Source organism: Callorhinchus milii, unplaced genomic scaffold, assembly GCF_018977255.1.
Source record: "Callorhinchus milii isolate IMCB2004 unplaced genomic scaffold, IMCB_Cmil_1.0 Scaffold3, whole genome shotgun sequence".
NCBI lineage: Eukaryota > Metazoa > Chordata > Chondrichthyes > Chimaeriformes > Callorhinchidae > Callorhinchus > Callorhinchus milii.
Window position 1 is genome coordinate 3,178,679 of NW_024704744.1, and position 64,148 is coordinate 3,242,826.

Below are 64,148 nucleotides of genomic sequence, written 5' to 3' on the forward strand. Positions count from 1 at the left end.
ATCCATCACTGTCCAGCAACTTGGGACATTCTTCCGTCATGAAAGGCCCTAGATAAATGTCATTTGTTGTTGCTGTTATCTGTGGAATGAACAATGGACGACGCAGGGAGGCAGTGGAGGCTTGTCAGCAAATTCAAGAGGGAAATAGACAGCTAGTTGGTGAACAAATTGCTTGAAGAGGATGACAAAGAGGGGCTCATTGTGGGTCTGTGCTCACTCCCTCACTGGAGCTCTCTACTCCAATCCCATTCCCTTGTTTTTTCCCTCCCATCGTGTCTGTACTGCTGCATTCAGTACAGAATCCCATGTATATTCCATTTCAGACACGGGAATTGCCATGCGTAGGAGGCAATACATAAGTGGAACTCTCAGGCTGGTATGGAGACTCTTAAGCACGGTGATGGGTTTCCGCATGCGTCAGTCACGTGGTTCAGCAAAATAAAGGTGGAGTTATTGAGCCAGACAGTGAGGGGGAACTGGGTGAATGTCAGTACAGATACAGTTATTAACACAAATTATTCCTGGTGAGGCATTACTCAACTAACCAGTGTGAGGGATGTGGAACAGTATCAACAGGCAGTCCTCACCCGCAGAGTGCTGGCTGAGAGGCGTTGTTGAGTCAGATAATGCGAGGGATCCAGGTTACATCAGTGGTTACTGAGTCACTCTTACAACGTGTTAGGTGATGCAGGCACTGTGCTTTACTGAACTTGTCTTTTGACTAACACACAACACAAAGGAAGGTCAGAATCGAGCTCACTCTCTGTGCTGGTCTCTAGTCCGGTTCCTGGCCCAGGCAGGTTCGCAGTACTCCAGGGACCGGCTGATGACAGCACAGCCCAGCCTGGCTCATATATATATTATATTCCTTGCATTTGATCCAGCGCCTTACCAAGTCATTGAGACATCTCATACGCTTCACAGAATATACTGTCAAGTGGATTTACTGTGTGTTTTGTGGGCGAAACGTGGCAGCCAATTGCGAACAGCAGTGTCCCACAAACAGTCGTAGATTGATTGATCAAATTTGTTTTTATTAATCATAAAAATGATTACCCGCAGAAATCGATTAACAACCGGGTTCTTACTTACTGCTGGGTAAACAGAGGCTTGTGGATTAAGGAAACTTGCCTAAGACTTCGCCCTGCCCGGGAATCGAACCTGGGTCCTCTCGCTTGCAAGGCGAGCGCACGAGCCACTGTGGTACAGGACTCCAATCAGCTTCAGCAGGACTTGAAAGGGCAGACCAGTCACTGGGGATACTGGGATTCATCCCATTCAGCATCTGTTACCCCTGAAAATCAAAGCCCCGACTGGACAAGGTGGATAAGCAATGGGAAGCTTGCTGGACAGTGCTCTCAATGGCAAGCTGTGTGGTTTTAGCTGGTCGGACTCCAGCAATTACCAACAGACAATCTGAGGTCCCCTTGACAACCGGTGCCTAATATTCTCCAAAATTAGATAATTAGGGTGCACTCCTCCACAGAATGTGCGCATTCCATTCCCCATGTGTAGATGGCCTACATATGTGGGACTCTCAGCTTGGATGCTATTAAGCATCGTGATGGATTTCTGCAACACTCGGCTGACCCCAAAAAAAGCACTCAGCCTATTTAAATCTGCTCTCGTGCTCACTCCCCCACTGCAGCTCTCTATTCCAATCCCATTCCCCTGTTTTTTCCCCATCGTGTCTGTGCTGGTGCTCACTCCCCCACTGCAGTTCTCTACCCTAATAATAACAATGATAGTCCTTGCGTGTGAAATAGTGCCATATCATGTCTTCATGAACCCTCAAAGCACTTCGCAGAGGATATTGTAAAGTGAATTGACTGCATTTTGTGAATGAAACTCGAATCTCATTCCCTGCCTCTTTGTCTTGAAACATTTAAATATTTAAATATTTTTAAATATTGTTACTTTTCAGCCTCGAAAGCCGACATATGATAAATTGCCCCATGCTGTGGTAACCTTCTGCGTAAAAACAATTCTGCTAATCTCCCCCCACCCCTCCAACTCGTATAAACTTTGTGGAGTCCTGTAGCTTAGTGATTAAAGCATTTGTCACGCAAACGAGAGGACCTGGGTTCGATTCCCAGCAGTGCAAAATGTCGGGCTAGTTTCCTTACTCCACATGCCTCTGTTTATCTAGCAGTAAGTAGAAACCCGGTTGTTAGTTGATTGGAGGATTGCTTTTCTGGGGGTAATAATAATAATAAAAAGATGTGGTCACTCAATCCACGACTGTTTGTGGGACACTGCAATGAGCAATTGTCTACCGCGTTTCACAAATAAAATGTAGTCAATTTACTTTACAGTATATTCTGTGAAGCGCTTTGAGACATCAACGATGTGATCAGGCCCTTTGTCGAATGCAAGGATTATTATTACTATTATCATTATAATTATATTATTGTGGAAGCACTTTCAGACGTTATCGGCACCGTACTAAATGCAAGGATCCTTAGCTATTATTTGTCAACCCCGTAAAAATCAGCCCAAAACACGTCACAATTTCTTTTCTCTTTAATACACACACACACACACACACACATGCGCACCCAGTCATTTCATTACAAAAGTCAGCTCACTCCGTCAGGACTAGTTACCATGCAAGCTAGCTGCTGACGCGCTACCTCTCACCAGTTGTCACCTGATTTTGCCAGCACTATTCTCAATATGGGCACCGCTTCCTCTAGCAAAAAAAACCCCAGGAACATGTGTGTGTTTTTGTCTCTCCAGGATTGGGGGAGAAAACAGCTCGCTGTTTGCTTCAGGGAAGAATCTCCACACTTAATAATAATCCATAATAACAAGCATACGCCTTGTTACTGTCTCATGTAATAATCCTCGCACTTGATACAGCGCCTTATCATGTCGTTGAGGCGTCTAAAAGCGCTTCACAGGATATACTGTAGAGTGAATTGACTGTATTTGTGGGAAAAACGCGCACAGCAGCGTCCCACAAACAATCGTGGATGTGAGTGACCAATTTTTTTCCCTAGGGATTATTATCCCTGGAAAGCGATCCGTCAATTGACTAAGAACCCGGTTCCTACTTACGGTCAGTTAAACAGAGGCGGGTGGAGTAAGGAAACTTGCCTAAGATTTCACCCCGTCCGGGAATCGAACCCCACTCCTCTCACTTGCGAGGCAAGTGCTCTAACTACTAAGTTACGGGACTCTGATGTATGGACAGTGTAGAGGGAGCTTTACTCTATCTTACCCTCGGGAATGTAATGAGCTTCATAATCGCTGCTTCCTCTACACTGTCCATTCAGCTCTCCCAGGTCAGTTACAGCAAAGGTTAGATACACAGTAAAGCTCCTTCTACACTGTTCATAAAGATTGGCTGGGGTGGGGGTTCAGTTTAATTGGGGGAGGGGGGGGGTGGGGGAGTGGAGGCAACTTCACTCACAAAAAACATAAAGTGTCCTCAGAGTTTGGGATACCAGCATCTCTCTCCTGTTTGTTTCTCCATCTCTCTCTCTCTTCCAGTCTCTCCCTCTTCAAGTCTCTCTCTCTCTGTCTTGTCTCTCTCTCTACATCTCTTTCAGTTTTTCTCTCTCTCTCTCTCTGTCTCAGTTTGTCTCCATCTTTCTCACTATCTCTCTGTCTCCCATACACATACTCTCACACAATCTCTTAGTCTCTCTCTGTCTCAATCACTCTTACCGTCTCTCTTTCTCTCTCTGCCACTCTTTGTCACTCCAACTCTCTCTCTCTCTCTAGCTCTCACATTCTCTCTCTCCTACACACTCTCTGTTTCTCTCTGTCTCTCTTAAACTCTTCCTCAGTCTGTGAAGAGCTTTGAGATGTCTCGAAGACGCGATAAGGCGCTATATCAAATGCAAGGATTATTATCATTAATATTATTGGCTTAGTCTCTCTGTGTCTCTCTGTTTGGAAAGCAGCAAATGCCTGCAACACCTGAGTAGTGCAAAAAACCCGTCTCTGTCTCCGGGCACAAAATCTTGCACCTTCCTCCCAGCTGGACATCCATCCCATCAACTCGGCGCAGAATAAGTCAGCTATACAGCACTGCTTGCACTGCACACACATCTCAGAACTTCACAACGACTCAGTCACACAACGTCATTCATATCGCTTGGACGATAATAATAATAATCCTTGCATTTGATATAGCGCTTTTCACGTCGGGAGGACGTCCGATGCGTGGGGGAGGGAGCCGGGAAGAGGAGGAGGAGAAAGACGAACGGTGGGATTTACTCACGGTGACTGGTGACTCCCTGAGACAGGAACAGCACAGAGAGAGCGAGCACTAAATAGTTCATGGTTTCTGGAAGTCTGGAAGCCTTGTAAAGACCGCAGAGACACGTTGGTCAGAGACTGTATGAAGTTGTCTGAATATGAGAGGTATTTATCCCCTTCACATACTGAGGGCAGCGGTTACATATGCAAAGCACTCCGACAGCTTTCATTGCCAATGTGAGGGGTGTTTCACACTTGGTTAGGAAAATAAGGAATCATTTGTGATCATGGATGGGTACAGGAGAAAATGCTCCATCCTGTGTGCAGTTGTTTGAGGGGACATCGCTGGGTGCAAATTGGCTGCCGTGTTGGCCCACGAAACATAGTCACTGCACTTTACAGTGAGTCCTGTGATTCGCTTTGAGATGTTCTGCCGACATGAAAGGTGCTGCTGAAATAAAATAATGATCCTTACATTGAATGATAACTAGTTGTACCCGTTGCAGCTTCGCTTGCAACTAAAGGATCCAATATGGATTGTAGATTGACACAGACAGACATTTTGTATTTAGCTGAGTCCTCAGCTGGGAGGACTCAGTGCGAGGACTCCTTGTTGGAATCCATACATGTACGATAAACTTGTTTAGGTCATAACTTTTCTTTATTGCTGCTTTGTTGCAGAATATATTAATATAGATGTATCTCTCTGAAAGGGTGTGTGATTTCCTCTGTCGCTGCTTTATGTAGAATTACATAGAATATACAGCAACAGAAACAGGCCATTCGGCCCAACTGGTCTATGCCGGTGTTTATGCTCCACATGAGCCTCCTCCAGCCCTTCCTCAACTAAATCTATCAGCAGAACCTTCTATTCCTTTCTCCCTCATGTACTTATCTGGCTTCCCCTTAAATGCCTCTATGCTATTCACCTCAACTACTCCTTGTGGTAGCAAGTTCCACATTCCCACCACTCTGGGTAAAGACGTTTCTTGTGACTTCCCTATTTGATTTATTAGTGACTACTTTATATTCATGGCCCCTGGTTTTGGTCTCCCCCACCAGTGGAAGCATCTTCTCCATGTCTACCCAATCAAAACCTTCCATAATTTTAAAGACCTCTATCAAGTCACCCCTTACCCTTCTCTTTTCAAGAGAAGTGTCCAAGCTTGTTCAGCCTTTCCTGATAGGTATAACCTTGCAGTTCTGTAGTCATCCTTGTAAATCTCCTTTGCACCTTCTCCAGTGCCTCTAAATCCTTTCTACAATATGAGGACCAGACGTTTATACAGTATTGCAAGTGTGGTCTAACCAAGGTTCAATATAAGTTTAGCACTATGGACCTCCTTATTCCTCCTACTAAAATGTATCACCCTCACATGTTGTTGAAACTATGTTGAAATTCATATAATTTGTACGTTTATATGTGTATTTATATGGTATTATATTGTATTCTGCAACAAATACTTTACATGCATAACTGATATTTTGCGACTTCATTAAAGCATTTTTTTAAAATAAAGCTCATCAACGATAGGAAATCTCTGAAAAACAAAATGCCCATAACACTCTTCCATGCAAGACCTTTCCAATGAGGTATAAATCATGTCTGTAGGTCAGTCAGTTGCTGCGTTATTGGCGGAAACATAGACACACACAGACATTTCATCTTTATTGGTATAGATAACAGTAATCCTTGCCTTTGATATAGCACCTATTACAGCAGTGTATTTAGTGATTGTTTCTCACTCCTGTTGCCTTCCTTCATTCAAGTTTCAGACAGCTGTACCCACGACTGCGGAGGCTGAGGCTCATCCTTATCGGTAAGTAACAGTGTGGATGAGTTTGATCTGCTCTCACAAAGGAGCAGAGAATACTTGAACTCGGACCTACCTTGAGCACTTGGTCACGAGGCTTAGACTGGGCTTGACCTGCCAGAGCGGCCATCCGGTCACCTGACGGGTGGTCGTGAAGATATGGTTCAGGTCCACATTTTCCTTCGACAATTTGGGGCCTGGAAGGGTTTGGGGGAAATAGGGTTTCTTTGCAGGGACATAATCCCCATTCCCAAAGCGGAACGTTTGGGTCTAATTCAGCTAATGGGGGAGTGAGCAGGTCTAACCACTCTCACCAATAAAAAAAAAGTGGTTCTCCCGGGACAGTCGTAAGACCAAAGGGTGTTTCTTATCATTTTCGACACTTGGGGGGGAAAATAATCACTGGGTAACGCTGGTGTAACAACCCAAGGTTGTATTAAAAAAATGACTTTTCTGGTTCTCTCCCTCCCAAGGGAAAAACCAGCTCCTGGAGCACCATGAGCTCGAATAGAGGAGAGAAGAAAGAAGGAACTCTGAGGAAAGTGATGGAGAAGAGCGGAAAAGTGCCAGGGTGGCCTAAGAAAAAGGCAGTGTAGGAGCGGAGACGGAGAGGAGCAGCGGCAGAAGTAGAGAAGAAACCAGCGACAGAGAAGGTGGAGGGTGAATCCTTGTGGACTCAGCATCAGAGTGCCCCGACGGAGGAGAAGGAAGGACACAAGGAAGTGGAGGAGGCAGAGACACCCTCAGGCCCTCGAGGGACCCTCCCCAAATCAGCATCGGCAGCTGGAGGCTCAACCAGCAACGGTCAGCACATCAGACCCTGAGGTATGTCGCTGAGGACTATAGCAAGACAAATTATGATGTGGCTTTCACCTCATATACAATGAGGCAATGAATCATCCTCCAAAAGGGCTTGCAAGATCCCCTGGCTCTGTACAAGGTCGGGGCACTTTTCAAAGAGCAGGCAGTGCAAGAGAGGACAAACTCCCTCTTCCCGGTTGCGGCCATCCTCACCTTCCTGCCCAGACACTGCGAGGAGGTGAGGGGCGTGATGGATCTAAAGGACACCCTTGGAATCTAGACAGGAGACCACCAGGTAGATCTGAAACTGCAGCGAGACAGTGAGGGTAACCTGATCTACCACCCCTCACACTTCAACACAGGGGCTCCCTGCACTACCCAGGCCAAGCCCGTGTCTGCCTACGTTGAGGACAGCTGGAGTGGCGGGGCGGGACACTACGCGGCAGCCTGCACACGCATGGTCACACCACAAACACCTGACCCACAGTGTGACCTATGCGGGGAAGTGGGCCACCTCTACTGGAAATCAGACAACCACAAAGCCAAATGCAGGCCAGCTCTGTGTGGCCGAGGAGCAACAGCAGCCAACAGGGGCAAAACAACAGGGGCCTCCAGAGCGGAAACAAGAGAAACCATCGGGGGCGCCAGAGCAGCAGGAGGAGAAACAGCAGAGAAAGGAGATGGTCCGAGAAAATAGGAACAACCGGTGTGTGGGGGGGGGGGTGGACAGCTCCCCCTACACCTACTCGGAAGAAGTGTATGACTGCCTCCAATGAGCAGGAGGACAATGAGGGAAGCATGGATGGACCTCACACCCCCATCGAGAAAAAAACAGTGAGAGAAAAACAAGCATTGGCAGATAGCCAGCAAAGAGGGCACGGAAGCACAAAAAATAACACAAATGGTAAAGCCCAGAGAACGGAAATCAGGCCAAAAAAATATATAGAAACAGAAGGGCAGTGCAAGAGGGAAGCGAAAATGACTGGAGACCCAAAGGCAAAGCACATTTTGTGAACCTTTTCTCATACCTCCAGAAGGGGTCAGCAGACGAAGAGGCCATGAGCGAAGGGGCCAGTAAAATTTTTAAAAAAGGTATCTTTGAACGTAGGGACCCAAAATGTGCACCTATAGAGACCACCCAGTACTCTCTGTGAGGGGGAACGAGCCATATCGTGGCTGTACATATAAGGGTGATAGAACCATCTCAGAGGTTAAACTTCAATAGTATGTTGTAAGGTTGTTACTGTCACCCCTTTGTTTTCTATGCCTGTCCGTTGTTTGAAATATGTTCTGTAAAGTTTATGTGTTCGCTAAAAGCATTGGACAGTCTGAGTGTGGTTAGTAATTACCGACTGCGTTCAAGGAAACTCAGAAACTGCCAAATTCGGTAGAACTGGTGCATGCGTGTTAATAAATATATCGAGTGCCAGCCCTACAGGGGAACCTAAAAGTAAGTCAAAGATAAATGCTTAATAAAATTAATATAAATAAAAAAATGGTAAATGGAGAAAATGATGAGACTCAAGATAGACACATCTTCAGGATCTGATAGTTTCCACCGCAGAGTGTTAAAGGAAATAGGGGAGGAAAGTACAGATGAATTTGTCTTAATTTTTCAAAACTCACAAGATTCAGGATTTGTGCCCATTGATTGGAAAATTGCAAATGTCACCCCTTTATTTAAGAAGGGAGGGAGGGAGAAACCAGGAAACGTCAGCTTAATGTCAGTCACAGGGAAAATACCGGAATTCATCATCAGGGACAGAGCGAATAAACACTTGGACAGGTATGAGCTAGTCAAAGAGAGTCAGCATGGGTTTGTAAAGGGTAGGTCATGTCTGACTAATCTAGTTAAATTTTGTGAGGAGATCACTAAAATGGTGGATAAGAGTTTGATCCTGCTGTTTTGATACTCACTTGCACGAGGTACTGAGAGTAATCCAGCGATCACCACCTTTGAGGTCCTACTCTTTAGCTTTTTCCCTAACTTCTGATACTCTCCCTCAGCCCTTTTTTCCCCCTACATCATAGATTTCAACATGGACCATGACCTCTGGATGTTCCCCTTCCCCTTGTAGAATGCCATACACCCGTTCCGTGATGTCTTCAACCCTGGCACCAGGGAGGCAACATACCATGCGAGAGCAAGCCTTTGGTTGTAGAAACACCTGTCTTACTAATTTCACAGTTGTGTTCCCAATGATGACTGCAATGATACTCTTCCCTGTGTCCCCTTAGGCATCCATTTGCTTTTGACTCCTCTTCTCAGAGGTGTCATCACCCTGACCGGTATTCAGTACAGAGAACCGGTTTGTGAGTGCCACACGCTCAGGGGATTTCTGCACTGCCCGTCCCCTCTTCCTATCATTCACTCTTCTTCTGAACCCTCTGTGGCTGTGGGGTGACGATCTCCTGAAACATTCAATCCATGAATTATTTAGCTTCCTGAATGCTATGTACTGACTCCAGCCTCTCCTCGAGCTCAGAAACCCTGAGCTCAAGCTCGAGCAGCTAGAGGCACTCTAGCCCGTGTTTGTCCAGGGCACGCAAAGCATCCTGGCAGTCCGTAGCACACATTGTGCATGCGACATGTCTCAGCTGCTCTGCCATATTCCAAGACATGTTTTATATTATTTTAATAAAAATATTACATCTATATATACAAATAAAATAACAGTGTCTGTCTGCGCTTCAAGAAGGATCTCAATAACCGATTGATGTAGAGACATGATTTATACCTCATCCGAAAGGTTTTGCGTCCGGGAGTGATACATTTTATATTTGCTTTTGGGTATCTCCAATCGTTCATGAGTTAGAATCATAGAATCATAGAATTATACAGCACAGAAGAAGGCAATTTGGTCCATCGTGTCTGTGCCGGCTCTTTGAAAAGACCTATCCAAATCAATCCCACTACCCCACGCTCTCCCCATAGCCCTGCAAACTTGTCCTCCCCAAATAATTATCTACTCCTCTCATAATTTTGAAAACTTCTATTAAGTCTCCTCGTAACTTTCTCTGCTCCAAGGAGAATAATCCCGGCTTCTCCGGCCTCTCCTGATAACTGAAGTCCCTCATTCCTGGTACCATCCTGGTAAATCTCCTTTGCACCCTCCCCAATGCCTTGACATCCTTCCTAAAGTGTGGGGCCCAGAACTGAAAACAGTCTCTCGCTGAGGCCTAACCAGTGTTTTATATAAAGGTTCATCATAACTTCCTGACTTTTGTATTCTATGCCCTATTTATAAAGCCTAGTGTCCCATATGCTTTTTTTTTTACAGCTTTATCTATCTGTCCTGCAGATTTACTGATATGAACCCCCAGGTCTCTCTGTTCCTTCTCCCCCTTTAAGATTGTCCCATCAGCTTATATTGCCTAGCCTCATTCTTCCTCCCAAAATGCATGACTTTGCATTTCTCCCTATTAAACTTCATCTGCCACGTGTCTGCCCGTGTTATCAGTCTGTCTATGGCCATTTGCAGTCTACTGCTATCCTCCTCACTGTTTACTACTTTTCCTAACTTAGAAATACCTGCAGACTTGAAATTTGTACTCCCTATACCCAGGTCCAGGTCATTTATTATAGATCAAAAACAGCAGTGGTCCCAATACTGACCCCTGGGGGACACCACAGCACACTTCCCTCCAGTCAGTAAAAGAACCATTCACCACCTGCTTTCTGTGTTCCAGCCAGTTCAGTATCCATGCTGCCACTGTCCCTTAAATACCATGGGCTACTATTTTGTTTACGTCTCTAATGTGGCACTTTATCAAACGCCTTTTCAAAATCCATACAATCCATATAACCATGGCTTCAATCAATATTGCCACCACCCCTCCTTTTTTCCCTTCCCTATCCTTCCTGAATACATTGTAGTCAGGAATATTCAGCTCCCATTCCTGCTCTTGTTTGAGCCAGGTCTCCGAGATTGCTACTGCATCATAACCCCATGTGGTAACTTGAGCCTGCCGCCCACCAATCTTATTTGTCATATTTGTCAGATTATTTTCTAGAGGGGAAGAGACGAGGTAATGTTAGTATTGTTGTTTGGAACAGGGAGATGGAATAGGGGCTTTCTCCCTCCACTCCACAGATCGCCCTGGTATTGCAGTGTCTCCAGGTACGGTGCTCTTCCCTCGGGAGATCTCAATCAATGACAAATAGGCCATTAAAAAAATGCAGCGAGATATAGATGGGTTAGGTGATTGGGCAGGTAGGCGGCAGATGAAATATAATGTAGGGAAGTGCGAAGTCATCCATCTAGGTAGCAAAAACAGTAGAGCGGGTTATTTTTTAGAAGGGGAGAGATTGGAATGTGTTAGTGTCCAGAGGGACTCGGATGTCCTTGTACACCAATCACAGAAAGATAGTCTGCAGGTGCAGCAGCAATTAGGAAGGCGAACAGTATGTTAACATTCATTATGAAAGGATTAGAGTATAAGAGTAGGGAATACTTGCTGCAACTGTATAGGGTCCTAGTGAGACTACACCTGGAATACTGTGTGCAGTTTTGGTCTCCTTATTTAAGGAAGGATGTACTTGCCTTAGAGGGGGTGCAGCGTAGATTTACTAGGTTAGTACCCGGGATGAAGGGGATGAGATACGAGGATGGGCTGACCAATTTGGGCCTATATTCTCTAGAATATAGAAGAATTAGAGGGGATCTTATAGAAACCTATAAGATCACCAAAGGGCATGATAGAGTAGATAGTGGGAGATTGTTTCCCCAGTTGGAGAAACTAAAGCTAGGGCTCACAAACTTAAAGTCAGAAGCAGCCCTTTCGCACTGAGTTGAGGAAAAACTTCTTTACTCAAAGGGCAGTGAATGTATGGAACTCACTGCCCCAAAGGGCTGTTGACGCTCAGTCCTTGAACATATTCAAGACTGAGATAGATAGATTTCTTATTGCAAAAGGGATTAAGGGATATGGGGATAAGGCAGAGTTAGGTTATTAGCTGGAGTTAGATTGGAAGATCAGCCATGATTGAATGGCGGGGCAGGCTCGAAGAGCCGAATGGCCTACTCCTGCTCCTACATGATATGTTATTTTTTTTTGTGTTTGGTCGGGCATCTGACACATTCGGAAACTCATCATCATGCCACCTCCTACCCTGCTGTTTCTCATCCCCCTTTCCCATTTCCCGGATTCTGTCTTTGTAATAAAATAGTAGTTTCAAAACCGAAATATCTCAACATTTGACATGGCGGAGCCTTAAAGTCACTCTAAGAGCACAGGGCAGAAGTCCTTGTGGGAGTCCCAGGCCAGTGAGTGATGGGTAACTGTGAGCAACAGCAACAACAACAACAAATTACATTTGTATAACACCTTTCACATCAGGAGAACATCCAAAGATGCTGGACATTCAGGGATCCGCACCCGAGTTGGTGGTTGGGATCATGAGGGCGGGGAGGGAAGGGATAGGAGGGTGACCAAAGGCACGGTTGAAGAGGAGGGTCTTGAGATGAGTCTCGAAGGAGTCAAGGAAGAGGATGAGTCAGACAGTCTGTGGCATTGAGTTCCAGAGGATGGGAGCAGAGCGGCTAAAGATCCACCTGCCAATGGTGCAGCGGGCAAGGTGGAGGGACATGAAGCATGCCGGAGCCCGGTAAGCGGAGGTGGTGGACAGCTTGTTAGTGGTTTAGGAGGTCACAAAGGTATGGAGGAGCAAGGCCCTGGAGGACTTGGAAGGTGAGGACAAGGAGGACAAGGACCTTGAACCAAAAGCTCAAGGCACAAGTGTGAGCTGCCGAACGTGCCTGGACCAAATCCAACTAATGGTCCATCGGCAGATTTGGCTTCACTCAACCAAGACCTGCCACTGCACTCTTGCCTCTGCCAAATCCTCCTTCTACTCCAAGTTATCTTGGAGGCAAAGGACAACCCCAGACTTCTCTTTTCCACCACAAACCAGAAATAGAGATGAACCAAGGGGCTAATGATAGGGAGCAACTTCGGAAAATTTACAACAGCAAAGAATTGGTGCTAGGGAAATTGTTGGCATTAAAAAGTGACAGGTCTGCTGGACCTGATGATCTGCATCCTAGGGTTTTAAAAAAGGTAACTCATGAGATAGTGAAGGCCTTGTGTCTGATCTTCCAAAATTCTTTGGATTCTGGAACAGTACCTATTGATTGGAAGATCGTAAACGTCAAACCACTATTTAAGAAGTGTGGGAGAGAAAAGATGGGATCTATAGACCAGTTAGTTTGACATCAGTGCTAGGGAAAATTCTAGAATCCTTAATTAAGGATGTCGTAGTGGGATACTTAGAGGATCACAATATGATTAGACAGAGTCAATATAGCTTTACAAAAGGTATTTCATGCTCAACAAATCTTTTCGATTTTTTTGAGAACATATCAAGTAGATTAGATGGGGGGAATCAGTGGATGTAGTGTATTTAGATTTCCAAAAGGCATTCAATAAGGTGCCGCATAAAAGGTTGATCCACAAGATTAGGGTCCATGGAATTAAGGGGAATATTTTAGCGTGGATTGAAGAATGACTAACGGGAAGAAAACAAAGAGTAGGGATAAACGGGTCCTTCTCAGATTGGCGGGATATGACTAGTTAACTGTCACAACGATCAGTGCTCGGGCCTCAACTATTTACAATCTACATCGACGATCTAGATGAGGACATCAAACTCAATCTATCCAAATTCGCGGATGACACTAAACTAGGAGAGAGAGTAAACACCAAGGATGACATTAAAAAAAATGCAACGAGATCGAAATTTGTTAGGGGGGTGGGCAAATAGGCGGCAGATGAAGTATAATGTAGGGAAGTGTGAGGTCATCCACCTCGGTGGCAAAAACAGTAGAGCAGATTATTTTTTAGAAGGGGAGAGACTGGATAGTGTTAGCGTTCAAAGGGACTTGGGTGTCCTTGTACACCAGTCACAAAAAGTTAGTTTGCAGATACAGCAAGCAATTAAGAAGGCTAACGGTGTGTTGGCATTTGTTACAAAAGGGTTGGAATATAAGAGTAGGGAAGTCTTGCTGCAACTGTATAGGGCCCTGGTGAGACCACACCTAGAGTATGGTGTGCAGTTTTGGTCTCCTTATTCAAGAAAGGATGTACTATATAGGCCTATATTCTCTAGAATATAGAAGAATGAGAGGTGAACTTATAGAAACCTATAAGATTATTAAGGGACACGACAGAATAGGTAGTTGGAGACTTTTTCCCCTGGTTGGAGAAACTATAACCAGGGGTCACAGTCTTAAAATTAGGGGTATGGGCTGTAGATGCTCAGTCCTTGAACATGTCCTTGAACATGTGGAGTCCTGTAGCTCAATGGTTAGAGCACTCGCCTTGCAAGCAAGACACCTGGGTTCAGTTCCTGGCAGGGCGAAACCTTGGGCAAGTTTTTTTACTCCACACGCCTAATAATAATCCCTCAAAGCAAAAACAATAATAAATTGGTCATTTTCAATCCACGACTGTTTGTGGGACACTGCTGTTCGCAATTGGCTGCTGCGTTTCGCCCACAAATATACGGTCAATTCACTTTACAGTCTATTCTGTGAAGCACTTTGAGATGTCGAGAAGATGTGAAAAGTGCTATATCAAATGCAAGGATTATTGTTATTATATTCAAAACTGAGATTGATAGATTTCTTGTGGATAAAGGGATTAAGGGATACGGGGATAAGGAGGGTAGGTGGAATTAGAATAGATCAGCCATTATCTTATTGAATGGCGGGGCAGGCTTGAGGGGTCGAATGCTTCAAATTCTTATGTTCTTATGCTCTTATGTGCTCCGTCCACCATCCCATGCCTCGCCCATCCTCCCCTCAAACTTCAACTGTAAGGAGATGCTGGACTTCCTCGAATCCAAACTCGAGGGGATATGTTCAGCCACCTCTGCCCATCCACCGCCAACCCCGCATCACCTCTCATTCATGACCCACTCCCCACCCATCCCCCCCCTATACTCCTTCGACTCTATCTCTCCCTCCTCCCTCACGGCGACTCCCGATGTGGGACTGGAACCCACAACCTTCTGACTCAGAGGTGCCATCGTTACTACTGCGCCAGTGAATTGAGGATTTTGTTTAAGACGGTGCAGAATTTTGATCGCGCTGTAAATGTCCGGTGAATCTGGAGCTACACGACTGCACAATACACAGTGACGGCCTGGAGTGCTGGATGGGCAGTGTAGACGGAGCTTTATTCCTCAACAACATTTACACAGCGCTCTTCAAATAGGTTAGCGTTCCAGAGCGCTTGACAGTGGCAGAGTACGATGCCGAGTCGGTGGGAGGGGGAGGTGAACGTAGGTACAGTCAAAGAGGAAGTTCTTCAGGCAGGACCTGAAGGTGGGGAAGGAGGGCACAAGCCGGAGGGATAGAGGAAGAGTGGTCCTGAGTTTTGGGGCGCAGTGGATGGTGGGACGGAGAGACAATGGGCAACCAGGAGCCAGTCGAGCGGAGACGGAGGGCTGTATGTTAGTTGTAAGCAGTTTGGAGAGATAGGGTGGTGCCAAATCATGATGGGATATGAAAACGAGTGCGAGGATCTTGAACTTGATGCTTTCAGCGGTAGGGAACCAGTGGAGCCTGGCGAGACATGGTGTGTGGTGTGATGCTCACCCATGTCTGTATCTAACCTGTCTGTTAGCTGACCTGGGAGAGCTGTGATAATAATAATAATAAAAATAATAATCCTTGCATTTGATATCGCGCCTTATCATGTTTTTGAGACTTCTCAAATTGCTTCACAAGTTATACTTTAAAGAGGATTGACTGAGCATTGTTTGGGCAAAATGTGGCAGCCGATTGCGAACAGCAGTGCCCACATACACACATGGATTCAGTGACCTCTCTCTCTCTCAGACTCTCCCTCAGAAACACAAAGACCAGACTGATCATGAGATGAATGATATTTATTTATTGCCCTCCGCCCTGTTGTTCAGGGAGTGGGTTACAAGCTACAGGAGGCCGGTGGCTGAGACATTGACAATCCCATCCTTTCTCCTGCGCTGGTGACAGACAGCGCTCCATTCCGCTGCCTCAGCTTTGCCTTCTTGAAAAGCAGCAAATGGCCCCAACATCAGAGCAAAATCCAATACGTCTCTGTGTTGTCAGACACGAATCCGCACAAACTCCTCCACGCAATTCACAATACCGGGACGTCCATCGTATCACCACTCCAGCTCCACCTGCACCTGAAATTGCACAGTTACACTCAGTTACACAGCGCCGCTCACACCACACGGACGTCTCAGAGCTTCACAACAGCTCACACTCACACAGCGTCACTCACACCGCGCGGATGATGTGTGGGGAGCGAGTCGGGCGGGGAGTGCAGGGCTGGAGGGGGTCGGTGAGGAGGAGAGAGACGAACATTGGGGTTTACTCACCGTGACTGGTGACTCCCTGAGCCATGAACAGCACAGAGAGAGCGAGCACTAAGCAGTACATGGTCTCTGGAAGTCTGGAAGCCTTGTAAAGACCGCAGAGACACGTTGGTCAGAGACTGTATGAAGTTGTCTGAATATGAGAGGTATTTATCCCCTTCACATACTGAGGGCAGCGGTGACATATGCAAAGCACTGCGACTGCTTTCATTGCCAATGTGAGGGGTGTTTCACACTCCGTTTGCAAAATAATGAGTCATTTGTGATGATGGAGAGATTCAAGAGAAGGTGCTCCATCCTGTGTTCTGGGCAACAGACCAATTCGCTTGCGGCTGTTTGAGGGGACGCTGTTGGTCTCCAATTGGCTGCCATGTTGGCCCACAAAACACACGGTCACTGCACTTTATAGTGAAGAATTATGAGGGGATCTGGAAAGCATTGCCTGAAAGGCTGGTGGAAGCCGATTAAATAACAACTTTTAAGAGGGAAGCAGATATTTATTTGGGGAGGACAAGTTTGCAGGACTATGGGGAGAGAGTGGGGTAGTGGGATTGAATTGGATAGTACTTTTCAAAGAGCCGGCACAGACACAAGGGGTCGATTGGCCTCCTTCTGTGCTGTATAATCCTATTACTATGATATGGGGAAAATGTTGCTGTCTGAGACGGTGTTGATGTAATTGTGATTAGCACTAATGGTAACAATTGATCCCAACATTTTACCTTTTCAGTGACATGGTTTTTAGATTTGGGTCCATACTTTCCACTATTCCCGATGATTGACGATGGTGTAAGATGGAATTCCTGTGTAATTCCTAGTAATTGTGCTGCACATCCCATCACCTTCCTTGTAAAGTGAGACCCTTGATCCGAATCAATAGCATTGGGCTATTTGTTGTAGTCACTGTAACGTAGTGGCGCTGATTGATGTCCAGACGTGGGAGCATCATGTACTTTGTTGTAAAAAGTCATTCCGACACGTTGTCGGAACCTCCCACAAATCTTTGTTAAACAGCAAACCATGTTTAACACTTCAATTTGATCCATTGCTTGAATATTGATGATTCGCGGCAACTTTAGAATTTAATTTATTAGCCAAAAATGTCGGGGAAGAGGAATGTTTAAACGTAATGTCACGTCCTTGAAACAACAAGGTCCATGGAGCCAGACAGACATTTGATAATGATCCATCTTTTAACTGACCGTCTAAAAGTAATTCTTTCGTGGTGTGATAGGTTATCAAAACCATAGGTGAGAAACCAAGAATCTATTGGAAATGTTGCACTGCCCCAAAATTGGCTAATAGATGTTTTTCACATTTCTAAAAATGTAATTCTACAGAGTCAATACTCTGGATTCACACAACATTGGACACTGTTTATCGGTTTGTGTTGTAATAAAACTGCTGAAATAGAGAAATCTGTCCTTCTTAAAACTCCTTGTTGCAGTAATGAATTTAAAGGATCTGGTGAGCAGGTGGTTAGTATTGTCAAGTCTGGATGTTACCAGCTCTGCTATCACTCTGTCTAACCCATTATCACAATATCTGGGTGTTTGCATAGGACAAGGTGTGTGGCTGAATGAGCTCAGTCTGAAGTCAAATAAACTCAGGTTTGCAAATCTCCCACTCACACACAAAAGTCCAACCATCCGTCTCACATCCCAACATCCGTATTACTTTAGGGATTTAATAAAGAGACAAATGCATCTGTAAATTCCTCTCCTATTTCCTTTAACACCCTGGGGAGGAACTATCAGGTCCTGGAGATTTGTCTATCTTGAGTCTCATTATTTTCTCCATTGACAATATTTATATATATTAATTTTATTAAGCATTTCTCTTTGACTTATTTTTAGGTTCCCCTGTATGACTGGTATTTTGTCCTCATCCTCTACTCTAAAAATAGTTGCAAAGTATCTGTTTAACAAGTCAGCCATTTCCTTATTTTCCGTCATATTCTCACCTACATCTGTCTTTACCGGACAATACATTTCTGTTGACCATTTTCTTTCTTTTCATTTATTTATAAAAGCTTTTACTAATGGTTTTAATATCCCTCGGAAGTTTTTTTTACACACCCTTTATGCTTCTCTTAATACTTTCTTCTTATCCCTTTGTTGACTTTTATAGTTCTCCCAGTCCTCTGCATTCACACTTTTTCTTACATTTGAGTAAGCTTTTCCTTTAGCTCGATACAGCCTCTAACCTCTTTAGTCGACCATGGTCGCTTCACTACACGATGTGGAGCTTTTGCATTTTAGGGGTATGTACTTGTTCTGTATTGTATCAAATACTTTTTTGAATAGTTCCCGTTGTTCTTCTGCAGCTTTACCCACTAACAGCTCAGCCCAGTTTACTGTGGTCAGTATATTTATCATCCCATCGAAGTTGACCTTACTTACACTTAAATTTATACCCTTGGTTTGGAAATCTCCCTTTTCGCTCTCAAACCCAGTCACTGTGTGTCAACGTAGCTCAGTCTCTTTGTGGCAGCCTGGCTCAGTTACTGTACGTCAGCCTGGCTCAGTCACTGTACGTCAGCCTGGCTCAGTCACTGTACGTCAGCCTGGCTCAGTCACTGTACGTCAGCCTGGCTCAGTCACTGTACGTCAGCCTGGCTCAGTCACTGTACGTCAGCCTGGCTCAGTCACTGTACGTCAGCCTGGCTCAGTCACTGTACGTCAGCCTGGCTCAGTCACTGTACGTCAGCCTGGCTCAGTCACTGTACTTCAGCCTGGCTCAGTTACTGTACTTCAGCCTGGCTCAGTTACTGTACATCAGCCTGGCTCAGTCATTTTACGTCAGCCTGGCTCAGTCACTGTACGTCAGACTGGATCAGTCTCTGTACGTCAGCCTGGCTCAGTCACTGTACGTCAGCCTGGCTCAGTCTCTGTACGTCAGCCTGGCTCAGTCACTGTACGTCAGCCTGGCTCAATCTCTGTACGTCAGCCTGGCTCAGTCACTGTACGTCAGCCTGGCTCAGTCACTGTACGTCAGCCTGGCTCAGTCTCTGTACGTCAGCCTGGCTCAGTCACTGTACGTCAGCCTGGCTCAGTAACTGTACGTCAGCCTGGCTCAGTCACTGTACTTCAGCCTGGCTCAGTTACTGTACATCAGCCTGGCTCAGTCATTTTACGTCAGCCTGGCTCAGTCACTGTACGTCAGACTGGCTCAGTCACTGTACGTCAGCCTGGCTCAGTCATTTTACGCAGCCTGGCTCAGTCACTGTACGTCAGCCTGGCTCAGTCACTGTACGTCAGCCTGGCTCAGTCACTGTACGTCAGCCTGGCTCAGTCTCTATACGTCAGCCTGGCTCAGTCACTGTACATCAGTCTGGCTAACTCACTGTGTGTCAGCCTGGCTCAGTCACTGTACATCAGTCTGGCTAACTCACTGTGTGTCAGTCTGGCTCAGTCTCTGTACGTCAGCCTGGCTCAGTCACTGTACGTCAGCCTGGCTAACTCACTGTGTGTCAGCCTGGCTCAGTCACTGTACATCAGTCTGGCTAACTCACTGTGTGTCAGCCTGGCTCAGTCACTGTACGTCAGCCTGGCTCAGTCACTGTACGTCAGCCTGGCTCAGTCACTGTACGTCAGTCTGGCTAACTCACTGTGTGTCAGTCTGGCTCAGTCACTGTGTGTCAGCCGGGCTCCCAATCTGTACAGAACAACTCAGTTATACAACGCCACTTACACGACTCAGAGCTTCACAATGCCTCGAGCTCACACAGTGCCGCTCACACCCCACGGACAATGTGTTGGGGGGGAGGGAGCTGGGGGGAGGGGAAGGAGGAGAGAGACGAGCATTGGGATTTACTCACCTAAACCAGGAATATCACACCTCCTATCCCTCGAACCTCCTCTCTTCTCACAGCACTACCCGCTGCCTCCGCCACCTGTGCAACTTTGCCCGACTCCACCACTACCTCACCGCTCAGGCCAGCAAAATGCGGTGCCTTGCTCCAGCTCTGCAACATTGCTCGACTCCGTCACTGGTTCACCCCTCAGGCCTCCGAAACCTTCATAAACACAATCGTCATCTGAAGGCTCTACTACGGAAACTCCCTCCTTGTCGGTCTCCCCAATTCTTAGATCGTGTCCTATCCCCCACCATCACCCCCACCGTCGCTCGGCTCCATTGACATCCCATCCCTCAGAGGATAGAATTCAAATTCCTCATCGTCACTTTCAAAGCCCTCCACGGCCTTACGCCCTCCAACCTCTCTGACCTGCTGACCCTATCAACTTGCCCACTCCATCCGTTCAGCAAACTCCGGCTTGCTCCATGTCTCCAGCCCGGCACACCCTACCATTGGGGGCCTGGGCTTTCATCCTCTCTGCCCCCACCCTGTGAAACTCCATCCTACAGTCCCTTCACCTCGCTCACTCTCTTGCCTGCTTCAAGGCACAACTCAAGACACTCCTTTTCGACTCTGCCTTCAAATATTTTCAAAAAAGAAAAACAATGACAAAAAAATTGGTCACTTCAATCCATGGCTGTCGATGGGACGCTGCTGTGCGTAATTGGCTGCCGCGTTTCGCCCACAAATATAAACTCAATTCACTTTGCAGTATATTCTGTGAAGAGCTTTCAGCTTTCACGTCTCAGTGATGTCAAAAGCGCTATATCAAATGCAAGGATTATTATTACTACAATTATTGTTATTATTATTATTATTATGTGTGTGATATGGGGAGCATGTGGTACGCCATATTTGTTCCTCCTATTTGTCCCTCTTCCCCTCAGCTCCACCATCGGTGACTGTGCCTTCAGTCACTATGCCCTGAAACTCTGGAACTCTCCCCCCAGTCCCTCCGCCTTGCCCCCTCCATCCCCACTTTCAAATCGCACCCGGAGATCTTTCTTTTTGATCGTGCTTACAGTCACCTCCCCTCTTCCTCTCCCCCAGCCTCGGGGTCAGACTCCACCACTGTGAAGCGCTCTGGGACGCTACCCCATGTGAAGGGCGCTATATAAATGAAAGTTATTGTGTGTGTGGTGGGTGGGAGGTGCTCAGGGCTATCGCTCTAGATCCGAAAACCTGCCATGATCACAGTCAGCACTGTGTGAAAAGACATGTCACAAAACGTACCTCTTTGATCGGACTTTTGGCCATCTTTCCCCTTGGCTCCCAGGCCCTCAGCGTCAGGTGCTTTGAGACGTCCTCCTGACGTGAGCAGCGCTGGATCAATGTAAATTGTATTGTAACAACTTGTATTGAACAGCATTTGGGATATAAATTCAGAACAACAACAACAACAACACAATTGTATTTGTACTGCGCCTTTCACGTCGGGAGGACGTTCCAAGGTGTTGGACAATCAATGTTTCAGACCCGAGTTGGGGGTTGAGGTCGGGGAGGGTGGAGGGCAGGGGGGAGGGAGGGTGATTGAAGGCAAGGTCAAAAAGGAGATGAGTCCTGAAGGAGACAAGGGAGCGAATATAAAAGTGGAGTCCTGTAGCGTCGTGGTTAGCACGCTCACTGCGCATGGGGCAGGAACTTAGGCAAGTCTGCTTCCTCCACACGCCTCTGGTTACCAGCTGTCAACAGAAACCTCGATTGGCGGATCGCTTTCTGTGGATAATAATCCCTCCAAAAAACAATTGGGTCACTCAATCTACGACTGTTTTGTGGGACACGGCCACGCGCCATTGTCTGCCGCGTTTGCCCCACAAAATATACAGTCAATTCCTGATACGACGTATTCTCAATGACCTGATAAGGCGCGATATCAAATGCAAGGATCACTTTTGTCGTATTTGCGGAGCTGACGGAGAACCTGGTGGGCTGTAGGACCCAGAGGCGATGGACTTGGACTGTTTTGCTGGCAAGAAGACCTTCCTCTTCCTGCTTGCTTCCTCCTTCACTGAGGCATCTGCGTAGCGGCTGACGCTCAGTTGCTGACGGCCCCCGGGATGCAGGGCTGGAGCCTGATCCAGGTCTGGGCTCTACTGTCAATCAGCCTCAGCTGTCAATCACTGACGGACCCCAATTGGGGTCCCATCGACTCGCGGCCGCTACCAGAATGGTTCGACCGAGCAAAGTTTGGGGTCTTCATCCACTGGGGGGTGTTCTCAGTCCCCAGCTATGGGAGCGAATGGTTCTGGTGTGTATTTGGTTTCGTTCTCATCTAAACTCTGGAACTCTCTCCCGCAATTCCCTCCGCCTTGCCCCCGCCTTCCCCATCTTCAGGTCGCGCCTTAGGACCTTCCTCCTCGACCGTGCCTATGGTCACCCCCTCCGACCGGCTCGGCGTCGAACTCCGCCACAGTCAAGCGCTCTGGGACGCTACCCCCACGTGAGGGGCGCTGTGTAAATCCAAGTTGTTGTTGTGCGTGTGTGATACGAGGAGCGTGTTTGTGTGTGTGTGTGATTGGCGGTGGGGTATGTGTGTGTGTGTGTGTGTGTATGGTCAGGCATCACGTGAACCTCAGTGTTGTTCCCCTCCCCCCAATGAAAAAGCACATCAGCTGTTTTGGAATAAGGAAGCTGAGAGGGGTGGGAGGTGCTCAGGGCTATCGCTCTGGATCCTAAGACCTGTCACGATCACAGTCAGCACTACATGAAAAGACATGTCACAAAACGTACCTCTTTGATCGCTTTTGGTCATCTTTCCCCCTTGGCTCCCAGTATGAACAGCGCTGTATCAATGTAAATTGTAATGCAACGACTTGTATTGAACAGTGTTTGGAAGAAAAAAGTGGAGTCCTACAGTGACAGGACTTTAGGCAAATTTCCTTACTCCACACACCTCTGTTTACTTTGCAGGAAGTAGGAACCTGGTCGTTAGTCAATTGGCGAATCGCTTTCCAGGGGTAATAATCCCTTCAAAAATATCAGCCACTCTTCTACCGCCACCCTTCCCGCCATCCCTGATCCCAACCCCCACCCCGGCTCGGGTCCTAATCCCTGACTGTTCAGCACCCTGGGACGCCCCCCGATGTGAAAGGTGCTTTACAAATGTAATTTTGTATTGTATTGTGTCTTATAGATCGGTGGAACAGTCTCGAGGGGCTGAATGGCCTACTACTGTTCCTATGTTCCATGATTGATTGACTATTGATTATTGCACTATTATGATCTCCCCGCAGGTATTACTGGCAGAAGCAGAAGCTGACACCCTATGTGGAGTTTATGGACAAGAACTACCCTCCGGGGTTCAGCTACGCTGACTTTGCTCCCATGTTCACGGCTGAGTTTTTTGATGCTGTCCAGTGGGCCGACCTGCTCAATGACTCGGGGGCCAAGTATGTGGTTCTCACAACCAAACATCACGAAGGTAAATGTTGACTCATCCCCTTCTCTCTGTTCCCTTCTCCTCTCCCCTCCCCTGTCTTCCTGTAGTATATTGGTCAGAGCACTCACAAGCGAGAGGACCCGGGTTTAATTCCTGGGCAGGACGAAACCTTAGGCAAGTTTCCTTACTCCACCCATCTCTGTTTACCCAGCAGTAAGTAGGAACCCCGTTGTTAGTCGATTGGCGGATTGCTTTTCTGGGGTAATATTCCCTTAAAAAAGAAAATAGTTAAAAAAGTTCCACGACTGTTTGTGGACACTGCTGTGAGCAATTGGCTGCTGCATTTCGCCCACAAAATATACAGTCAATTCACTTAACAATATGTTCTGTGAAACGCTTTGAGACGTCTCAAAGATGTGATGAGGCGCTGTGTCAAAAAGATTATTATTATAGTGCAACTCAGTCACGCTTTTCTTTCGGTCAGCCGGGTGTCTGACACGTGCGGAAACCCCTTGCCATACTGCTTAATGCTTAAGAGTCACCAAACCGAGCTGAGAATTCCACGCATCCCATCTCCACATGGAAACTCCAGAGATAGATTGTCGGAATGGAATGCGCACTCTCTCCCTGGAGGGATCTGCTTATCAAATTCCAGAAAGTGTTAGGCGCGGGTTGGCAAGAGACATGGCTTGGGGACCCCAGAGTGTGTGTTGGGGTAACTGCTGGAGTTGAGTGGGAGGATTTCCTGCCCCCAGTGACTGGTCTGCTCTTCCAAGTCCTGCTGGAAGCCAGGCCGGGGCTGTGCTGTCATCAGCAGTGGCCTGGAATACTGCGGACCCGCCTGGCTCAGGAACCGTATGGAGACCGTCACCGAGGGTTGGCTCCATTCTGACATTCTGTTGCATAACATGTCAACTGCAAGGATTATTATGTTACTTTGGAGTCAGTTCAGCTACAAGGAGACCCTACGTACCCCAAAGGAGGATAGTCAGTCACTTTAGCTTAAATCCACAAAGTTCTGAGCTCTGAGTGTTGGTCGTGTGTTCTCTGGGTTTGGTGTCATTGATTTCAAAATCCTCACATCTGTCTTCCAATCCCTTTACGCCCAGTACCTCCCCACCTCTCCAACCTGCTTACTCCCCAACCCACAACCCGCTGCCTCCACTCAATCATCTCTGGCCTCCTGCTTGTCCCTCGTGCCCGCCATTCCACCATTGCCGTCCGCGCTTTCAGGCAATTCCCCCNGAAACTCTGGACCTCTCTACCTCAATCCCTCTGCCTTGCCCCTCCTTCTCCATCTTTAGGTTACGCCTGAAGACCTTCCTATTCAACCATATCAAGTACTGTCAAGTGCTCTGGGACGCGACTCTGCATGAGGCGTACTATATAAATACAAGTTGTTGTTGTTGATTTGTGTTTTCAGGGTTTGATGCACATTGGCTGTATGTTCTCAGGGTTTGATGCACGTTGGCTGTATGTTCTCAGGGTTTGATGCATGTTGGCTGTATGTTCTCAGGGTTTGATGCGTGTTGGCTGTATGTTCTCAGGGTTTGATGTGTGTTGTCTGCATCCTCTCAGGATTTACTCTGTGGGGCTCGCAAACGTCCTGGAACTGGAACGCGGTTGACGTGGGGCCACGGCGGGACCTGGTGGCGGAGCTGGGAGACGCGATCAGAGGTAGAACGGACTTGAGGTTCGGGCTCTACCACTCCCTCTTCGAGTGGTTCAATCCCCTCTTCTTGGAGGATGAGGCCAACCACTTTAAAACCAACAAGTTTCCCTCCAAGAAGAGCCTTCCGAGCTCTACGAGATTGTCAACAAGTACCGGCCGGAGGTTCTCTGGTCTGACGGTGATGGTAACGCCCCCGCCTCCTACTGGAACAGCACTGGCTTCCTGTCCTGGCTCTACAATGAAAGGCAAGTGTGTCAGCCTGGCTCACTCAGTAACACTCTCCCCTCTCCCTATCTCTCTGACCTGCTTACCGCCAACCCACTACCAGCTGCCTCCGCTCGACTGGCTCCAGACTCCTGCTTGTTCCTCGTGCCCTCCGTTCCAGCATTGCCGACCGCACTTTCAGCCATTACTCCCCCAAACTCTGGAACACTCTGCCTCTATCCCTCTGCCTTGCCCCCTCCTTCCTCATCTTCAGATCATACCCGAAGACCTTCTTATGGTCACCTTCCCCCAGCTCAGCGTCAGGCTCCGCCACTGCCCAGAATGCTACCCTATGTGTGGTTGTGGGTTAAAGTCCCACCTCAAGGCCATTGTACTCACAAATAGGCCAGTGGTGGCCAACTTTATAATAAAAGTAATAATGTATTTGATATAGCGCCTTATCATTTCATTGAGACGTCTCAAAGCGCTTCACAGAATATACTGTAAAATTAATTGACTGTATATTTGTGGGCGAAACATAGCAACCAATTGCACACAGGAATGTCCCACAAGCACATGGATTGAGTGATCAAATTATCATCATTTTTTTTTGAAGGGTTTATTACCCTCGGAAAGCGATCCACCAATCGACATTGCTGCTCGGTAAAGAGAGGCGTGTGGAGTGAGGAAACGTGACTTAAGTCAGGTTTCGCCCTGACTGGGAATCGAACCCGAGACCTTTAGCTTGCAAAGCGAGTGCTCAAACCACTACAGGACTTCAATCAGCATGAATAGGACTTGGAAGGGCAGACCAGTCACTGACTGGAGTCAGGGAATCCTCCCACTCATCTCCTGTTAAGCCTGCAATCCAAAGCCCTAACAGGCAGGATGGTCCTAGCTGGACAGGCAGTGGGAGGTGAGCGAGTTAACCACTACACTACAGGCCTCCAGTTGGGTTTAATTTAGTTGTTGTTGTTGCAGCCCCGTGAGGAAGACGGTGGTGACGAACGACCGCTGGGGGCTGGGGACCATCTGTAAGCACGGAGGATACTACACCTGCGCTGACCGCTACAACCCAGGCCACCTCCTGCCCCACAAGTGGGAGAACTGCATGACCATCGATAGAAAATCCTGGGGCTTCAGGAGGAACGCGGAGCTGAGAGATTTCCTCTCCATCCAGCAGCTGGTTCAGGTCACACAATGCCCTCCCCTTCACACTCTCTGACACTGGCTTCTTGGTGAGAGAGTTCCTTCAATACGTTATGGAAATCTCAATAGCTATAGCAGGCGGCGCCACTTGACGGTTTGGTTCCCCCTGAGCCAGGCGGGTCCCCAGTATTCCAGGGCACTGCTGATGACAGCACAGCCCAGCCCGGCTCATTAGATACAGAGCCTTATCATGTCGTCGAGACGTCTCAAAGCGCTTCACAGGGTACACTGTTAAGTGATTTGACTGTATGTTCTGTTGGTGAAACGCGGCAGCCAATTTGCCCTCAACAGTGTCCCACAGACAGTCGTGAATTGAGTGACAAAATGATAATTTTTTAAAAAAAAAATTTTTTGAAGGGATTATTGCCCCCGAAAAAGCGATCCGACAATCGAATAACGACCAGGTTTCCACTTACTGCTGCGTAAACAGAGGCGCAGGGAGTAAGGAAACTTGTCCAAAGTTTTGAGCTGCCTGGGGAATCCAACCCAGGTCTCTCGCTTGTGAGGGGACCGTGTTAACAACTGAGCTACAGGACTCCATGTGGATTCCCTGTATATTTTGTGGGTGAAACCCCTGAATTGCCTTCGAGCTGTGGTGGTGAAGCGGAGGCTGTAGAGAGCAGCGAGGGTGATGGATGTTCTTGTCTCTCTCTCTCTCTCTCTTAGACTCTGGTGGAGACGGTGTCGTGCGGGGGGAACCTGTTGGTGAACATCGGACCCACCCACGACGGACAGATCATCCCTCTGTTTGAGGAGAGACTGCGGCAGATGGGCCAGTGGCTGTCAGTGAACGGGGAGGCCATCTACAGCACTAAGCCCTGGAGACATCAGAACGACACTGTCACTCCCACTGTCTGGTAGGTCATCATTAACAGTGGGTGAGTGTAACAGCACATCTCACCTACAAGACCATTCACGGCCTTGCTCCCTCCTACCTCTCTGACCTACTATCCCCCTACCTGCCTGCCCGTACCCTCCGTTCCTCTGGCTCCGGTCTGCTCCACATCGCCCGTCCCAACGGCCCTACAATTGGTGGCCGGGCCTTCAGCTTCTCAGCCCCGAGGCCCTGGAACTCTATCCCCCAGTGCCTTTGCCTTGCCTACTCCCTTTCCTCCTTCAAAGCTGGTCTCAAGACCTTTCTCTTTGACTGTGCCTTCAACTCCCCTCACGACTCTCTACCCCATCCTCGCTCCCTCCCTTCCCTCCCCTCACCCTGACCATTTCCCCCTTGCTCGGGTCCTGACGCAACTGTACAGCGCCTTTGGACGTCCTCCCGACGTGAAAGGCGCTCTATAAATGGAATCTTGTTGTTGTTGTTGAGTTTATGGACTCAGAGAAGGGCAGGCGAGTAGGGTACATCCCAAAGCTCTGGCAGTGAAGGGTTTGGACCCCAACTGGGGGTTGGGATCGGGAGAAGTGGAGGGCAGGGAGGGTAGGGGTCAGAAGGTGATCGAAGGCATGGTCGAAGAGGAGTGTTTGGAGACAGGTCTTGAAGGAGGCGAGGGAGGGGGCAAGGCGGGGAGCCTGGGGGATGGAGCTCCATGGGTGGGGGGTAACGGGTGACAGAGTTTATTCACTGACCGTTGATTGCAGGATTTTATCGCCCGCGGTTCCACAGGTACACATCCCGCCCGGAGCAGAGCCTGGTGTACGCTGTGTTCCTAACGTGGCCCAAGACAGACAGCCTGATCCTGGGAGCTCCCTCGGCCACAGCCGGGCACAGCAAGGTCAGCCATCACTGGGCGGGGGTACACACACACGGAGCGTACAGGGAGAGGAGGCTCGGGACTAGGGGGTGGGCTTTGGGTTTGTCATGGATGCTCCCTCACCATTGCTTCACCTCCACTCCACCGCCGAATCCCTACCCTGTTGGAGGGGTGTGGGATTGGGAGGGTCAAAGAGATATGGATCTTGAACGAGGTGATGGAGTTGTGGTTGGGGGGGTGGAGAGGGGTCGGCAGGACTCCGGGATGGAGCTTCAGAGAGTGGGGGAATATAAGCCGAAAGTTTCCCCCAATGATGGTGGGGTGGATAGGAAGCAGCCGGTGCCCGCTGGCTGGACAGAGAGAATTTTTTTTTTTGGTGATTTTGTCACAAACCGTAGTGGAGTCCTGTAGAGAAGTGGTTAGAGCACTTACCTGGCAAGCGAGAGGACCTGGGTTTGATTCCCGGACACGGCGAAACCTAAGGCAAGTTTCCTTACTCCACACACACCCCTCTGTTTTCCCAGCAGCAAGTCCTTCAATCCATGACTGTTTGTGAGTGAAGCTGGAAGTAGCGTTGGGGAACCTTAGAGAGGAAAGGCTGGTTGGAGATCGGTTGATAGCTCGGCAACAGGGACGGGGGGAGGGAGGGCTTTTGAGAAGGGGGGAAGGTGACGACAGACAATAACAACAAATGACATTTGTGCAGCACAATTCACGTCAGGAGGACGTCCCAATGTGCTGGACAGTCAGGGATTTCGACCCGAGCTGGGGGTTGGGATCGGGAGGGTTGGAGGGCAGGGAGGGTAGGGGTAGGAGGGTGACCGAAGACGAGGTGGAAGAGGAGGGTTTTGAGACGGGCCTTGAGGAGGGCAAGGGAGGGGCCGAGGCGGAGGGATTGTGGGATGGAGTTCCAAAGGGAGATGACTGAGGGGATCAAGGAGGTGGGACTGTACTGTAGTAACTGTGTGTCCTGACAGGTGACGCTGGTTGGATACTCTGAGCCCCTGAGGTGGCAGGCGATGGGGAAGCAGGGGCTGCTGGTCACACGGCCCACATTCAACCTGAACCAGTTACCGTGTCAGTGGGGCTGGGCTCTGAGACTCCACAACATCGCCTGAGCCCAGCCTGGGTTAGCGCCTCCTCAGCCTGTCATCACCAGCCTGTGCGAGAGTGCGTGTGATCACAGGCTTGTGTGACTGTAAGGCGTGTGTGAGTGTGATCTCAGGCATGTGTGAGTGATTACAGGCGTGTGTGAGTGATTACAGGCGTGTGCGAGTCTGATAGCAGGAGTGTGAGTGATTACAGATGTGTGTAAGTGTGATCGCAGGCGTGTGTGTGTGTGTGTGGGATGATAACAGGATGGAGCTGATGGATGGCAGTGGGGACTGATGAGCTGAGTGTGAGTCTCGGGGTGTCAGCCGCAACAACAACAACTCACATTTCACGGCGAGAGGACGTCTCGAAGCTCCTCACACGGCGCTGTTGTTGGACACACAGGAGATGGAAGCTTTTGGGTTCCAGATGAGCTTCGCAACCTCCGAGCTCCAGGTCACACAGAACCTCAGCAGCTGCTCCGTTCTCTCCGCACGTCCCCGGTCTCTCACCTTAGTAACGTTAGGATGTCACAAGGCAGTGGGACAAGAAGACATGGGTTTAGAGTTACAAAGGAGCAATTTCATTCCAGACAGATCAGGTCCAGAGTTGTCTGGTTCCTCCAAGCAATTGCACTTACTGTATGTCATGTCTCAAATTACTGATATTCTGCATCCCACAAATATTATTTTCTAAACAAAAACAAGATCTAATTTGTATTTGAATGAATGTGATTAAGGTGTTTGATACGGCGAAGGGATGAATCTTAACTGCAACACAATGCAACACGATTTACATTTCTGTCAGGAGGATGTCTGAGAGCGATTAAGATTGTTCCCTGAAAGTCCCGACAATTGTAATTTTTTTTAACTGTTGATTAAAACTTCTTTAGAATTAAAGGTCTTCGAATGCGAATCATTTGAGAACATTGTGGCCATTGTCTGGATATGAACAACAGCAACAACAACAAGAATTCATTTATAGAGCGTCTTTCATGTCGGGAGGACGTCCCAAAGCACTGTACAGTTGGGTCAGGACCCGAGCAGGTGGGAAATGGTCAGGGTGAGGGGAGGGAAGGGAGGGAGTGAGGAGGGGGGAAATGGTCAGGGTGAGGGGAGGGAAGGGAGGAGGAGAGGAGGGGGTAGAGATTTGAGAGGGGAGCTGAAGGCACCATCAAAAGTGTGTTTAGGTTCAAACCCCACGTCAGGACTTGGAATCATATGGTCTAAGCTGACACTCCAATGCAGCGCTGGGGGTGTGTTGCATTGGTCAGAGGTGCCGTCCTTCAGATGAGACGTTAAACCGAGGTCCCGTCTGCCTGTTCAGGTGAATATTATCGATCCCATGACACAATTTGAACAGAGGAGGGACTTTTTCTCTCCCACTGTCTTGGCCAACAATCCCCCAAATAAAATTGGTCAGTCATTCTGTGGCTGTTTGTGGGAATCTGCTGTACTCAATTGGCTGTCGTGTTTCGCCCACAATATATAGTCACCACACTTTACAGTATATTCTGTGAAGCGCTTTGACATGTCTCGATGATGTGATAAGCCGCTATATCAAATGCAACGGTTATCATTGTTATGATGAAAGAGCCGGCAGACCCGGGTTCTGTTCTGAAGAGGGTAAAAGGTGATCTGATTGAAGTGTCGAAAACAACGGAGAAACCTCTGACTGAGACGGACCTGCAGAATATTACACCACAACTGGGGTGGGGGGAGGGAGGGGAGGGGGGAAGTGGCAGAACAATGTGAGCCCCCAATAAACAAAGCAACGGATCCAAATCAGATCAGTGCAGACTCCAGAACTCGGGCGGGTGGGGGTAATAAGCCACTGGAACAAAGACGACAAAGATTTGGAACGAGTTCCCAAATAAGGATTGTCGAGACCATGGAACAGCTCGAGGGTTGGGATAAATAATAATAATCCTTGCTTTTGATACAGCGCCTCATCACGTGATTGAGACGTCACAAAGCGCTTCACAGGATATACTGTAAAGTGGATTGACCGTGTATTTTATGGGAGAAACCGGCAGCTAATTGTGAAGAATAGGTTCTAGGAATACAACAGATTTACTAATTTATACAGTGTCTCACATCGGGAGGACGTTCCAAGGCTCCTAACAGTCCTGGTTTGGCAGTGAGCTGGGAGTGGGAGCTCAGGGTGGAAGTTAGGAGTAAGATGACAGAGCGTCATCAAAGAGGTGGATCTTGAGACGGACTTTAAGATGACATTAAATGGGCCCGAGGGACTGCCTCATCTGAACCAGCCTCGTGATTTTTATGATCTTGTGAAATCATGTTCAGGCCGTACAGTCTGTGCTGTTGTGCAGTTTTGCTTCCAGCAGAGAGCGATGTCACTCTACTGTAACTGCAGTCAAGCTGTGCTTCCTCTCCACCACCAGGTGGCGATAGTACCCCAACAACAACAACAACTGGTTAAAATAAAATAATAATAATAATCCTTGTATTTGATACAGCGCCTTATCAGGTCGTTGAGACGTCTCAAAGTGCTTCACAGGATATACTGTAAGGGCAGTGACTGTATTTTGTGGGTGAAAAGTAGCAGTGAGTTTGCACACAGCAGTGCCCCACAAACAGTCCTGGAGTGAGAAAGCAAATGTATTTCGGGTGAATCGATGGACATGACGTTGGGAGAGAGAAACTCCATTTCTTGAGGCTAAACCGTTTAGAAGTGACAGAGGGATAACATTGTTACACAGTGAGTGTTGGGAGTGTGGAATTCACTCCCTCAGAGAGCAGTGGAGACTGAGTCAATTGATCATTTTAAAAGGCAAATAGATAATTACTTGATAGGTATAGAGACAGTGATATCAGGGATTGTGGAGAGAGAGAGGGAGGGAGATGGCGTTGAGTTGCAGATTGAGCGTGAACTTGGAAAGTGTTGGCTCAGGCTCTCTGGGCTGAATGGCCTCTTTCTGTTCCTATGTTTATAATCATATATTGTTAATAATAATCTCTGTATTTGGAAGAGCGCCTTATCATGTCGTCGAGACGTCTTGAGCGCTTCACAGAATATACTGCAAAGTGGATTGACTGTGTATTTTGTAGGCAAACTTGGCAGTCAATTTCTTGCTCACTCACTGACTCACTGACTGACTGACTGACTCTCACACACACACTCACCCACGTACCCACACAAACACCCACTCATATACACACAAACACACACAAACACACACACACACTCACACATTCACTCTCAGACGACTTAATTCACAAAGTGTGAGGATCAGGTGCCTGGCCTGGGTGTGACCCACTCTCCAACCGTGGGAAACTCGTTGTGATCTTGAGATGAGTTGTGATACGGTTTTAATAACAATAATAAAGAAAGAGCCTTCTTCCCAACCTCAGGCAAGGATTGGGTCACGTTAAGATTTAATCTCACTGTCATCTAATTTTGTCCTTCACAACGATTAAGGGATTGACTCACACGTCTTCAGGAAGGATTTTCTCACCGAATCTTCAGACAGCCCTCTTTTATTTTATTTTTTTAAAATTTGCTCAGTCGGGTGTCTGACACATACGGAAACCCATCACTGTGCTTTAGAGTTTTCCAAACCACGGTGAGAATTCCATGCCTCCCACCTACACATGGAAATCCCGGAGGTAGATTGTGGGAATGGAATGCACACTCTCTCTCCCCAGAAGGAGGCATCACACTTACCTAATTCCAGAAAGTATCAGGCGCAGGTTTGGTAGGAGCCAAGGCTTGGGGACCCCAGAGTGTGTGTTGGGGTAACTGCTGGATTCCAATCAGCTAAAACCACATCGCTTGCCTGTGATATTGTTGGCTTTCCCGCTGCTTGTCCAGTCAGGACCAACCTACCCGATAGGGCTTGGGCTTGCAGGATTAGCAGGAGCTGAGTGGGAAGATACTCTTAAACATAGTGATGGGTTTCTGTATGTGTCAGACACCTGGCTGAAGCCCCCAAAGATAAAAGAAATGTACTTGGGTTTTTGTTGCTCCCATTAGCCCCTGTGGCAAGTGACTGCTCCTATGACTTCCTGTCCTGGGTTTCCTGTAGAGTTTTATTATTTAACACAACTTTTTTTCCTGTCACAACCGTGTGCTGCCACTTAACACATTGCCCAGGATTCAAGGATACTCCTCACCCACGAGGAAGCCACCCTGATTTTCCAGTCAGCGAATCGGTAAAGTTTACATAATGATAAATAATAATGATCCTTGCATTTGTTATAGCGGCTTATCACGTCTTCTAGACTTCTCAAAGCGCTTCACAGAATGTACTGTAAAGTGAATTGACTGTATGTTTTGTGGGCAAAAACCAGCAGCCACACTTGAGTGACCACACTTTGTTTTAAGGAATTATTACTCCGCAAAAGTGATCCGCCAATCGAATAACAACCGAGATCCTACTGCTGCGAGGGAAACAGCCGTGTGGAATAAGAAAAGTTGCCTAAGGTTTCGACCCGGGAATCGAACTCAGTTCCTCTCGAGGCGTGGCAAGCGCTCTAACCACTAAGCTGCAGGACTCCACGTAGGAGTCCTTTACATAGGAACAGGAGGAGTCCATTCAGCCCCTAGAGCCTGTTCCACCATTCTTTTAGACCATGGCTGATCTGTACCTCAATTTCAACTTCCCGCCTTTGCCCCACATAGAACATAGAACAGAGGCCATTCGCCTAACAAACACAGTCACTACACTTTACAATAAATCATGTGTAGAGGTTTGAGGTATCCTCTTGACATGAAAGGCACTAAATCAAATACAAGGTTTATTATTATTATTGTTATTATGTTACATTGAGGCTCAACTATGCCAACTCCCTGCTTGTCGGCTTCCCCAACTCTTCCCTCCACAAGCTGCAGATCATCCAGAAATTTGCAGCTCATGTCCTCTCCCGCACCAGCCTTCCTGACCCCATCACCCCCATCCTCGCCCGGCTCCACTGGCTCCCTATCCTGCAGAGGATCGAGTTCAAAATCCTCGTTCTCACCTTCAAGGCCCTCCACAGTCTTTCCCCTACTGCCTGTTAACCCCTTATCAACCTGTTCGCTCCCTCCGCTCAGCAGGCTCTAGCCTGCTCCATGTTCCCCACCCGCCAGCCCCACCATCGGCGTTCAGATCTTCAGCCTCTCTGCCCGCACCCTCTGGAACTCCATCCCACATTCCCTTCACTTCGCTCCCTCTCTTGCCTCCTTCAGGGCATGCCTCTTCGACCGTGACTTTGGCCACTCTCCTACCCTCTCTGCTCTCCGCCCCACTCCCCTGCTTGGGTCCTAATCCCTAATCCCTGACTGTTCAGCGCCTTGGGATGTCCTCCCGACGTGAAAGGCGCATCACAAATGTAATTTTACATTGTATGTTATTACAATGTAAATCACTGTGTAGAGGTAATTTCTAAATGCTTTGCAATGATGATCAACCAGACCAATAACACGACCATTTTACATATGAATGGATGTTACTTTTCTTAACATATTTGAGCTTCCTTAAATAGCTACTTTTTCCAGGAGGTTGATATTTTCTCATGCCAGGTGTTTTGTCAAGCCATTTTTGAATAGTCTTAAGAACATTATTACTATTAACATTATTTCTATCATGATGATTTATATTCTTATTGCAGCATCGAGCTATTCGTTAAATAAAAACAATCCTTGCATCTGATGTAATAAAAATAATCCTATCACAGGGTTGAGACGTCTCAAAGCGCTTCACAGAATATACTGTAAAGTTGTTTGACTGTGTAGTTTGTGGGAGAAACGAGGCAGCCAATTGCGCACATTGTAGCGTCCTTCACATCATAAGCACGTCACAAATCGTTTCACAGAAATTAGTGTAAAGCATAGTGACTGTGTGTTTTGTGGTCCTGCTCCCACTATAGCTTCCTCTCTGTGGAAAAATAAACTTCCTGGTGTCTGTCCTAAATTTGAGCTTCACACTCCTGAACCTGCAGCCTCAGTATACCTGAAAGGTTTTTTTCTGGACTGACTTTCTCTGTTCCATTTCAAATTATATATAAATAAATACCTTCAAAGTCCTGATTATCATTGATAAATACTCAGAAAGTCTGAGTGAGAGAAAGGAAGAGTCAGAGGGGAACGAGAGAGAGCGAGAGCGTCTGAGAAGGGGAAAGGGAAAATCTAAATAACAACAAAATTACATTTGCCTTTCACATCGGAAGGATGGCCCAAGGCGCTGGACAGTCAGCGTTTCGGACCCAAGCTCAGGTTCGGGATTGGTGATGGTAGAGTGCAGGTGGGGAAGGAGGGTGATCGAGAGCACGGTCGAAGAGGGGGTTCTTGAGATGGGTCTTGAAGGAGGCAAGCGAGGGGGCGAAGAGGAGGGACTGCAGGATAGAGTTCCACAGGGTGGGCAAAGCGGCAGAAGGCCCACCCACCAATGGTGGGGTGGGCAAGGCGGAGGACGTGAAGCAGGCCGGAACCCACTGAGCAGAGGGAGCAGGCAGGATGGTAGGGTGTTAGAAGGTTGCAGAGGTACAGGGGAGGAAGGCCATGGAGGGCTTTAAGCTGAGGACCAGGATCTTGAACTGTATCCTCCGTGTGATGGGAAGCCAGTGGAGTTGGGCGAGGATGGGGACGATAGGGTCACGTGGCCTGGTGAGTGAGAGGACATGAGCTGCAGAGTCCTGGATGATCTGCAGCCTGTGGATAGTCAAGTTATGAACGCGTGTATCAGGGTTTCGGCGGCCTGTGGTGTGCGACAGTGGTGGAGTGAGGGAGTACAGGGAGTGATGGGAGGGGTGGGGGGGAGAGTCTAAGAGAGAGAAAGGATCCACAAATAGGAATGTACAATGGAAGTCGCTTAAACTGGACGCACAGCGACCGTCTGTTTTGTCCGGCTTAAGTGGCGTCCGAGGCTAACCAAAGTTCTTTTACCTCTTCCCACCCAGCAGAGGAGCAGCCACGGTGACTCCAAGATGCTTGTGAATGGATGGTCACTTCACCATTCACTAGTGGCTCCAGCTGTCAATCAATAGTGATTTGATTCCTCCCATTCCCATCCTTGTTTCTTCCCCATTCCTCCGCCCCCACCCACCCCCACCCCTCAGTGATTGACAGCCCGAGGTTGCTTGTGAATGGCTGGAGTCTTCTGTCAATCAATCGCATTTGGACTTCTCCCATCTCCATGGTGAGCGAGTAGATACAGCGGGCGACTAGCACAGGATTTTGTTCGGATGAACCGGCATATTTAAAACGGGTAAGAAATATGGGTGAAGCTGGGTCAGGCGTTTTTTTCCGATCTACCTGGCATCCGGGGTTAAACTGGCGTCTGGGGTTAATTGGCGTCCGGCTAAAGCGGCTTGCACTGTCCTTTATGACTGGGATAGAACGTGCCATGGGTGAGAATTTTCTGAGGGAGATCTAGGGGTGCGAGTTGGCTCGATTCTCACTTCGTCAAACAGTGTGAGGCAGCAATAAACAAGGTAAACAGGATACTAGGATATTATTGCTAAATCGGTTAAGTTTATATCTCCAGATGTCATATGCAGGCTGTACAGTGGTCTGGTTAGACCACACCTAGATACTACATACAGTGCAGAGGAGAGCAATGAGGATAATCCACAGTGTTAGAGCATTGAGCTGTGAGCAACGATTAGCCAAGCTCAGGCTCTTCAAGTTTTGAAAGAAGACGACTCAGACTGGATCTCATGGAGGTGTTTAAAATTTTAAACGGGATTGAAAATTTAAACTCAGATCAATACCTCAGATAATAATAAAATAATAATAATCCACGCATTTGATGCAGCGATTTATCGCATCTTCGAGACGTGTCGAAATGCTTCACAGAATATACTGTAAAGTGGAGTGACTGTATATTTTGTGGGCGAAACGCGGCATTCAATCGCGTACAGCAGCAGCCCACAAACAGTCGTGGATTGAGTGACCAAATTACTATTGTTTTTTTAAAAAGGGATTACTACCCCCCGGAAAAGTAATCTGCCAATCGATTAACAATCTTGCTGCTATGCAAACAGAGGCTTGTGGAGGAATCAAACCCAAGTCCTCTCGCTTGCAAGGCTACCGTTCTAACCAGTAAGATACAGAACTCCACTCCAACATCTATCGAGGCGGCAGAACAAGAGGACACAGGTTTAGAGGTGTAAAGGGCAATTTCAAGACAGACACCAGGAAGTGTTTCTTTACTCAGAAGATAATTAACGACTGGAACAGAGTTACCACAAAGCATGGTTGAGGGCAGGGCACTGGGACTCGTTTAAAAAAACAGCTTGATGTTGTGATTGGGGCTGTAGGGTGGGTGTTCTGGATGGAGGGGATCATAAAGGCTGAAGAGTGTTCTTCATCCAGACCAGTCTTTTGATCTTGTGAGAGAGAAAGAGAGAGAAAGAGTCAGGGATTGGCAGAGAGAGAAAGAGAGAGCGAAGGGCGAGCATTGTGTGCTACTATAATGACAATTTTCCAATTTGGATTGTAGTCAATTTGTATTTTCGTGATGTCCAATGATCCACACTGCTGACTTATCCACAATGGGCCCAGTCACAATTAGTGCAGATATGGAGCTCTGTATTGCGTCGATAATTGTGCCCATCAACAAAATCACTGCTTTGTTACAATCTGGCTTATTTTCTTGAGGTTTTGATGTTCCCACATCAATCCTAATTTTCATCAAATCATGGAAACAAAGAATCTTACAGCATAGAAGGAGGCCATTCGGCCCATCGTGCCTGTGTTGGCTCTTGAAAGAGCTACCAACTAGTCCACTCCCCCGCTCTTACCCCATAGCCCTGTAATTTTTTTCCTTTTCAAGTACCTATCCAATTCCCTTTTGAAACACTGGTCCACGCCTTTATCACCTCAAGGCTGGACTATGGGCACTCTCTCCTCGTCGGCCTTCCTGGCACCTCCCTCCACAAGCTGCAGGTCATTCAGAACTCTGTAGCTCGTGTACTGTCCCGCACCAGGCTTCGGGACCACATCACTCCCACCCTCGCTCGCCTCCACTGCCTCCTCATCCCCCAGAGGGTCAAATTCAAGATCCTCATCCTCACCTACAAGGCCATTCACGGCCTTGCGCCCTCCCACCTCTCCGACCTACTATCCCCCTACCTACCTGCCCGTACCCTCCGTTCCTCTGGCTCCAGTCTGCTCCACAAATCCCCCGCCCTAACATCAGTGGCCGGGCCTTCAGCCTCTCAGCCCCGAGGCTCTGGAACTCCACGCCCCAGTGTCTTCGCCGCCTCCACCCTTTCCTCCTTCAAGGCCGGTCTCAAGACCTTTCTCTTCGACCGTGCCTTCAGCTCCCCTCTCGACTCTCTACCCCCTCCTCACTCCCTCCCTTCCCTCCCCTCACCCTGACCATTTCCCCCCTGCTCGGGTTCCGATCCACCTGTCCAGCGCCTTGGGACGACCTCCCAACATGAAAGGCGCTCTATAAATGAAATCTTGTAATTGAAATCTTGTTGTTATTGAAAGTTTATTAAATCTGCTTCCATCACACTTTCAGGCCCAAATAGATTCTCTCCCCCAAACCCCCCGTTCCCCAAAAAGCTAGGTTTGTATGATGTAATAAAAGTAACATTAATGGGTCCTTCCCTACATACCTCTACAAATCCTCTTGGGGAAAGAGCAGAGGAATGGGATTAGAGTAGAGAGGTCCAGTGGAGGAGCGAGCACCAGCACAGACACCTTGAGAGAAAATTCCTCTTTCTGCGCCGTAGTGTCCAGGAGTGCTTGACAATGGAGGAGTCTAACCCCAAGTCAGAGGGAGAGGGAGCGGGGAGGTGACTGTGAGCACCATCAAAATAGAAGGTCTTTAAGCGGGATTTGAAGGTTGGGAGGGGGATTAGGGGGCAAGGCGGAGGGATTGAGGGAGAGAGTTCCAGAGTTTCGGGGCGTAGTGACTGAAGGCATGTCCACTGGTGGTGGAGCCGAGGGGGCGAGGGACAAACAGACTATATTAGAAGGGAATCGGCTTCCCTACACATCATTTTCCTCTTAAAGAAAAGAACAGAGGGTGGTAAATCTTACAAATGAACTGACTAAACAAATGCTGAACAAAAATGAAAAAAATTCTCGCCTAATTCTGGACTATCTAAAATGCTAAGCAAGTTACAACAACAATAATAATACTTGAGTACAGATTTCAGATTTTCCGAGCCAAGTAAGGCTCGGGAGAGGGACATTTTTATTATTAGTAATAATAATTATAACCCTTGTATTTTGTACAGCCCCATTTATGTTGTCAGGACATCTCAAAGCGCATCGCAGGATTGACAGTAAAGTGCAGCGAATGTGTTTCGTAGTGAAAGTAGTTTAAATCTAGACCCAAGTGGGGATAGTCCCCATAGTCCCAAGGCAAGTGGCAATGCACAGATCCCTATATATGATTCCACGTTCAACAAACAAAACAAACCGCAACAAAATGAATGGAACGAACAGATTAACAATTGAAAGAAATGAAAGAAATGAACGAACAAATGAACGAACAAACTGTCTGCGTGTCTCATTTCAGGTTCATGTTGCTTTGAAGCACTTTCAGCTTCTTGATCATCCCCTGGACCTGGGGGTCGTAGTTCAGCAGCTCGTTGTGAGAGTTCTGCTGCAGGATGGTGTTAAAGATCTCCTGCACAGTAGACCAGAGAGGCTCCAGGCTGTACATGCATTTGCTGGACTTGTGCAGGACCTCCACGCTCCCGTGCAGGCTGTCCAAATAGTTGTAGCAGTACCTGAGCTTGCTCCTGACCTCAGCCTGACCTGCGCAGACTTTCTTGAGGTTCTCCACATCTCGCTCCTTCTGCGCCAGTTTTTCCTTCAGCCTCGCGATGTCTTTGCTCAACTTGGGTATCTGCTCGTTGCATTTTCTGAGCTCAGTCTCCTGCTCGGTAATGCTGGCCTCAAATTCCTGCCCCTTTTTGTCGGTCAAATTTACCAGCTCCCTTGTCTTCTTCAGCTCCTTGCTGCAGTCCACCGTCATTGGGATTCCTGCGGGGGAACCAAGGAACCCATAGAAATTTACAGCAACGACGACGACAACAACAACTTGCATTCGTAACATAAACCATGCATTTGATATAGCTCCTCATCGCATCGTTGAGACGTTTCCTGCCCGGCCCACCCACCATCAGCAGTCAGGCCTTCAGCCTCTCTGCCCCCGCCCTAAGGAACCCCATCCCACAGTTCCTTTGGCTCACTCCCTCCCTTGTCTCCTTCAGGGTATGTCTCAATCCTCCTCTTCGATCGCCTTTGGTCACCCTCCAACCCCTCACCCCACCCTCCATCTTCCTGATCTCAACCCCCAGCTCGGGTCCAAATCCTTGATTGTGCAGTGTCTTAGGACGTTCTCTCGACATGAAAGGTCCTATACACTTGTGAGTTGTTGCTGCTTCAAAGCGCTTCACAGAATATATTGTAAAGTGAAATGACTGTATATTTTGTGGGCGAAATGCATCAGCGAATTATGTACAGCAGTGTCCCACAAACAGTCGTGGAATGAGTGGCCAATTTTTCATTATTATATTTCAAGGAATTATTACCCCTGGAAAAGCGATCCGTCAATCGACTGACAACTGGGTTTCGACTTACTGCTAGGTAAACAGGCGTGCGGAGTAAGGAAACTTGCCTAAGGTTTCGCTCTGCCCGGGAATCAAACCTGGGTCCTCTTGATTGCACGGCAAGTGCCAAAACCACTACACTACAGGACTCCACTGAATGCAATACAACCCTCCCGTAGAATAGAACAGGAGATCTTACCCACACATGGCACTAGGAGAATCAGACCAATTCCAACATCTCTACCAGTCACCTTCTCACCCTGCCTGGCCTTGGCTGCAATCAAGGTGTTCTTAGCTTGTTTGAGGGACGAGCGTGCAGTCTGGAGCTTGTCTCGGATCTCTTGCCTACGGCTCTCCTCTGTTATCAGCTTGTCCTTCTCAATCCACAGCTCCTCCTCCAGCTTGGTTCTCTCTTGTTCAGCAATCTCCAGGTTCGCTGCCAACAGCATGCCTTGGGCAGTCAGTGACTCGATCACCTGCTGCCCCCCGGTCCTGGCCCTGCCCAGCTCATCGTAGCATGACTCAATCTCCAGCTTCATCATCCTGCACTCTGGATCGTCCAGTTCCTTGTTCCCAGCCACTGACGCCAATTCCGCAAAACTCAAAAAGGAGGAGATCCCGCTGGCAAAGTGCGGCAGCGTGGCGTCCTTGAACTTCTTCTCATACACCTCGTATTCCGACATTGTCCTGAGATTTGCCCTGTGGGTGGTGGGGAGGCAAAGAAACCTTTAATAATAATAATACTTTCATTTGCCATAGTGCATCTCATTGGGGCATGTCAAAGCACTTCACCGAATATACTGTAAAATGGATCTTATGTATAGCTAGGGGCATGACATGTCAAGCGACTGCTCAGATGGTGGAAGGTGAACTGGATGGACCTTGGTCTTCTTTCGTTTAGCATTTCTTATGAATTGACTGTGTATTTTGTGGATGAAAAGGGCACCAGTTGCGCACACCAAAACAATCATAGTGAGGAACCAGTTTTACTCAGTATTCCGACATTGTCCTGAGATTTGCCCTGTGGGTGGTGGGGAGGCAAAGAAACCTTTAATAATAATAATACTTTCATTTGCCATAGTGCATCTCATTGGGGCATGTCAAAGCACTTCACCGAATATACTGTAAAATGGATCTTATGTATAGCTAGGGGCATGACATGTCAAGCGACTGCTCAGATGGTGGAAGGTGAACTGGATGGACCTTGGTCTTCTTTCGTTTAGCATTTCTTATGAATTGACTGTGTATTTTGTGGATGAAAAGGGCACCAGTTGCGCACACCAAAACAATCATAGTGAGGAACCAGTTTTACTCATGGAGGGTTGTTGGCCAGGAAAACTGGGAGAGAGAAACGCCCTTCTCTTTTTGAATACTGCCCTGGGATATTTAACATCCGCCTGATCAGGCAGACGGGACCTAAAATTTATGTCTTATCCAAACTTCAGCACTTCCAACAATACAACATCCCCCCAGCACTGCAATGAAGCGTCAGCTTAGATGATGTGATTCCAAGTCCTGATGTGGGGCTTGAACCCACAGCCTTTCTGACTCAGTGGCGGGAGCACTACCACTGCACCAGGCTGATACACTGTTAATGTGTTAACTAAAGTGTCAGCAATCTGCACCAGCGAGGTCCTACAGCAGACATGTCCTGATGTGGTGCTTGAATCTTCTAATTCAGAGATAAGAGTTCTGCCAACTGAGCCAAACTGACCTCAAGTCATTGGCAGCTCCATATCACAATAATAATCCTCACATTCGTTACAGCACTTCTCATGTCATGAGTATTTCTCAAAGCACGCCACAAGATTTACTATAAAGTGTAGTGACTGTGTATTTTCTGGGCAAACGAGGCAGCCGGTTTTGCACACAACAATGTCTCTCAAACAGCCATGAAGTGAGTGAGCAATTTTATCTGGAGAATTGTTGACCAGGACATGGGGAAGAGAGAAACTTCCCTTTCTTTTTGAAAAGTGCCAACAAATCTTTAATGTCCACCTGAACAGGCAGATGGGATCTGAGCTTAACATCTCATCTGAAGGACGGCATCTTTCGTCCCCCTCCAACCCCTCCACATCGTGATCAATGTCCTTGCTTTCAGCCACTAACCTCTGGAACTTCCTGCTCAAACCCTTCATCTCGCACTCTCTTTAACTATCTTTAAATCCCACTTTAAGATATACCTCTTCAATCGGGCCCATGGTCACCTCCCCCATCTCCCTTGGTCAATATCCAAGGGTGCTGTATAAATGTGAGCTGTTGTTTCTATAATAATAATCCTGACGTTTGATATAGCACCTTATCACATTGTTGAGATGTCTCAAAGCACTTCAGAGAATATACTGTAAAGTGAATTGACTGTATATTTTGTGGGTGAAAAGTGGTAGTCGATTGCACCCACCAGTGTCCCAAAATAGTGACCAAATTATTATTTTTGGAGGGATTATTATCCTCAGAAAGTGATCCATCAATCAACTAACAATCAGGTTCCTACTTACTGCTAGGCAACCCGAGGCGTGTGGGGTAACAAAATTTGCCTAAGGTTTCACCCTGCCCAGGAATTGAACCTAGCGAGGCTTGTGAAATGAATGCTCTAATCACTGAGCTACAGGCCTCCAACAACTACAACAACTTAATTTATATAGTTGGGGGGATAGACTGACAGAGGCTGAGAAACTAAGGGTTAATAATGGTAAATGCTTTTATAGAGCAGGCTTCAAACTGTTCAACAACGAGGGAATCATACAGCTATGCAAATACTGTATTCAATGCAAATAGACCCTTTGGAACCATTGTTATTGCATTGAGGGACTTCAGTGAAACACGTATTATTAAAATTGGCAACGCAGGTGCAAACAGTCAGTGAAAAAAGACAAATGAGAAGCTGGGCTTTTACAATGTCTTTCAATACAAATAAAGGGAAGTTATGTTAACTGTAAAAATAACCTCATATTAGGAAGTTATTTCTGTGTGCAATTGGCTGCCACGTTTTGCCCACAAAATGCAGTCAATTCACTTGACAGAATATTCTGTGGTGCTCTTTGAGACATCTCAGCGACATGGTAAGGAGTTATGTAAAATGGAAGGATTGTTAGTATTATAGGAGGAGGTTTCAAAGTTTTACTGTTTTGTAAACAGATGAGGCAGCCAATTTGTCCACAATGGTGGTCCACAAACATTCATGAAGTGAATGTTCAATTTTATTTGGGAGAATTGTTGGCCGGGACACTGGGAGAGAGAAATGCCCTTCTCTTTTTGAATATTTAAAGTCCACCTCAATGGAGAACATTGGCTTAATGTCGCATCTGAAGGACAGCACTATTGATGATGCAGTGCTCCCCCCCAGTTGGCCTGATGACTATGAGCCCGAAGTCCCTGCCCTACCCATCCCACCATCACCTTCAGCCTTTCTGCTCCAACTCTCTGGAACGCCATCCTGGAATCTCTTCACCTCACCCATCTTTCAAAGTCGTCTCCCTTCCTCTTGTATCACATCCTTGGTTATCCTCCCACCACACCCACCCCCCACCACTTTGCCCTCCACCCCTCTTGACTCCAGCTCCCTACTCGGGTGCAAACCCTCAACTACACAGTACCTTGGGTTGTCCTCCAGACATGAAATGTACCATATAAATGCAATTTGTTGTTGTTATAGCCTTTGAACCCACAAGCTTCCGTGTTTCAGAGGCGACAGTATTAGCAACTGAGACATTAAGCCAAGATTTCCTGTTCAGGTGGATGTTAAAGATCCTGTGTCAATATTCGTAAAGAGAAGGGAGTTTCTGTCTCCTGGTGTCTTGACCAACAATCCTAGCAAATGAGCCAGGCTCCTACACAAAATAATAATAATTCTTGCATTTGATAGAGCGTCCTATCAAGTCGTTGAGATGTCTCAGAGAGCTTCAGAGAAATGCGGCAGCCAATTGCGCACAGCAGTATCTCACAAACAGTTGTGGATTGAGTGATCCATGTTTTTTTGAGGGATATTACCCACGGAAAGTGATCCACCAATCGACTAACAGCTGGATTCCTACTTACTGCTTAGGAAACTTACCTAAGGTTTTGCCCCGCATGGGAATTACAAGTCCTCTTGCTTGTGAGACCAGTGCTCCAACTAATATGCTACAGGTAAGAATTGAGGTGGAACTTAAGGGGGAGGGGAAATTGAGTTCTAAAGAGTTTAGGGATGTAGGGACTGAAGGCTTGCCCACTGATGGTTGTGTGGAGAGAACGTGAGACATGTAGCAAGTCCAGGAGGAGAAGGGTAGAAGAACAGAGAGGTAAGGAGGTGCCAAGGAGTGGATGGATTTATTTATAGCTGGGAATGAGGACCTTGAAATCGATCCACTGAGGAAGTAATGAGCCAAGTGGAGACTGACAAGGACTGGTCCGAATGGAGTTGGTTCGGGTTAGGGTGCAGGTGGTGGAATTTGGATTGTGTTGCAGCTTGTGAATGGTGGAGCTAGGGAGACCAGCGAGGAGAATGTTAAGAAAGCATAAACAGCATGTGGCAAACGTGTGAATGAATATGAATAAACATTTGAAGAAGAGCTTCGGGACGTCCTCCCGACGTGAAAGGCGCTCTCTATATGCAATTTTGTTGTTGTAAACGGTAAAAGAGGGAACGAGAGTGAATAGGGATTAGAACTTTCTCCCACAAAATTTACAACATATTCTGTGAAGTATGTGAGACGTCTCGATGATGTGATAAGTGGCTATATCAAATGCAAGGATTATTATTAGATTATTATTAGAGATAGCTAGTGCCATCTGAGTAAGCGTGACTAGTAGACTTCTCATAAGCCCACCTGATCTCAACCCTCCAGAACATCCAACCGATCATTCTCCCATCACAACATCAAGTTGCTTTTCAAATGAGTCCCAGTGTCCTGGTCTGATGTCAGTCTAATGCTAGGAGTCAGACGGATGTGTGGGTTCATAGAATCATGGAATTATACAGCACAGAAGGAGGCCATTCAGTCCATCGTGTCTGTCCCAACTCTTTGAAAAGAGCTATCCAAGCCAATCCCACTCAATCGCTCTTTCTCCATAGCCCTGCAAACTTGTCCTCCCAAAATATATCTAAGGGTTAGTCGCAGTGGCAGAGCCAAAGGGAGTGGGTCCATGATCTCCCGTTCCCCAATCCAACTCCCCAATTATCATGATTCACTTACTCCTCTAGTTTTTCAAGATCTCCTTGCTGTTTTCAATGCCCCCCATCACCCCACCCATTGACTAACTGGCAGTCCAGTCCACCAATCAGAGCCCTGTTGGGAGGAGGCAAGAAAGGTAGAGCCAAGTTGGAGAGGCAGGGATTTGGGGGTTGAGATCAGGAGAGGTGGAGGGCAGGGAGGATAGGCGGGTGACCAAAGGCACAGTCAAAGAGGAGGGTCTTGAGATGGGCCTTGAAGGAGACAAGGGAGAGAGTGAGGCAAAGGGACTGTGGGATGGAGTTCCAAAGGGTGGAGCAGAGAGGATGAAGGCCCAACCGCTAAGATTAAAGTATAGAATTTTCCACAAGCTTTAAGGCAAAATAGTCCTAAGGCAAAATTCCAGAAGAATTTTGAGCCCAAGGTTGGCATAAACAGACTGAGAAGATCAGATGTGCAATACCAATGCTCACCACTATGGTGGAAAAACAACTCGTTTGTTGCTGCTCAGCCTTACAAACTCATCAAAGCATTAGTGCAATGCACTAACACATACACCACTGTTCAGTTATCTTATTCACTGCATGCTCTTTGTACATCTGTCAATGGGGAAAGGGGTGATGAGGGGGCATGGGAACTGAATAATAATAATAATAACATTTCATACAGTGCTTTCACTGGGGAGGATGTCTCAAAGGGCTTCAGAGGATATACTGTAAAGTGGAATGACTGTGGACTTTTTAACACTAATAATATTAACATCAACAAAGATAAAACAACAACTTGCATGTGCATAGCTCCTTTCACATCGGGAAGATGTCCCAAGGAGATGGACAGTCTGGGATTTGAACGTGAGCAGGCTTCAGAAGTGGTGGAAGGCAGGGAGGGTAGGGTGGGAAGTTGACTGCAGGTGTGGTTGAAGAGGAAGGTCTTGAGACAGGCCTTGTAGGAGCTAAGGGAGGGAGTGAGGTGAAGGGACTGTGGCATGGAGTTCCAAACGATGGGGGCAGAGAAGCATAAGGCTGACCGCTAATGGTGGGGCAGGCCAGGCAGGGCAGGCCAGGCAGGGCACATGGAGCAGGCCGGGGCCCGCTGAGAGTAGGGAGTGGACAGATTGATATGGATTTAGCAGGTCACAGAGGTAGGGAGGAGCAAGGCCTTGGAGGACTTTGAAGGGAAATACTGGGTGCGGAAGGAATGGCAGTACAATATAAACAATCAATTTCCTTATTAAGCAGATCCCAACTTAAACTCAATCACTCCATATCTTGAAAGTTTATGGGATTTGGCAATTCTCAAGCTCCTCCCTCTCTTTCTCAGTCTTTCTCGCTCTCTCCCCCACCACCACCCAAGCCTCCTGCCCAAAGTTCTATTAAAAAAAGTCAATGTCTGAATTTATCTGTGATTAGATGAAAAATATCAATGATCATATTTCTCTCACTCAGCTAATTTTGGTGCTAAAATCAATAATAATAATTCTTGCATTCAATATCGCACCTTATCACAACTTTGTGAAGTCTCAAAGTATTGTAAAGTGAATCGACTGTATTTTGGGTGAAACACAGCAACCAGTCTCACAAATAATCATGGACTGAGTTGATCAAATGATTATTATAGGGCTTATTACCCCTGAAAAAATGTTTGCCAATCGACTAACAACCGGGGTCCTACTTACAGTTTGGTAAACAGAAGTGTGTGGATTAATGAAACTTGCCTAGTGCTTAGCCCTGCCCGGGAGTTGAACCCGGGTCATTTTGCTTGCGAAGCGAGTGTTCTAACCACTACCCTACAGATATTCCAAATCAAAGTGCCCAGTTCCTCAGCCTCAGGAGGGAGGCAAGAAATAATGAGTAGATTTCTCTGAGAATTCTGCATGTCTGTGAGCGAAAGGACTTGAAGGTTAGATATTTCTCATGCACCTAAAAATCTCCCTGGACAACAGGATCTTTGCCTCTTTCTCTCAAACACTTGGCAGTGAAGTTTGTAGCTTTGAATTGTGATTTTGCTTCTTTTTCCAAAAGACATCAAGGCACAGATTTTTTTTTCCTTTCTCCCCCATCAAAACAATACCCTCAGTGATCAGAATTTCCTCTTTCTATCTCGAGGAACTTGCCATTTTTGCCATTTTTGTCTCGTTATGTCTCCAACTGCTTATTTCTGAAACAAAACGGATGTGGAGGGGTGGGGGCGGGGAATTTTAAATCACTTTTTTTCCCCCAATTACTATTATTGTTTAAAAAAAAGTGCAATGAGTGAATCTCTCCTCTTCTCGCTCACTCCTTTCCTCTGTCACTCTCTCATTCCCTCCCTGAAAATTCCCCCACAACCTCCCAATTTCCCCACAAGCTCCCCACCAGTTTGTCTGCCCCCATCACCCTCAGAGCAATCACAAACCAAAACCCTTCTCTCTCTCTCTCTTCCTGGTTCACAATTACAATACATTTTAATCTCACTAAAATGGTGGCGAACAGTTTTTTTTTAAACACAACTTATTATGCAATAATTTTTTAAAAGAAAATTTTACACAATTTTTTTAACGCAGTTTATTTATTTTTACACAAAGATTTCACGCCATTTTTTTCCCACGCAATTTCAGATTTTTTTGATTTTTTTTTAACATACAATTTTACAGATTTTTTTTTTACACAATAATTTTAATATTTTTTAACACATTTATGCAATTTAAAAAAATGTTTACACAGGCACATGGACTGTCTGTGGGATGTTGCTGTGCGCAAATGGCTGCCGCATTTTGTTCACAAAATATATAGACAGTCCACTTAACAATATATTCTGTGAAGCTTTTTGAGATGCCTCAACGATGTGATAAGGCGCTATATCAAATGCAAGGATTTCTATTATTTCTAATTTTTTTTTAGCATGTTTGATGTGATTGTTTTTTTAAAAAACACAAACTCAATGACGTCAGTCAGACTACATTTTCCTAAAGTAAATCTGGGTAGAGATCTCGGAGAGACCTGCTGATTTTGGTTCCTAGCGCTCGACACATCAGACTGAGAATAACAGATCAAGTTCAAGTGACAGAAATGTGAATATTGATCTCACCCCACCCGATAATTTTATATTTTGCGTCATTCTCGCTACCTCTTTTCAAATGACCAGGCAGATGGGTCTCGTCTCTCAAACAATAACTGGGGTAGACAAAAACAAACACCCACACGCAAAACCCTCCTCAGCGAGCAGACTTTCCTCCACAAAATAATCAATCTCTGGATGGATTTGCCAGAATTGAGAAATTTCATCCAGAAGATACAGTTAATTCACTTTACAGTATATTCTGCGAAGTGCTTTGACAGGTCTCAAAGATGTGATAAGGCACTATCAAATACAAGGATTATTACTATGATTATTAAATTTCGGGTGGGATTTTTTTTGTTTGTTTGTTTTCCGGTCACAAAGGGAAATTTTTTTTTGGTGTCCCGATGGGAAAGCCTATCCGTGAACCATCCCTGAAAGATGGTTCAACAAAGGAAAGAGAGAAGGAGAAAGAGAGAGAAAGAGACACGGTGTGGGCGCGACCGCTCAGAAGCTTTTTCATGGATCAGCTGTTTCCCCCCCGTCACCCGCCCAGCATACACCGTCAAGCAATAAACCTGCTCGGTTCAGCCAGGCATCAGCTCGAAGCGAGCTTGGGGATATTTTCCCATGTCTCCGATCATCTCCCACTCAACCCCAAGCCAATCCTTTGTTCCTCTGCCATCTGTTTTTTTTAATGCTGTAATGTTACCGAGAAGGGTGTGTGTGTGAGGGTGGAGGGAGGGTGAGGGCTAAGAAAAACCCAGCTTGTTCGCCCATACCACATACAAATACACGTACACACATCTCCCTGACATCACCCATAGTTTCTCTAACAAGAACCCAGCCAATAATGAAGAAAAATAACAAAAGCATCGAAAGGCTTTGGAGATTCCAACTGAATGCAAATTCTCCTCCCGTTTCACACTGGGCAATAACACGTTACTCACTGTTCAGGACCGATGGATTTCGCTGTTAAAAAAAACCAATTCTGCCTTTTCCAACAGCAAAGACAGAGATGATGGTTCACAAACAGCTTAGATCTTCGGACGATGGACACGGAGAGAGGAATACAGCAATTCCAACTATCGAGTCAGTAACTAACAGCTAAACTGTGGTGTAGCTGCCTTTATACCAGCCTCAGTGATGGGAGGAGCATAATTCCAACCAGCAAGTGGATGGAGGAGCTCTAATGTATGTAAATTTATGCCTTCGAACTTGTCCTTCATTTTCCTCCTCCCTCGTGTTCCTCGATCTGCTTCCGTCCCTCGGATCGGGGCACAGACACCCCCCTTGTCCTCCCCTGTAAATCATATCCCCTGAATTGGAGGAGTCGGGCGACTTACTCAACATTTCCCAAATGGAAACTGGTCAGAAAGAGGTGGGGGTCTGCCACCCCCTCCAACACTCCCATTAGATTTACATAGACTGTGCAGCACAGAAACAGGCCATTCGGCCCAACTAGTGTGTACCAGTGTTTGTATTCCACACTCACCTCCACTCACTCCTTATTCCCTCCCATACCCTTATTTCACTCACAAAATACACAGTCTACAATAAATTCTGTGAAGTGCTTTGAGACATCCCAATGACGTGATAAAGCACTTTATCAAAAGCAAGGATTATTATATTATTTCCAGGATTTGTATGAAATTTTAAGACAAAAATGGATTCAGAGTCTTAAGATTAGGTGGAATTTCTGACCCAATAGAAACCCAACCTCAATCAAACATCACAGCCATTCACTATCTCTGCCAACAATCTGCTGACATCATATTAAACTTCTCACTTCATAGAAGGATTAGAATGGTTACAGGACAGAAAGAGACTTGCGTAAAAACTATTTCCTCTGGTGGGGGAATCCAGATCAAGGGGCATCATCTTAAAATTAGAGCTAAAATATTGAAGTTAAATTAGGAGGCACTTTTTCACCCAAAGGGTAGTGGAAATCTGGAACTCTCTCTTCCAAAAGGCTGTGGCTGCTGGATCCATTCACATTTTAAAGGCTAAGGTGGATAATTATTTGTTAGGAGGGTATCAAGGGATATGGGGCGAAGACAAATAATTGGAATTAGGTACAGATCAGCCATGATCCTATAGAATGGTAAAACAGGTTCAAGGGGCTAAATGACCTTCTCCTGTTCCTATACCACCTTTTCGTTGCTCACTTTTGCAATGCTTCTAGGGTTTGGCAGCCACATTATATTAACCAGATCTGTATACAGTACTACAGCTATGTCCTGACCAGGATATTGCATTGCGTGGCATCATTTAAACCATAGAAATTTACAACACAGAAGAAGAACACTTGACCCATTGTGCCTGTGCTGCCTCTTTGAAAGAACAATCCATTCTGCCTTATTTAACCTGCCTTTACACCCCCAAAATACCCCATGTAAGTCTCCTTTGTAGGAGTATGGGCAAATGATTCCTTTTTAGATATCGAAATAGAACCATAAACATTTACAGCACAAAAAAAGTAATTCGGCCTAACACAAGGTGAATGATAATTTTTTATCTGGGGGATTCCATTGTATGGGGAGAGAGTGGGATTGATTTGGATAGCTCTTTTTAAAGAGCCTGCACAGACACAATGGGCCAAATGGCCTCCTTCTGTACTGCATAATTCTGTGAGATTGTTAGCCAAGACCCAATGAGAGAAAAACTCCCTTCTCTTTTTGAATAGTGCCATGGGATCTTTAACGTCCACCTGAACAAGCAGACGGGACCTCGGTTTTAACAACTCACCTGAAGGACAGCACCTGACAATGCAGCACTCCCCTCAGCCCTGCACTGAAGCATCACCTAAGACTATGTTGGTCAGATGCACCTTTCCCAGCCTTGTAAATTCCCATATTCCTGTCTGAAACCTTATTTAGTGATTGTTGTGCATATTACACCTGCACCAACAGAAGATATATTGTATGAAAGTAACACAGCCCACTCTGCAGTCAGGGCCAGGTTACTTTAAGCTATAAACAAGGTTACAGTACTAACTGACAGCTCCTATTTCTGTTCCATAGGGGCAGGAAATCCTCCCACTTGGTCTGTGTTAACCATGCAAACCCAAGTACTAATGGGTAGAAAGGTCCTCGCTGAACAAGCAGCGGTAAATTGCCAAACAGTACACAAAATGGCAATCTGAGTGGGGTTAAACTCCAGGGGTTCCCCCAACACACAATCTGGGCCCTGAGGTTTCAGAAACCTTGGCTAACATCAACACAATTACATTTCCTTTCACATCGGGAGGACATCCCAAAGCGCTGAACAGTCAGGTGTCGGGGCCCGAGCATGGTGGTGTAGGGGTGAGGGAATGCAGAGATTTGGGAGGGAGATCAAAGAGAAGGGTCTTGAGACCGGCCTTGAAGGAGGCAAGGGAGGAAACAAGGCAAAGGGACCGTGGGATGGAGTTTTAGATGCCTGAAAGCCCAGCCACCGATGGTAGGGCAGGAGACATAGAGCAGGCTGGAGCCCAATGAAAGGAGGGAGCGGACAGGTTGGTAGGGAGTCAGCAGGTCAGAGAGGTAGGAGGCGGCAAAGCCATGGATGGCCTTAAACGTGAGGACGAGGATCTTAAACTCGATCCTCTGGGAGATGGGGAGCTAGTAGTCGGGCGAGGGTGGGAGTGATGGGGTCAAGGAGCCTGGTGCGTGAGAGTACACAAGCTGCATGGTTTTGGATGATCTGAAGCTTGTGAAGGGAAAAGTTGCGAAGGCCGATAAGGAGGGAGCTCCCGTAGTTGAGCTTTGATGTGACACATGCTGTAAAATGCTGTATATATTTTTTTATCTCTGGAAATCGATTAACAACCTACTTATGGCTTGGTAAACAGAGGCGTGTGGAGGAAGCAAACGTGCCTCAGGTTTTGCCCAATCCGGGGATTGAACAACAAAAACAAAATGACATTTATAAAATGCCTTTCATAGTGGGAGGATGTCCCAGGTCCTCTCTCCTGCGAGGCAAGTGTGCTAACCACTGTGCTACGAGACACCCAATAAAAATACCAATGCGATGGAGAAGCCTGGCTCAATCAGGAGTGTTTTTGCCTCTGGGTCAGAAGGTTGTGGGTTCAAACCACCACATCGCAAATTCCGTCAGTCTAGGCTGACCTTCCAGTTTAGTGCTGGGGAATTCACTGCAACGTTGGAGGTGAGAATCCTTCAGATGAGACGTTAATTCTAGGTACTGTCTGCCTGCTCAGGTGGATGTTAAAGATCCCTTCGACACTGCTTGAAAAACGGGAGAGTGGAGCCACCCCCCCCCCACAAAAATTGATCATTTTATGGCTGTTTGTGGGACAAACTGGCCATCATGTTTGCCCACGAAACACGGTCACTGCACTATACAGTGAATCCAGTAAAGTGCTTTGAGATGTCCTCCTGACATGAAGGGAGCTGTATCAAATGTAAGCACGATTATCATTCCGGAAAAATAAAACAACTTTACTCTGCCACTCACATCCCAGCTTTTCCAATTCCCTTGTCAATTTGCCACATTTGACACCAACCATCTGCCTCCACCACCTATCTAGGCCGTCCAATCAATACACTCTCCATGTGTAAAAGCACCAGATTAGTTTGGATGAAGAAGACCTTTCAGCCCAACTGATCTCATCCCTCTAGAACACATGCACCCTTTGAAACTCCATCCACATTCCCTTTGCCTGGTTCCCTCCCTTCCCTTCTTTAAGGCACATCTCAAGACCCTCCTCTTCGACTGCACCTTTGGCCATCTGCATACCCTCCCTGTCCTCTAACCCCCCTCCCCACCCCCCAGCTCGGGTCCAAATCCATGACTGTCCAGCATTTTAGGACATCCTCCTGACATGAAAGGCACTGTGTAAATGTAATTTTGTAGTGTATCATCCCCCCATCACAGCATTAAACTGCTTTTTAAATGAGTCCCAATATCCTGGCCTCAACCACCCTTCCTGGTAACCTTGTTCCAGTCATTAATTACCCTCAGAGTAAAGAAAAACTTTCTGGTGTCTGTCCTAAAACTGCCCTGTACACCTCGAAACCTGTGTGCTCTTGTTCGCAAGTCTTGGTGCATCCTAAAGTATTGATGCTGTTTTACTTTTTCAATCCCGTTTAAAGTTTTATGCACCTCTATGAGGTCTTCACCGAGATGTCTTCTCTCAGGACTGAAGAACCCTAGCTCATCTGATTGTTGCTCACAGCTCACTGTTCTAACAAGGTGGATAATCTTTGTTGCTCTCCACTGCACTGCCTCGAGAGCTTGGGCAACCCCCTATTGCGGTAATGACCACAACTGTATCCAGTACTCCAGGTGAGGTCTGACCAGAGCACTGTACAGTCCAAGTATAATATTCTTGCATTTGATATAGCGCCTTATCACGTCTTCTAGACGTCTCAAAGCGCTTCACAGAATGTACTATGAAGTATAACATCTGGGGATCTGAACTCAGCTAAAGTCATTCAGTCTGAAAGTGGGGGAGGTGGCTGAGCAGCAGGATGTGGGGTAGAGCTGAAAGCATGGTTGGGAGGGAGGGGGATGCAAAGTGGAGGGACTCCGGAATGGAGTTCCAAAAAACTTGGGTAGAATGGCTGAAAGCTCGTCCAATGGTGGGGGGAATCTGATGGTGAGTGGAGGATGGGCGGGGAGAGAAATGGAAGGGAGGGGGATGGAAATATGAACGCAAACTTCAGGTAAAGAAAAGTTGAATCAAACCCAGGTCCTCTCGCTTGCAAGGCGAGTGCTCTAACCACTGTGCTACAGGACTCCACAGTTAGGATTTGGTGTATTCAATGGCTTTCGGGATGATCACCACTTCAATAAGATCTCCCAGGTACCTGCTCTTCTCCAGGGTGAACATTCCCAGCTTCAGGAACCTCTCTTTGGACCTCAGGGGTCTGGTTGCAGATACCATCCTTGTTCCCTTCGCTGTGTAGCCTGCCCCAAACACCAACATGTTCTCAGTGTAAAAGGCCAATCTGGAAAAATTATACTTTGAAGTCAGACAAAAAGTAGGCACAAATTGGAGACAATTTATATTTTACTGTTAAAAACACCTTTCAAGTTAATATGAAATATCCATTAATATGTTGTTAATTAACATAATGAATGGGATCATTCATATAATAATTCATGTTAATAATTATATTAATAGAATTATGATGTTAATAAGTTCATGTTAATAAATTAAATATAATTGTTTCATACAATAGAAAATTGCATTTGAACAGCACCTTTCACATCGGGAGCACATCCCAAGCGCTGGGACTTCACACAGTTAGAATTAATGTTAATATAACAAGTTTCCTTACCCCACACACCTCTGTTTACCCAGCAGTAAGTAGGAACCCAGTTGTTAGTCGATTGGTGGATCGCTTTCCGGGAGTAATAAACCTTCCCAAACAAACGTGGTCACTCAATCCACAACGGTTTGTGGGAGACAACTGTGCTTCAACCACAAAATACACATCATTATCTTTGCTTATGATACAATACGCAACCTCATCACGGTGGAGATATCTTTAGGCGTGTCACAGGATTTTTCCTGTAAAGTGGAGTGACTGTATTTGTAGGTGAAATGCTGCAGCCAATTTGCACACACAGCAAGGTCCCACAAACAGCTATGAGGCAAATGACCAACTTTTATCTGGGGGATTCCTAGGCAGGACACTGGGAGAGAGAAACTCCCTTTTTTGTTGAATAGGGCTGCTGGATCTTTAACATTAACATCCACCTTAACAGGCATATATCCATGTTAAAATTAAACTATTTACAAGGGAAAAAAGTCAAACAAGAACAACTTACAAAGGAAGACGTCTCCAGACACTTTACAGAGATGGAGTGAATGCCCGATTAGGCTGCGAGTTTGAGGTATTTCCTGAACCATTTCCAGTAGATCCTGTAAGAACAGATCAATTTCACGATCCTCATTTTCAAATCGCTTCAGGCCCCGGCATTTACCCGTCTCTCTGATCTGTTCACACCCCACTACCCACCCCCTTCACTCAGCAGACTTAAATCCTCTGCACAGCTCTTGTCCCTCCACTCTACTATACTATTGGCGGCCATGCTTTCAGCCACTATGTCTCGAATTTCTGGACCTACCTGCCTCAATCCCTCCCACTTGCACCAATTCTGCCCACCTTCAAATCGTAACTAAAGAACTGGGTTATTAGAACGGTTTCAGAAACACAGAGTGAGTGTGAGGCAGTGGAGTTTCGGGAGGGAGATGTGGTGAGCAGGGGCTCACAAAGCGAGGGATTTGAAAGTCAGAATGAGGAACAAAGGACAAATAAAAAAGGGAACAAATAAAGCTACTTTTAAGTTGAAAACACAGATAGACCAAGGGTTAGTCACTGGGAAAAGATGTGCTGGAGTTAAATAATAATAATGCTTGAATGGGATATAGCTCTTTGTCACATCATTGAGATGTACGAAAGCGCTTCACAGAATTATAGCGTAAAGTGAATTTTGTGGGCAACACACAACATAAACCAGTGTCTCACAAAAATGTGTATAAATAATTATTTGGTCACTCATCCACAAGAGTGTCCCACGCAAATATATACAAGCAGTAGATCAGGTGACCAAATTATTATTATTCGTGTATTTTTTTAAAAAAAGTGATTATCCCCAGAAAACAATCCACCAATTAATTAACAACTGCTAGGTAAACAACTAACTGCTTGGTAAACAAAGGCGTGTGGAGTAAAGAAACTTATCCAAAGTTTTACCCCACTCAGGAATCGAACCCGGGTCCACTCACTTGCGAGGCACTTACGCTACAGGACTCCATATAGCATCTCAGAGCGCTGCCCAGGGGAGGGAGTGGGGTTGGACCCCGAGCAAAGAAGGGGAAGATGACTAAAGGTGCAGTTGAAGAGGACGGTCTTAATGGAGTCCTGTAGCTCAGTGGTTAGAGCACTCGCTTTGGAAGCGAGAAACCTGGGTTCAATTCCAGGCAGAGCGAAACCTTGGGCAAGTTTCCTTATGCCACACGCCTAATAATAATCCCTACAAAACAAACAATAATAAATTGGTCATTTTCAATCCACAGCTGTTTGTGGGACACTGCTGTGCACAATTGGCTGCTGTGTTTCGCCCACAAATATACAGTCAATTCACTTTACCGTATATTCTGTGAAGCACTTTGAGACATCTAGAAGACATGAAAAGCACTATATCAAATGCAAGGATTATTGTTTAATATTATTAATGCAAGATTTAAAGATAGAGCAACATCATAGAAAGAGCCATGAAGTGAACAAGCAATTTTATCTATGGGGTTTATCTGTCTGATATCCATTGGTAATGACCACCATAAGAAAGATTGAGATAAACCTTAACACACAAACTACAATCACATTTTGCTGCAAGTATTGGTGAATAAATAATTGTTACCTGCAGAAGGCTGAGACACCCACCTTTCTTCCCCTGGAGTTCCTCCGGTCTGATCCTTATGCTTTGCCTGTCCTCGATGTGATCACCGACAGCTTCCTTTCTTCATAGAACAATAAAGATGTTCAACACAGAAGGAGGCCATTTGGCCAATCGAGTCCCCACCAGTTCTCAGAGCAAGGTATTCATTCAACCCCACTGCCCTGCCATCATATCCTTTCAGGCCTCTATTGTCATGCCAAGAAAAGAACTTGCACTAAGAGTTTTAACAACAACAAAAAAAGTGGGATTTCTTTTGATAAGAAAGCTGTTGCTTTCTACAGAATTCCCAAATCTCTCTCAAGCATTCAGCTGTATATTGGTGCTGAGTCATTAACTGGTTGCTGGTACCCAATTAGTACTTAGGGCTGGAACTTCTAATCACCCCGATTGGAGTCCAGTTCTTGTTAGCTACATTGATTGATTGAGGCCCATTTTTTTCAACAAGTAACAAAACACACGTTCCTTTAACAACAATAACTTGGATTTAAATAGCACCCTCCAGGCTGGATAGTGTCTCAGAGCGCTTCACAGTAACGGATCCTGGGGCTGTGCCAGGGGGAGAAAGGTGACCAAAGGTGTGGTTGAAAAGAAAGGTTTTCAGCTGAGACCTGAAAATAGGAAGGGTGAGGGGAGTTCCAGAGCCTTGGGGCATAGTGGCTGAAGGTATGGCCGCTGAAGGTGGAGCGGAAGACTCGGGGGACAAGGAGGAGGCCAGACCTGGTGGAACAAAGGCACCGGGCACTGTTTTGAGGAGAGAGTAGGTCAGAGAGGTAGAGGGGTGCAGAGGAGTGGAGGGATTTGAAGACAAGGGTGAGGATCTTGAAGTTGAAAATGTCCAATATCCATAGAAAACAGAGACCGTGTTTATTCCCCTGTCACACCTTCATATAAATATCTACTTCTTGAAACTCACAATGGACTCTGTTTTTAACATCTTACTTGACAGGGTGCTGCATGACCCAACAACTCTCTGAGTGAAATCAATTTGTCTAAGTTCTCCTTTCACACTTCTTTCTTATAACTATGTCCTCTGGAACTGACTCCCCTACCAGTGGAAATAGCTTCCCCCTATTCACCCTGACAAACCACCTATCTGCTTCCTTCTGACTTATTTGACACTGTCTCACCCCGCAGGCCACCGAAACCCTCATACACGCTTTTGTTACATTGAGGCTATGCAAACTCCTTGCTTGTCGGCCTCCCCAACTCCTCCCTCCACAGGCTGCAGATCATCCAGTACTCTGCAGCCCGTGTCCTCTTCTGCACCAGGCTCCGTGACCCTATTACCCCCATCCTCGCCCAACACCACTGGCTTTTCATCACACAGAGGATACAGTTCAAGATCCTGGTCCTTACCTTCAAAGTCCTCCACAGTCTTGCTCCCCCCTAGCTTTCCGACTTCCTAACCCCTTACCCCCTGATCCCTCCCACTGCTCACCATGCCCCGGCCTGCTTCACATCCCCCTCCTTGCTTGCCCCACTATTGGCAGGCGGGCCTTCCGCCACTCTGCACCCATCTTCTGGAACTCCATCTCGGCCCCTCCCTTTCTACCTTCAAGACCCACCTCAAGACACTCCTCTTCGACCATGCTTTCGATCTCCCTGCTTCCCCTGTCTTTCCCTGACCCTCAGCTCGGGTCCGTAACTCTGTCTGTCCAGCGCCTTGGGACGTCCTCCCGATGTGAAAGGTGCTTTACATATGTTATTTTGTTGTTGTTGTTATCATTCTCCAAGAGAACAATAGACTTCAGGATTTCCCTGCCTATCCATGGGCCGAAGACCCGCTTTAGCAAAGTATCCATCATTTTATCTATGTTAACAATAGCGTACAATGTAATATAATAATGCAGTAATAATAATGATCTGTGCATTTGATATTCTGCCCCTTCATTTCAGAAGGACATCTTAAATTGCTTCATAGGATTTTATTGTGAAAGTGTAGCGACTCTGTGTTTTGTTGGCAAACACAGCAGCCAATTTGCACACAGCGATGTCCCATGAATGAATAAAGAGGTAAATAATAATACTAATATCCTTGCATTTGATGTAGCATCTTATCACATCGTTGAGACGTCTCAAAGTGCTTCACGGGCTATACTGTAAAGTGGATTGACTGTGTGTTTTGTGGGCAAAATGAAGAGGTAATGAAGAGATGGTTAGAACATAACATGTAGGAGCAGGAGTAGGCCATTCGGCCCTTCGAGCCTGCCCCGCCATTCAATCATGGCTGATCTTCTAATCTAACTCCTGCTAATACCATAACCCTGCCTTATCCCTTTTGTAATAAGCTATGTTTATTGCTCAACATGTGAGAAATCCCAGTGGGACATGATATCAGTGACCAAGTGAAAGCAGAGACAGGAATTCTTAGGGCTGAGTGGGGTATCTCAAAAGTATGTTAAAAAAATGTAATAAACACTCACGATTAATCCCATTCCCTCACCTTTACTCAATACCCTTTAACCTTATTTATCAAGCATTTCCCTTTCCATCTCCCTTTCAAACATCTGTAGTGGGGGGTTGCAGTGGGTGAGTGGTGGGGGGAGTTTTCAGAAGAAGCTAAGATTTTAAGGGGCAATTTGTGGCATATGATGTGATAATTATTGCCTGTCATAATTATAACATCACAGCGCGCAATCTCCTTCCCCCCACTCTACCTTCTCCCACAACCTTTTTCGCCCCTCCTCCCACTAGAGTTGTATTGGGACATTTGAAAAGGAAATGGATAGATCCTCAGTAATAATAATCCTTGCATTTGATGTGGAGCCTCGTCATGTCATTGAGATGTCTCAAAGTGTTTCCCAGAATATATTGTAAAGTGGATTGACTGTATATGTTTGTGAGCCAAACGCGGCAGCCAATTGCACACAGCAGTGTCCCACAAACAGTCGTAGATTAAGTGACCAAATTATTAGTTATTTGTTTATTTTGGAGGGATTATTATCCCCAAAAAGCAATCCACCAATCGACTAACATCCTGGTTGCTACTTACTGCTGGGTAAACAGAGCCGTGTGGAGTAAGGAAACTTGTCTAAGGTTTCGCCCCACACGGGAATCGAACCTGGGTCCTTTTGTTGCGACTATGTCCAGCCTCAAATTACTCATATACTGTATCCCAAAATATTATTATCATATGGCTTGAACCCCCATCCTCCCAAGCAGAGCCAGGAGTGTTACCCAACTGAACCCAAGCTGATACCCGATGACATGCTGTATAGTTTGGGATGACTTGGAACTGGTGGAAGATAGAATGAGTAAGTCTGGCAAGGAGAGCATTCTCCTCAAGCAAGTGAAGATGTGAATAAGGATTTCAGCAGTCGATGGAGAGCATGACCCAAGCAGAAACCCATTGCCATGCTTAAGAGGTCCCAAGCCAGACTGAAAATTCCACGTGTGTATCCCACCCACACATAGAAATTTCCCAGTGTCTGGAATGGAACACACACTGTCTCCCTGGAGGGATACACCCTGCTTTACCTAGTTGGTGAGAACTAAGATTTGAGGACCCCAAAGTGTGCGAGGAGTACTGCTGGAATTTAACCAGCTAAACCCACACAGCTTGCCATTGCCAGCAATATGCCGTAGCTTCCTGCTGCAGTTTCCTGCTGCAGTTTGTCCAGCTAAGACCTTTCTACCCATTAGTGCTTTGCCTTGCAGGGTTAACAGAAGCCAAGTGAGAAAATTTCTCGCACTAACCACAATGCTACAGGACTCCAGTAAGTAAGGGGTCTGAAGTAAAGGCGAGGGAATGCGATGAAAAAATCTACCAAGAATGAATAAGATGGTGGAACAGTCTTGATGGGCTGAATGGCCTCATATGTTCATATGAACAAATAGGTGATGAAAGTAAGGTTGAGGGATATCCTAAAGAATTTCCTACAGAAAAATACATCCAGTTTGTAACACACTTGGATCTGATCTGCTGAACATGGGGTAATATTTAGACTCCATCAGTACCCCAATGCACACTCTGGGGTCTCCAAGCCTTGGCTCTTACCAACCTGAGCCTAATACTTTCCAGAATTAGGTAAGAAGGATGCATCCCTCCAGGGAGAGAGTGTGCATTCCATTCCAACAATCTATCTCTGGGATTTCCATGTTTAGGTGGGATGCGTGGAATTCTCAGTTTGGTTTGGATACTCTTAAGCGTAGTGATGGATTTATGTATGTGTCAGACACCCAGCTGATCAAAACAAATTAGTTCCGTAAACATATGCCATCTATTCATGGAATTTTAATATTAATAATCCTTACATTTGGTATAGAGGCTTTCACATTGGGAGGATGCCTCAAAAAGTTTCCCAAAAAAAATCAACCCGAGAATCCTGTGTCACACATTGACACTCCATTGCAGTGCAGAGGGAGTGTTGCATTGTCGGAGGTTTATCCTTCAGATCAGATGTTAAACCAATGTCCTGTTGCCTCCATGTCACCCGCCCTGCTCAACTATTGGCAATCATGCCTTCAGCTTTTCTGCCCCAACCCTTTGGAACTTCATCCCCGAATCCCTCTGCCTCATCCCCTCCCTGGCCTCCTTCAAAGCCCATCTTAAGACCTTCCTCTTGTGACTATTTCCACATGTGTTGGACACCCAGTTGACCAAAACAAAAAATGAGCTAATGTCAACACCATTGTTAAGTTAGTGGAAGTGATTGAATGTTCATAGCTCACTCACTGCATGTTGGGTTTCACATGGATTATACAGTACGGAAAACAGGCCATTTGATGTAAGTTGTACGTACTGGCGTTTAAACTCCACATGAGCTAAGATACTTTGCACCAGCCAGGAATCAAACCCAGGTCTCCCACTTGGCAGGCGAGAATCCTACCTCTGAACCACCGCTGCAAAATCAGTGCTGGGATTTGGTCCGTGCAGGATACAGATGAATGGGCTTTGTGTACGTTCAGTTTTGTGCCACCTCCAAAAGAACCTGAATCATTGTGACCTGTCTTCTGTGTTTCTCTTCGTTTCCCCTGGCAAAATAATCCTTGCATTTGATATTTCTCCTTATCACTTCATCGAAACCTCTCAACGAAGCTCACAGGATTTTACACACAGCAATATCCCTTAAACAGCCACAAAGTGAGTGACCAATTTTATCTGGGGAGATTGTTGGCCAGGACACCGGGAGAGAGAAACTTCCTTCTCTTTTTAAATAATGCCGTGGGATTTTTAACATCCACCTGAAGAGGTAGATGGGATAAAATATCTCATATGAAGCATGGAATTTCCAACAATGCAGTTCCTCCAGTACTACAGCAGAGTATCAGACAAGGTAAAGTCCTGACATGGAGCTTGAACCTACAATCTTCTCACTCCGAGCTGAAGCCCTCCCTCCCTGCAGCTGTTCCCCTGTTTACCACAAATCCACCTCATTGCTTGATCCTGGACTTCAGAAAAAGGCTGTGGGAAGTCTCTCCACTGCATCTCCAGGAGCTCAAACAATGAAGGAGAACTGTTTGGAAACAGGTCTCATTTGCCACAAATTTGACCTGAATTGGGATCTTGCTTTCCTTGCTGTCCTTAAGTGCTCTGGGATGCTATCCTACATGAAGGCCGTTATATAAATGTAAGTTGTTGTTGAAGAGAATAACAATAGTGCCTATCTCAGTGCAGTTCCCCAGGACAGTGTCCAGGCAAAAATTAGTGTCCGGGGAGAAATGCACTACATATTTATGTCACCTACACATGGAAATTCTGTAGCATTGAGTCCTGTAGCACATTGGTCAAGTGAGAGGACCTTGATTCAATTCCTGGGTGGGGTGAAACGTTAGGCAAGTTTCCTCACTCCACACACCTCTGTTTACCTAACAGTATGTGGAAATCCAGTTGTTAGTCAATTGATGATGATAATAATAAGGTAATAAACCCTTCATCAAAAAAAAATTAAAAATTATTTGGTCACTCAATCCACGAATGTCTGCAGGCCACTGCTGTGTGCAATTGGCTGCTGGGTTTCCACCACAAAATATATACTTCATTCACTTTACACTATATGCAAAATACTGCAGATGCTGGAAATCTAAACAAAAACAGAAGTCGCTTGGAGCACTCAGCAGGTCAGGCAGCATCTATGGAGAAAGGAAAGTGAGTCAATGTTTCAGGTCCACGACCCTTCGTCAGAACTGGGACATGTTGGGAGAGAGAGGAAAGATGGATAAGATGTTAAACAGAGTTCCTGTCTGCTGGGTGGACGTTAAATATCCCATGAACTATTAGAAAAGAGAAAGCAGTTTTTCATGATGCCGTGACCAACTAACCCCCAGATAAAAATTGGTTTCTCACTTCCATGGCTATTTGTGGGGCATTGCTTTGTGTAAATTGTCTGCCGCTTTTACCTACAAGTACACTGGTTAAATCACCATTTACAATAAAATCCTGTGAAGTGCTTTGAAATATCCCCCTGACGTGAAAGTTGCTATATGGACTGGAAGGATTTTTAAAAGTATTTGCAATAGGTTAGAGTTTGATATCTCTGGTGTTCTGTGGCTGCCAGATCAGGTTTGCGGTTGGGAACTGAAGCCAGATACTGGGGGACACGACTAAATCAATTGAGTTCTGTCCAGACTCCACGCTCAATCACACCAATTGTGGAGTCCTGCAGTGTATTAGTTAGAGCACTTGCCTCTCAATCGTGAGGACCCGGGTTCAATTTCCAGTCAGGGCAAAAGGTTAGGCAGGTTTCCTTACTCCACATACCACTGTTTACCGAGCA

The 64,148-nt window shown here is 46.5% G+C and overlaps 2 protein-coding genes across 2 annotated transcripts; one reads left to right on the forward strand and one right to left on the reverse strand.

The window, feature by feature from the left end:
- Nucleotides 1–22,041: 22,041 nt before the first annotated feature.
- LOC103173710 (plasma alpha-L-fucosidase-like) lies at nucleotides 22,042–29,418 on the forward strand. The gene is given in 8 exon segments (XM_042333278.1): nucleotides 22,042–22,298; nucleotides 23,284–23,471; nucleotides 25,008–25,226; nucleotides 25,229–25,346; nucleotides 26,287–26,497; nucleotides 27,181–27,371; nucleotides 28,133–28,241; nucleotides 29,198–29,418. Coding segments are annotated over 8 exon segments (1,368 nt in total). The 5' UTR covers nucleotides 22,042–22,107; the 3' UTR covers nucleotides 29,339–29,418.
- Nucleotides 29,419–39,421: 10,003 nt separating this feature from the next.
- Nucleotides 39,422–55,325, reverse strand: LOC103185590. Its single transcript, XM_042333714.1, has 4 exons — nucleotides 55,305–55,325; nucleotides 54,831–54,971; nucleotides 41,031–41,530; nucleotides 39,422–40,262 (listed from the first exon to the last, which is right to left on the reverse strand). The coding sequence occupies exons 2-4, from the start codon at nucleotides 54,947–54,949 to the stop codon at nucleotides 39,784–39,786; spliced, it is 1,098 nt and encodes a 365-aa protein (XP_042189648.1). The 5' UTR covers nucleotides 54,950–54,971; nucleotides 55,305–55,325; the 3' UTR covers nucleotides 39,422–39,783.
- Nucleotides 55,326–64,148: the final 8,823 nt, after the last annotated feature.

Excerpts from the sequence above, each read along its gene's own strand:
- LOC103185590 (XM_042333714.1), bottom strand. The coding sequence starts at position 54,949 with ATGTTGGTGTTTGGGGCAGGCTACACAGCGAAGGGAACAAGGATGGTA. Across the intron at positions 41,531-54,830 it reads TTCACCCTGGAGAAGAGCAG|GGCAAATCTCAGGACAATGT; the intron begins GTACCTGGGAGA and ends CACCACCCACAG. Across the intron at positions 40,263-41,030 it reads TCTCCTAGTGCCATGTGTGG|GAATCCCAATGACGGTGGAC; the intron begins GTAAGATCTCCT and ends GTTCCCCCGCAG.